Here is a 72,089-nt window from a genome sequence, read left to right as displayed (position 1 = left end):
GGAGATTTGGGACATTGGTGGTGGGAATGTTGCACTGGTGAAGGGGGTGTTCTTTACATGACTGAAACCTAATCACAATCATTTATGTAATCAAGAGGTTTAAATAAAGAAAATAAAAAAGAAAAACTATATTTGACTATATCAATAGATGTAGAGACAGCATTTGATAATGTCCAACACCCATCCTTGATAAAAAAAACTTTAATCAAGATGGGAATGGAAGGAACTTTTCTCAATATAGTTAGGCTATCTACCACAAGACAGTGGCAAATATTATTCTCAGTTGAGATAAATTAAAAGCCTTTTATCTAGAATTTGGTACAAGACAATGTTGCCCTCTTTCATCACTCCTATTCAAAATAGTGCTGGAAGTTCTCGCCATAGCGATTAGGCAAGAAAAAATTATCAAGGGCATCCAGATTTTAAAAGAAGAAGTCAAACTCTCACTGTTTGCAGATGGCATGATTCTTCATTTAGAAAATCTCAAAGACTCTACCAAAAAGCTTCTACAAACATTAGATTCATATAGTAATGTGGCAGGGTACAAAATTAACACGGAAAAATCAATGGCCTTCTAATACACCAATAATGATAGAGAAGAAATGAACATCTATAAAAACAATCCCATTCACATTAGTGCCACACAAACTCAAAAATCTTGGAGTTAACTTAACTAAAGATGTGAAAGACTGGGGCCGGTGAGGTGGCACTAGAGGTAAGGTGTCTGCCTTGCAAGTGGAAGGACTGCGGTTTGATCCTCTGGCGTCCCATATGGTTCCCCAAGTCAGGGGTGATTTCTGAGCACTTAGCCAGGAGTAACCACTGAGCATCAAATGGGTGTGCCCCCCCAAAAGAAAAGATGTGAAAGACTTATACAAAGAAAACTACAAAACCCTGATTCAAGAGATAAAAGAGGACACATGGAAATGGAGACACACACCCTGCTCATGGATTGACAGGATTAACACCATTAAAATGGCAATACTCCCCAAGGCATTGTACAAAGTTAATTCAATACCTCTAAGGATAACCATGACATTCTTCAAAGAAGTGGATTAAACACTCCTGAAATTCATCTGAAACAACACCAGCGAATAGCTAGAGCAATTTTTGGGAAAAGGAATAGGGGATGCATAACTTTCCCCAACTTTAAACTGTACTACAAAACTATAGTCATTAAAACAGGATGGTATTGCAATAAAGACAGACCCTCAGATCTGTGGAATAGAATAGAATATTCAGAGAATTCTCCCCAGATATATAATCAATTAATCATTGATAAAGGGCAATAAATGCAAAATGGAGCAAGGAAAGCCTCTTCAACAAGTTGTGTTGGGACAACTTGTCAGCCACTTGCAAACAAGCAAACTCAGATCTCCATCTAACACCCTGTACAAAGGGCAAAGGCAAATGCATTAAAGACCTTGGTATCAGACCTGAAACCATAAGGTATATAGAACAACATTATAGGTAAAACATGATATGACATTGAAATGAAAGGCATCTTCAAGGATGAAACAGCACTCTCCAAACAAGTGAAAGCAGAGATACACAAATGGGACTATTTTTAGAGAATTTTTGAGAAGCTTCTGCACCCCAAAGGAAATAATGCCTAGGATACAAAAGCCACCCACAGAATGAGAGAAGCTATTCACCCAACACCCATCAAATAAGTGGTTAATTTCAATGATATTCAAGGTAGTGACAGAACCCAACAAGAAAAAAACATCTAACCCCATCAAAAATGGGGAGAAGAAATAAAAGACAATTTCTCAAAGAAGAAATATAAATGACCAAAAGGCACTTGAAAAAAATGCTCCACAGCACCAATTATGATGGAGATGCAAATCAAAACAACTATGAGGTACCATCTCACACTGGAGAGACAGGTACACATCAAAAAGAACAAGAACAATCAGTACTTGTGGGTATGTGGAGAGAAAGGAACTCTCATTCACTGCTGGTGGAAATGCTGTCAAGTCTAGCCTTTATTGAAAACAATATGGATATTCCTCAAAAAACTGGAAATTGGGCTCCCATATGATCGAGCTATACCACACCTAGGGATATACCATAGGAACAAAAAAATACAGTTTAAAAATTCCTTCTTCACACCTATATTCATTGCAGTGCTATTTACAATAGTCAGACTCTGGAAACAACCCAGATGCCCTTGAACAGATGAATGGCTAAAGAAACTGTGGTACATATACACAATGTAGTATTATGCAGTCATCAGGAGAGATGAAGTCATGAAATTTTCCCATACATGGATGTACATGGAATCTATTATACTGAGTGAAATAAGTCAGAGGGAGAGAGACACACAGAATAGCCCCACTCATTTATGGATTTTTAAGAAAAATAAAAGATGAAAATAATTCCCAGAGATGATGGCCAGAAGGACCAGCTCAACTTATGAAGCTCAGCACAAAGAGGGGTCAGTGCAGTTAGAGAAATAACAACGCTGAGAATTATCATAACAATGTCAGTGAGTGAGGGAAATAGAAAGCCTGTCTCGAAAACAGGCGGGGTGTGAGAGAGAGGAGATGGTGGCATGGTGATGGGAAGGTTGCACTGGTTAATGAGGGGGGGGGTGTTCTTTATATGACGGAAACCCAACTACAACCATGTTTGGAATTACCTTGTTTAAAGATATTATTAAAAAGATAAAATAGGGGGCCAGCGAGGTGGCGCTAGAGGTAAGGTGTCTGTCTTGGAAACGCTAGCCAAGGAAGGACCGCGGTTCGATCCCCCGGCGTCCCATATGGTCCCCCCAAGCCAGGGGCAATTTCTGAACGCTTAGCCAGGAGTAACCCCTGAGCATCTAACGGGCGTGGCCTGGAAAATAAAAGATAAAAGAGACCTGAAGAAAAGCACCCAAACACATCCTAGTCAAAATAACAAATCCCACAGATAGGGATAGAATACTGAAAGCAGCAAGATCAAAATGGAAAAATACATTAAAAGGAGCTCTCTTAAGATTTACAGCAGACCTTTCACAAGAAACCCTCAGGGCCAGAAGGCATTGGTGGGATATAGTGACAAAACTCAAAGAAATGAATGCTTCACCTAGAATACTGTACCCAGCCAGACTCACGTTCAGGTTTGAAGAAAGTATGCATAGCTTCATGGATAAACAACAACTCAGAAACTTTGAATATTCGAAACCAGTTTTAAAAGACAATCGAAAATATCTACTTTAAGATAAGACAGACCAACACACCAAATGCCTATATAAAGAGGGCACTAAATCCATGACAATTATCCCTCTCCATGCCAATGGCCTAAATGCACCAGTTCAAAGGCAGAGTGGCTAAATGAATCAAAAAAGTGAATTCAACATTCTGCTGCCTATAAGAAACACATCTGAACAGTCAGAATATAGACTCAAATTTTTACATCCTCAATTTAAATTAATAATATGTGACTCTTGGACATAGAAAGGCAAAACTAAAGGAAAAAGTAGCAGGGATAATTAGTAACTTAATGTCATACAAAAATGTTACCTGTAATATAGTAGGATTTGATTTAAAAAAGTATATAGCAATATAAAACTATTTAAATGAAGCCAACTGTGACTATTGGGAAAATATCACTATTATAGTTTTGATTACAAGACATTTGTAGACACTGCAAAAAGCAAAGGCAGAAATTTATGTTTTTCCCCTAAGAGTTTCTTGTAAGCCATTCACTAAATACCCGCTGGGAAAAGTCCAGTGCTTTTGGCATTCCTTGCCTTCTTTTCTGTCCTTAGACCTCTTTTCTGTCTTAAATGTAAACAATTGCATTTTCTTTGCTGCCAGTTCTCTCTCATAAGCACTTGGAATTTGAGTATACCAAGTATTTGGTGCCCAACCTCAGAACAGTAACCAGAGAAATAGGTACCTTTAAAAGAATTCACGAATGCCATTGTTTTATTGAGGTCATTTCATGCTTTCTGACCTCTTGAATTGTGCTCCCATAATACTTTCAATTGAGAAAACACAGCTGCAAATATAAAGCAAACCTGCTCTTCTCTCTTGCCCCACAAGGACATGTATCTTTTTATGTGCTGCTTTTTTTCTTCCTCAAAACCTGGAATTCTCAGATTTCCCTAATTTTTAAAAAATTTTTATTATGATCAATGTGAACAGTCTTTCACTTTTATATTTAAGGTACATAGTGACGGTGAATTAGGGCCATCCCCTAGTTTTTAACGTCTTTGAAGTTCCATTTAGAATTCATCTCACTAGTTTCTCAAATGTGACTTCATGGTCAAATTAGTTTACACAGTCAATTATATTTCTTTTTCTTTTTGAAGAAAATTTTAATTGATGATCAGAAAAGTAATGATAAAGCAAAGACAAATAAAAAAAATTTATAATTCTCTTGTCATTTGTTTTTCTCTTTGAGAACATCAATCCCACTGCTTTTGGGCAGACTCTCTCCCAGAAAAAAATGTTAGTTTACGATGACATGGAGAGGGCATCTTCATCTCCTTGTTCTTTTTACATTCATCCCTCGGTCACTATTCTGTATCTTTAGATTAAAGAAAAATAAGATCTAGAAACATATGATTTTATGGATCAAGATCAAGATAGTGAAAAATGTGTAAAAGCATAAGTAGCTACAATAGCACCATAATTGTCCAACAGTCATAGTTCGCCTGATGTGATTTGTTTGTGAACATTAGGGTTTAAGAACTAGAAGCAGTATCAGTGAACAATAATACATCTCAGTGAATAATACAGTGAACAATAGTAACATCTCAGAGCTCTGCAGACCCTCCAAGAAATGAACACTTTCTGATCAAGACTCTGGGCTGGCCTTGAGTTTTGGGTTTTCTCCCTGCCTCTTTTCCTTTTCTTTGTTCATTTGAAGAGAACTTAGAGGGACTTAGGAGCTGGAAGAAAAAATTCATGATAACTATTATCTTCTTCAAGGTGCTCTTTCTAACTTTCCTCTCCGGCCAAATGGAATAGCCTCTTTCATCTTCCCGCACTGTCTTTGATGGAATTTTACCAGTCATGCCTGCTGTTAAATGTGGGAGCTTAGTCAACTGACTTCATCGTTATAAAATAAAAGACTCCGATTTATTAATGCTCATTTAAGCTTTTCACCTTTTCATTAAGTATGTCTCCAGCCTTTGCCAAGAAGCAGGAGATGAATGTAAAGAAAACAAGACTCTCCACTCGTGAAGAGTTTATGGCCTTGTGGTGAGTGATTCCATCAAATCTTTCTCTCCCCTCAGCAGAATCTCGGAACTCTGCTGCAATAGGCGAGAGGACATGGAGAGAGGAGTTGGAGAAACAGATAAGAGGTGTCTCTGGGAATCCACATCTGTGAGGCCACCTCTTCTGGTCAGCCCTGTACTTTCTGAACAGGACAAACCGGGATCTGGCCCAAAGGGAGCTCTGTTTGCCTCCAGGGGTCAGTCTCTCCTTGAAAATCCTTCCTCTCCAATCTCTCAAAGTCGCTGCAAAGCAATTCAAGACTCTCAGGTAGGAAGAAGGCTTCAGGAATTTCACTTGCAGGGAAAAATCAGCTTTAAGCTTTGTCTCAGATGTGAAGCGCATCTCAAGCAAGCCTTAGCCTTTGATTGTGATGGAGGGGCTTGGAAGGGGGCGTGTGATTTGTACGTTTAACATACACTTTCATATGTCTTTGAAATCTAGACAAAGATTTTTGCCTGAGGGCCACTGAGGGAGTGAATATCACAAAAGAGATTAGTGAGCTGTACTTCATAGCATCCAACCTTGTATTTGGTGGTGTTAAGTCATACTTTTAATTCAAATGACTCCATGACTGTCCAAGTCAAAACTCAGGAAGGTGCATGACTGCAGGGAGGAAAAGAAGGTTTAGCTTTCATCGAAAGTGAGTCTATTAGAATGGGTTAGTGACCAGCCAACTGTATTCCGCAACACTCAATATTCTCTTCTATTCTAGTCCTCTGAAGAGACCACTCAGCAGACACGAGGGGGTGACCTTCAGAAACAGCCTTTAATAGGGGAACTTCTTCATTTCATTCCTCCCTTTCCTGAAAACTGCATTTAGCAGTGAGAAAAAAAAATCTTTAAGTGGGCTTTAGAAGTTGGAACTTAATTTTCCAAATGCCTGCAAGTCATTAAAATGAACAGACACTATTGGTTCAGAATGGATTTTCTCTGAATAAATTACACTTCTGTTTTTTCCAAAGAAGGTTTATATACTGATGTTGAGAGAGTATCTTGCTCCACGACAACATAAATGTTCTATTTGCTGATGGTCATCCAAATTAATGGAATTTGACACCTGAACTCATTCAAGGAAGGACATTGATGGTGGACGGCTAGTTTCATACATGGTCCTTCACATCCAACTGTACATTAAAGTTTACTTAGTCTTTCATTGCTCTCTTTCTCTCTCTCTCTCTCTCTCTCTCTCTCTCTCTCTCTCTCTTCTCTCTTTCTCTCTATGTCTGTCTGATGACTCTTCTATTGTCTAATATAGAACCAAAGCAGTGCTGTTTTGAGCTTTATAGCAAGTAAATCTGAGATATTTTCAGCTAGCCAAGTCTTAAATTATACTGTTGAATGTTTTAACACTTTTTATGCTGAATTTTAGCACAATGTTCTGAGTATACCTGTGCTGTTGTTATAAGGAAGCAAAACTAAAATATTGCCAACTCTCTAGCAAAATTCTCTATACATGAGTTTTTAAACATGAGTTTTTAAAGGCATCTTCACCTTTTATAAATTAAATATGGAATTTAAATTTTATCTGATATAAATACTGATAAAGCTCTTCCATTGATCAGCTCAACTTAGTCAATCTAATTATAATAAATAGGGCTCTTAACCTATTAATCATTTCTTAGTTGGAGAGTTTAAAACAGAAAGTGTTTCTTTTTATGAGAGTTTCTGCACTTAGAAATCAACTTTTGCTTTTAATAAAGCAATTAACTAATCTGTGAACTAAAGGATCAAAAATAAATTGAAAAAGAAAGAAATTTGCTGCTTTACATGTAAGTCCTATTAACCTACTGCTTATTAGATATAATGAATAGCTATATAAGGTGAATTCCCATAAGTTTGAATGAGTGACAAACTTCCTCTATGTCACTATCAATGGGTCAAGAAATAATTTTTAAATAGATTCTTGCAGTGGCCATGTAAATTTACTGCATATCTACATACTGATCACTTCTACCTTGATTCTGAATTTCTAGAGACTTGAATGCTTGGAATTGAAGAAAAAATGCTACTTAAATTTCAGTAATCTGATTACTGTCAGAGATAGTAACTCAAATGAGAGTAAAATACAAATCTATTTTCTTTTATATATTTGAATATATTTTTGTGATTTTTTGTAGAATTAATTGTAAGTGGGTATAAATCATAGGAGATATGCAGAAATTGTTGGAAGCAGTGCTAATGATATTTTGAAAACATTTACTAGGTGGCATTTCTCTTAATCATGACATAACATGTCTGAATCATTTATGATAAGAATCAATGTGAACCCAATAGTAGTATGTCTGAAGAGAATATGAAGTCAAGAAATAAAGCATATTGATAGAGAATGGATAAGAACAGTATGCATGATAGTTGACCTAACAAATATGGAAATATAAATGCAAACCAGATCAGGAAGATATATAAAGTTCAAATCCATTTGGAGCATACCAAGTGAACCTATATATCAAAACTTAAATTTTGTTTTCTGGCAATGTGTCTCTCCCATAAATTACACTGATAGTTCAACTTAGTTAATGTATGGGTTAACCTAGGTCATTCTCATTAATTTACCAAATGCTTCAAGGCCACTAGCAAGGCTTGCCTTTGATCACTTCCTAACTTTGCCCCAGGATTCTTCTCTGAAAACTGTTAGTTTACTCCCTCATTTTTTAAATGATATAATCCTCAATCTTTCACTCACATCGTGTGTTCTTTAGGTGTTGATCTCTGCCCTCCTAAATCACTTCAATTTTCCTTAATGGTCAGGATTAAGTGTTTCCAACTTGAACACACACTGAGATGTTTTTTCATGTACAATTCCTATTGCCTTCTATGCCAAGGGCAATAGGGAGTAAGAAGAAGCCTAAAAAATTAATATGTTTTATGTCTTTGGAGATCACTATTGGGAGAATTAGGGAAAGAATGACAGTTGCTTAGGGGCATAACTCATGATATCCAGTGAAACATCTGCCCCCCATTCAGAAAAATGCCACAGATTATGTTATCAGAGAAAATATATATGATAGAAAATATATATGACATATATATATAATTTTCTTGGCAGGTATATTTGTATGTATATATACATATATCTCTCTATATATAACAGAAGTTTTTTTTGGGGGGGGTGTTTTTTGGGCCTCACCCAGTGATGCTCAGGGGTTACTCATGACTATGTGCTCAGAAATTGGTCCTGGCTTGGGGGACTCTGAGACGCTGGGGATCAAACCAAGGTCTCTTCTGGGTCAGCCACATGCAAGGCAAATGCCATACTGCTGTGCTATCGCTCCAGCCCCCAGAATAGTATTTTGATTCAGAAGAGACATATATAGTAAGTTTTCTGGTAAAAATCTATAAGCTACGAATGTTGATTAAAATTATACTTACTTCACAAACTTTATGCCTTATAATGTGTAATTTATTTGTGGTATTTCCTATCCCGCAGAATTACAAACTCAACACACTTTTTTGTTTGGTTTTTGGTCCACACCCAGTGGCGCTCAGGGGTTATTCCTGACTCTGGTCTCAGAAATTACTCTTGGCAGGCTCAGGGGACCATATTGGATGCCAAGAATCAAACCTAGGTTGGCCACATGCAAAGCAAATGCCCTGCCTGATTGTGTTATTACTCCAACCCCACAACACAAAATCTTTAGCCTGAAACTGAAACATTTGCTAGACAGTTTTTCAAGTCTTTTAAATCTTGCTCATGGATTCAAACAGGTAGAAGATGTGGAATGACTGGATTTTTGAGTCAAAAATACCACAAAAACCTTATATTTCTGCTCATCTCTAAGAAAGAGCCATTAGACTTCTTTTGCTTAGTGAGCTGAGTTCATTGGAAATAATATATATTGAAAAATTATACATTATAATACACTGCAAAAATTTTAGTACTAGAAATATTTATTCACATCAATATCTACTTAAACTATGATTGGGAATACCAGCATTGTGTCTAAAGAAAAGTAATAAAATAGAAAAAATTTTTCATAATCTCATAATTAGTCGATGGCAACCTGAGAGTTTGCACATGCACTTATCAAGAGGTCATTCACTATCTGGTAATCTTGTGCAGATTTGTGCTTGTCATGGTTAAAACTTCATCAAAGTTAGGTTTAACTGAAAGGAGATGTAATAAGGAAACATACTTTCAGAGTACAGATAGCTCTTCAGAGTATTATGTAAGCTGCATTATTGATTAGAGAGGGCCTTGGCTTTAACTCTCTACAAACAACACAAGATCATCTCCCAAAGTTAGTTCTCTCAAGAGTCCAAGGTTACCTGTGTTTCTCTATTCACAGGATTTGGCAATGTTTTGTTTTGGTATTTTTGTTTTATTGCTGTTGCTATTATTCTTCCTAGCAACTTACTTCCCTCATGGAATACTCTTTAAAAAGACTCACTCTAACCCAGAGCCTTAGGGAACTTTAGGTTTCACGGAAGAGCCTATAAAATGATTGATATGTTGACATGTTCCAAGTCTTTGGGCTCATTCCTGGCAAGAAGAACTGTCCTTTATTAATTCTATACTAATGAGTCTCTTGGATACATCTTCTGTTCTAACTTGAAAAACAGGGATAGTTCAAAACCTGTGACAATGCAGATCTACAAGTTAGAGACAGTTCATCACAAGCCCTTGTCTATAATTGTGTGACCGGAGAAGAACATCTTCTTTTTGTCTGTATTTTCTGTTGCATGATGATGTGGAGTGAGAGTTAGCTATTGTAGCAGGGTTTTTAGATCTTCAGGAGAATCTATCAGGCATGATGCCAAAACTTAGCAAAACTATTCTAATGTGATCAGAACAGAGTTGAGTGGGATTAGTACTACTAACATTTTTTTTATATTTGGTTAATATTCTGCTTCTACCAGTTTATTCTCAAATTGCTCCAGGTTGTTTTAGAATCTTCTTTATATTCTCAAGTCATCCTAAACTTTATTATTATTCCTACATCATTTGTCAAACATATCAAAGTCACATTTCCACTCGTCTTTTGAGTTATTCTTAAGTTAAGAAAATGGGTTTTAGACAATTTTTTAAATGTCATCCTGTTTATTTTGGCTGATCATTCTAGAATGCCACGTTTTAATAAATCTTGACTGAGTCATCCAACCATATAGAAAATATCTACTGACATTGGGAAATCTATAAAAATGACCAGAATGCTTTTCTCACCTTCAATTATATCTGATAAAAGCAAAATGCAAAACAGAATTATACCATGGAAACAGTCTTGCTTTGAAATAACACTTTTTGCAATAGAAAGTTAAATCCATGTGTACCATAATGGCTGAGACATAAGTACTTCTCTTACTCAGAGCAATGTCATAAACTACTATCAAATAGATCCTTAAAATTATGATTCATGCTTTGATATGTTCCATTAATCTCTCTACAAGTCTTTTAAACATAGAGTTAATGTTGGTTTTAAATTCTTTAGCCATTATGTAATTTATACTAACATAACAATCAGACACAACTCAGATTAATCTTGGAAAGTAATATGATGATTGAAGTGTATTGTGTCTGGAAAGCTCTGGTCAAAATAAAACACACCTTTATCTGGACTGTGCAAGTTTTTTAAATGTATAATATAATTTTAATGTATAATATAATCAAGGCCATAAATAGATGGGCAGAGGGAGATGATAGTGTAACTTATCAAACATCATAAGCATGACAAGAGGTTAACATCACCTCTATCAAAGACATTATATACAGCTATTCATGAGAAAAGTGTAGCATGGCTCAATAGTACATTTTTTAGAATAAAATAAATGGAGTGATTTTTAACGATTAATATAAAAGGAAAACAATATAACAGTTAATATAAAAGGAAAAGAATGAGTGCCTAATACAAACCAAGAAATAATCAAGAAATTAGAGGAATGAATGAAATATCATTGTGTCAAAAGAAAGTCATATTAATTATGTTAATTAATTGCTTATTCAATTGTTATTAGTAATTATTAACTGTCCTTTAGTTCACAGATTGATTCTGAATCACTATTTAATTGATTAATTATCATAATTTAAGAAAGAACTAAAAATATTCCGATTTTTATAATTCTTGTCAAAGAAGAGAAACTACAACTATATTGTAAAACACAGTTGGAGAAGGAGGTTCCAGGTTCAGATTGTAATTGCCCATATAATATCCATCTCTGTATTTAGGTTCTTAATCTTTGAGGAATAGGAATAAATACACATATGTCTGATGCCTAGTTCCTCACAAAACTATGGTGCATGGGAAATGCTCAGGACAGCAAGTACATTCTGAAGCTTTTAATTTAACCAATTAATGGGTTGACCAGTTTAGGTTCAACCCAGATTGGGGCAGTGGGGGTAGAGGGAAGCCACACAGTAATTGGAATAAGAAGGCTTGATATGAAGGATAACTATGATGGGGGACTGTAACATCAAGGGATTTTTTAAATTATAAATTAATTTATTTAGGATCATTTTTTTATATAGCTGCTTATAATACATTTGTTTCTGCTACTCCATGTTCCAACAACAATTTCACCACCAGAGTTCCCTCCACTGTTGTCTCCACATTCTCACCTATTCTCAAGCCTTTTCAATTGGCAGGCAAGGATTAAATGGCTAATCTTCCCCTGTGTGCTGTAACCAAACTGGGCTGATGAGTGCCCAGCAATGCCCACTCATACAGTGGCATCACTGGAGAATCAGGAAGGCAGAACCAGAGGAATGTTATTTGTGGTCCAGTGAAAGCTGTGGACAAAGACAACAAATTCAACCCAGGGGTTGTTGTGAGAGTAAGCACACACTTGATTTTGGGGGGGGGGGGGTCACACCAGGCAGCCCTCAGGCATTACTCCTGGTTCTGCGCTCAGAAATTGCCTCAGGCAGGCACGGGGACCATATGGGATGCTGGGATTCGTACCACCATCCTTCCGCATGGAAGACAAACACCTTACCTCCATGCAGTCTCGCCGGCCCCCGACACTTGCTCTTTTTTAAGATTCGTCCAATCTCCCCTACTTCCTCTTCCCTTTGGTATCTGTTTTTGCCTTGTGTCTGCCCATTCACATATAATCAATGACACAAGGGGGTTCAGCAAGGAATAACATGTCCTCTCTCTGTTCTTTCTCAGTTCTTTTTGCTTGTTTTAATTTGTTTTTTTTTTGGGGGGGGGGCTACACCTGTCAGAGCTCAGGGATTACTCCTGGCTCTGTGCTCAGGAATCACTCCTGGCAGGCTCAGGTGACCATAGGGAATGCCGGTGCACAAACCCTGGTCAGCCACGTGCAAGGTATAACCCTACCCACTATGCTATTGCTCTGGCCCCTATCTATCTCAATTTTACCAAACCAGTTTTTGAATTTCTTTGACTTCTTTTCTTTTTCTTTTTTTTTAAATATAATTTTTATTTTGATCATAGTGGCTTACATTTTGTTGACAATAACATTTTAGGTACATATTTATATAAAATCAGGGGGGATTACCATCACCAGATTGTCCTCCCTACACTTCTTTTCTATTTAGTGATTTATTTTGAATAGGCTTCTATTGAAAATTAAATTGGAGGTGAAAAATAGCCTGTAGCTGAAAGAAAATAGGAGGATATTTGCCTCCTCTTTTAGCTCAGTTGCTTAGAATGAAGACATTACTCTTTTTATGCAGGGTAGAATAGAATGCTTCACAATTTCACTTAAGTGTATGTTGTTTTTCTTTTATTTAGACCATTGTAATTTACAAAACTATTCAGTTGAGCCACCAATGTTGCCAGAGACCATCCTGTGCCACCACTACTCTGCCCCAGCCTGCCAACATAACAGGCACCTTTTTAAGTTTAGTTGTTAATGCCTGGGTTTCATGATTTCACTGTTATTGATTCCGAGTCGGGTATTTAATCTGTCCTTTCTTAACACCATCAATATAGCTGAGACCCCTTCGCTGTCTCTTCCTCCACTCAACTTTTTTTCTTCTCACTATACTCTGGGTACTAGAGTGTTCTTGACAACCCCATTTAAACTTGCATTTTTTCAAGTAGTTATTCTAAGTAGTACAAATAAGTGATATTATTCTGTATTCTGTATCTTTATTCTTATGACTTGCTTCATTTAACATAGTACATTCCAGTTTCATTCATCTTGCAACAAATTTCATGATGGCATCATTCCTTACATCTATGTAGTTTTCATCTATTCATTTAAACACTCTCTATGAATGATATATGTGGTCTTTAATAACTTGTAATAACAGTAGGCATAAAATACTGGCAGGATTCTTATTCTTTACTTTCTGGGACAATATCGGTAACTTTCTTGAGGAAACGTTATGGATTTAGAAAGTGAGTACCAAAAAAAAAAAAAACCCAGATTAATCTTCGACGACATTCATTTGGAATGCATTTTTAAAATGCTTTAAATAATCCTTACCTGTCTCCTTGTATCTTAAAATCTGTCAAATTATTTTGATAATTGGAAAAATCATACAGTAAGATGTTGGTACTGATGAAAAACAAGAGACCAATGAAGGCATTGAATGCGGTAGGGAAAAACTCTTTTTTGCACTGCCAATTCATGAACATTTGAGACAGAGTATTTTGTTCTGAACATGGGCTTAATTTGTCAAGTATTTTGTACATTTATGCATAGACCCAGAGCCCATCTTTAGTAGCTTAGTTTTGGTCCTCATCAAAGTATCTATTTGCAGAAAGAAAGCAATGTTCTTATACTTATAATTTATAAACCACATCTATGTTTTTTTTTACTAGTTTTGTGCATCTATAAAAGCATTGGTTTTTTTCAATGAACTTTTCATTTCTTGCTTGTTAATTCTTTATATTACTTTTTCATATTTGGTTAATATTTAGCATCCTATCTATCATCCCTTGAACAGTGAACATGAGATTGTTTAAAAATCTTAAACTATTTAAAAGTATCTATGTCATTCAATTATTTTCATGTATAATTTATATTCTTTGAGTCTCAACCAATGCCCAAATGTCAGCCAGTCTTTGAAGATAATATTTAATTTCACTGAGAGTAGCCTAACATATTTTTTGTCAGGTATATATTTTGCTAATCAAATTTGCACTTCTAATCTAGAGGACTCAGGGGATAAATTTCTTACCCTCTTTTTACTTGTCTTATAACCCCCTAGGCAAGAACAATTTGCATTATCTGAATTTTTTCATGATTAATCTTGAATTAAAAATGCAAAGAGTATAAAAAGAAATACAGTATTGTAATAGTCTGCAACTAGTTAAAGTGGTTCCTTTTAAGAAATCTTCATATCATGCTATTATTCATTGAATTCACACACTATAAAAATTGTTTTACTTAAAGTTTTAGTTGATATATTCTTGAATGTAAGTACATTTTATTTCTGTATTGAACTTTGTAAGATGAAGTGAATCTAGTTTAACTATTTTTATTTTGAATTTCAATGATCAAATTGATATGATCATGATGCTAAAAGATTTCAAAATATTTTTTGATTTCAAAATATTGATTCCAAAATATTGTTGGGAATATTTGGGGGGCAAACTTCATGCTATGAAGTTCAGAAACAAGTTAAATGGAATATTCATATGAATTAGTTCCCCTTGCCAACAATAAAGCTAAATACTTATAAGAATTGACTCAAAGCATCTGGATGATTACTTTTCCCCTTTATTTGCTTATTCAAAGTTTTTAGGGCAATCAAAAAAGTAATGAAGAGAACAAATTTATAATCATGCTCTTCTAAGTTACTACCTCAGCTCTTTTGGTGATTCTTTAATTTTTGCCTTTGTTGCTATGTTTTTATCTAGTTGGTTTTTGTTATTGTTTTTGTTTTCTTTTACAATGGGGTTTGATTCTAAGTTGGTAGTGATTTTACTTAGTAGTAATTTTCTAGTTTGAACATTTCTCCATTCTTGTCTACTCTCTCAGCTTCATGTGACATTCCTCAGTAGGTTCTAGCACTTCTACTTCCTGCGATGTGTTCATGCCAGTGGGTCAATTGCACACACTTGCTCTGGGACAGATCATTTTTCTTCAGTATCTCTCAGGCGCCTTTGTTTATTTTTTCAGCTGTTCTTTCATAATAATTTTCATAAACACTGTGAAATGATTACAGTCCTGGAGGCAGCTGGCCCATGGAGAGAACAACAGAGAACCTCAAAATTCATACATGATCTCTCAGATGGGTGCTGTCTCTTGGGATGGGCCTTTCCTGTGGCTGGAATGATGATGATGAGGAGGAGGAGATATGAAACCTGGGCTCTGACCTCCCTTTGGAGAATGAATGCTGCGTGACACATATGGAAAACATATCCTGACTTACAAAAACTAATAGCAGGACAGACTTTGCAAAAAGGTTGGGTCACTGGGGTAAAAAAGCAACTTTAACATAATCCTTAAGTACAGTCTGTTAAGTCATAAAGATCTGACAAATGAACCCATAGTATTCGTTCACCTCTTCTGAGTTTCAAAGACCTCTAGGCTTGTTTCTTAATCCTCTGTATTATTTTATCTAGTTTTTGGCAATCCTATGTTTCATGGCTTACTAGAGAGTTTTTATACAAATAATTCATTCCATCTGGGAAATAAGTGGGTGCATTTAAAATATAAAATTTAATATTGGGCATTGATTTTTTAAAAATAGACAGTTGAAAATTTTATTTTTATTTTTTTACAAGATAAAATTGAAGTCTTGTTTCAAATTAGGTGGTAGTACAGCAGACAGTAATTGCCTTGCATACAGTTGACCCAGATTTTATCCCCAGCATCCCATATACTTCTCTTAGCCTATCAAGAATGATCTCTGAGTGCAGAGCCAGGAATAACCCCTTGTGCACTGTGGGGGTGACTCCTCCAAATATAAGCCAATACAACCTCAAATTAATATATTAATTGCAAGAAGATAATGACTATTTGAGTTGATAAATACTTTAGAAAATCAGGAAAATTTGGATTCAATCTGCTAGTCAGCAACTAAAGTTCTGGGGACCATATTTTAGAAATTTAAGACTGCTGCCAATTGGTAGTTGTAGAGCTTTCATTAGTTCCTAAGCCATCATTGGTTGGGTGCACAAATTTCTTCCAGCCAAGAAAGATGACATTCAAGAATTCAAACTATATTTACATTTGTATAATAAATTTATCACATTTATAAATTTGATAGGCCTTGTAATTGATGATCAGTCTTCATACTGCATCTAAAATGTATTATGTAGACTTCTCCCCTGAATACTGAGACTTACATTCAAAGTGCCTTCAGAGTGACACACGCAAATTTTGGGGCCATCTTCAACTGGAGACAGTTTCCAGGAATTAATAGTATGACTTAAAGCTCTATGACCTTTTTAAGCATGGGGTTTATTGTATCTATTTCTATCTCACTCGATTATTTTGAACTTCTTTCTTTATATGGTTTGCCTTGCATACAGCTGATCCAAAATGGACGAACCCAGGCATCCTTTATGGTCCCCCGTGCCTGCTAGGAGCAGTTTCTGAGTGCAGAGCCAGGAGTAACTCCTGAGCACCACCAGGTGTAATACTCCCCCCCCAATTTAAAGGAGTGTAAGGATGGAAGAGTTAATAAGAATTAATAATAAAAAATTAATACGAATTAATATTGAGGACACTTTGCAAACAGTAGTTCACAATGTTCAAGTTGATCTTTTGACATTTTTGACTCAAGTTATTTCATAGGATGGAAAAATTTTGCCTCCAAGACAAATGAATTTCCCAGATAGTATAGGTTTTTATGAAAGGTTGCATGGAGAGATTTATTGAAGTCACCACAGTGTATGGGTGAGCTGCCTTAGCAGGAATCCTTTACTTCTAATATGCCTAAAGTTTCCAAACTCTCAAACCATAAGACCAGCTGATGATTCACGAGTCAGTATTTGATGCTACTTTTCTTTGTGGCTGAGGATGTTCAATTTAGGTATTTCAATATCTAAATTCAGTATGCCAGGTAGCAAGTGGAGATCATTCAAAGAGACTCAATGTTTTATCACTTTTATATTCCATCATGCTTAACATCATTTTGTTTAAGAACTTCCTCCTCTTTAAAGTTTCACCACTTCCATCCTTACATCCCTTTAAATTTGGGGGGGGGGGCATCACACCTGGCGGTGCTCAGGAGTTATTTCTGGCTCTGCTGTCAGAAACCGCTCCTGGCACGCATGGGGAACCATAAAGGACACCTGGATTAGTCCATTTTGGATCAGCTGTGTGCAAGGCAAACACCCTACCACTGTGCTATCTCTCCAGCCCCGCCTTTAAAATATTTTGAGTTTGAATCCTGCCTACTTCTCTTCTGAATTGATTCCTTTTTTTTTTTCAAGAGATATCCTTTGACACGTAAGGTCTTTCTTTAAATAGAGAGATGAATGACTAGAATTATTGATAGTGGATACTTGAAGTTACCTTGCAACTTTGGATTTTTTTTCTTCCTACACTTCTAATAGCTTAGCAAAAATGAATAAACTCTAGCAAATCAACTTTCAGCATTTGGATTTTACTGTTTCTGGAAGTATATGATGTGAGAAGAACATGTGCTATGAAGTGATAAAAATCAGAAGTTTGATCTTAGCACTTATTTATGTGACCTTCATTGCACTACATAAACCTTCAAGAAATTTATTTTCTATATGTGAGTAGAATAGTAGCATCTGTTTACATTTCTAATAGGGCCATTGAAGAATAGTACATTTTCACATTCAATAGTAGCATGGTCTTGTAGATATGTGCATAGATGTCTGCATGCATATGCATTTTTATGCTAGTATCTTGCCAAGTCTGTCATGCAGTAAAGTTATTATAAAAGTGTTATTTATAAAAGTGTCATCTAAAACTATAACAAACAAAGGGCTGGGAATGTGGCTAAGAGATAGATTTTAGGCCAGGCTACAATCTTCCCTGTAGAGCACTGTTTAGGGCAATGCATGCAGTCTGTCCCTGCTCAGTCCCAGCATCACAAGGTTACTCACCAAGCAATGGCCTCCCAAAAATATAACCCCTCAAAATGGCCCAAAGTATAAAAACACACTTTTAAATTATTGTGCCTATTGGCATAGTCTGCTGATGGAACCCAAAAGATCACATAGGGTTTAGGTGCTTGTCTTGCATGTGACTGTCTCTGATTGGGTCCCCAGCTCTACAAAAAACTCCCTATGTACCAACCAGGAGTGTTGCCTGAGCACAGAGCCAGGAATAAGCCCTGAGCACTGCCAGGTGTAGCCCAAGCCCTAATTTCACTGCCCACCCTCCAAATATTAGTATGTTGAAACAGCACATACATTTTTAAGTGGGGCCAGAACAATAGTTGTATGGGGAAGGCCTTGGACACAACCAACTGAAGTTCTATCCCCAACATCCCATATAGTTCCCTGAGTCTGCCAGGAGTGATCCTTGAGCATAGAGCCAGGAATAACCCCTGAGTAACACAGGGTGTGGCCCAAAACAACAACAAAAAGTTTGTAAGAATTACCTTAATATTTGTATTTCAAAGTAAAGGTAAATAAAAGTAAAAAATAAAAGTAAATAGAATTATTTTAAAATTTTTAATTTGTCAAATTTTCCGTTTCTAACTAAAAAATGTATTGGCATTTGAGCATCACCTGACAGTGCCTCAGGCTTACTCTTGGATCTGTGTTTTGGCAACACTATTAGCAGTGCCCAGGGATCAAACCAGGAACAACTACACGAAAGACAAGCACTTCATTCACTGTACTACTATCTCTTCAGCTTTGATTTAATTAATTTATTTATTGGCCACACTCGTTGACACTCAGGGGTTACTCCTGGCTATGCGTTCAGAAATCGCCCCTGGCTTTGGGGAGCCATATGGGACAATGGGGATCAAACCAAGGTCTGTCCTGCGTCAGCTGCCTGCAAAGCAAATGACCTATCGCTTTGCTATTGCTCCAGCCCCTCTCATTTAAGGGTTTTTTTTTTTTTTTTTTTTTTTTGGTTTTCGGGTCACATCCGGCAGTGCTCAGGGGTTACTCCTGGCTCTAAGCTCAGAAATCGCTCCTGGCATGGTCGGGGGACCATATGAATGCCGGGATTCGAACCACCGTCCTTCTGCATGCAAGGCAAATGCCTTACCTCCATGCTACCTCTCCGGCTCCTGATTTAATTTTTTAACATTTTTTACACTTAAATTTAATCCTCACAATTTACAATGCTATGAGATTCTTGTATACAATAGCACAAAAACAGAAGTTTACTTTCCCACTAATTGCTTAAATAATGGCATTAAATTGCTGAAGACACCTATAGACTCAATGACGCAGCACTCTACTTACAGTTTCCTCAGATAATTTATGAATTCAGGTCTGATATCAAGGTCTTTATGCCATTCTGAATTTATTTTTTGCGTGGTATATATGAGGGCCTGAGTTTAGTTTTATTTTTTAATGTGTTGACTGAGCATATAGTTTATAATGCAAGTATCCTATGCACTTTACTATCTCTCAGTTCCTAGAAACAAAGTTTTAATGACACATGATTCTGTGAAGCCACATGCTACAGGAATTTATGTTTGGGGCTGGAGAGATAACATGGAGGTAAGGTGTTTGCCTTGCATGTAGAAGGATGGTGGTTTCAATCCCGGCATCCCATATGGTCTCCCGAGCTGTCAGGAGCAGTTTCTGAGCCTAAAGCCAGGAGTAACCCCTGAGCACTGCCAGTGTAATCCAAAAACCAAAAAAACAAACAAACAAAAAAAAACAAAAACAACAAAAAAAAAACTTATGGTTAAAATTGTAAGCCAACACAACGTGCTTATGTGAATCTGTTCTGTACTTCTTTTGTGCAGGCCTTGCAATCAACTACAATGAAACACAAAATAAGTATTTATTTAAAACTTGAGTTTTAAATATTAATTTAAATATTTATTTTAAACTATTTTAGTAGCCCTGAACTAAAAAGATTAAAACACTATGAGATTAAGAGCATGGGATGGTTGAGGTGATAGATAGTACAGCATGTAGATGCTTGCCTTGAATGTAGCTGACCTGGTTTTGATCCTAGGCACTCTCATCTAATTCCCACTTACCATAAATGATCCTTAAGTACAGAATAAGATATAATCTCTGAATTCTACTGAGTATGACCCCAAACTTAAAAAATGGAATCACAGGCCTGAGGGTGGAAGAATAGAGTTCATATTTGTCTTTTCCCATTAAGGATGATATTATTTTGGATGTATTCTGCTATTTTTTCTAGAAAGCTCAGAATAAAATGATATATTCTTTATAATTTGTTAAGATTTCAAAGAGCCTGGGCTTTCTATTCATTAAGTAATTAATTCAATTAATTAAGTTAATGAGTTGAGTCATAACACAGCGGTAGGGCATTTGCCTTGCATACAGCCAACCTGGGATGGACCTGGGTTTGATACCCCGCATTCCATATGGTCCCCTGAGTGTGCTAGGAGAGATTTTTTGAGTGCAGAGCCAGGAAAAATCTCTGTGCACTGCTGGGTGTGCCTCACCCCCAAAAAAGATTTAAGATATTATAAATTGATAACTAAGACCAGAGAGGTAGCACAGGAGATAAGGCGCTTGTCTTATGCAAGGTCAATTCTAGTTTGACCCCCAATACCACCCAAGCCCTGCTAGAAATAATTCCTGAGTACAGATCAGGGAACTTAAGAACCATTCAATATGGTCCAAAGTCCCCTATTTGAGAAAAATGAAAAGAAAAGAAAAGAAAAAGAATAACAGAAGACCTAAGCTATGTAAAATGCTTTCAGAACATCAGTACAAGAATTAAGAACTAAGTTGTGTTCTGTTAATTTTTATTCAAATATCTTTTTCTGTGTCTTTTTTTCACAAAGCTTAAAATATTACAAACATGTGAAGAGATTAATTCTAGCAATTTGTTATATAGCAACATCTAGACAGAGTCAACTTATATAAAGTTTAAAAAATAAATATCCTGCTATCATGTAAAAATGATGGTTAGAAATTTATAGTTAGAAAATCTCTAAGACCACCCATGATCTGCCTCAAGTTCTTTCTAGCAGATTGTTAATCAAATGCTTGCAGAATACACATGTACATGAATGAATCTGACCTTGACAAATGATCAAAAAATGGGCATGCTTAAAAGATTGCACCCAGTCTCTTGTCACACAAAGCATGACCAACAACAGATCTATTCTTCTGCATAGAAATTCTTTTTTTTTTTTAAATAAAAAGATATTTAATGGCTTTAAAATATTTTACAGTTTCATAGAATGATGTCTTAACTCGTGAGAGCACCACTGGTCCTCTCAGTGATGTGTAATGTTTCTCCCTCCTTTTAAAATCTAATTCATACATAGAAATATCTATCTGGTTTCTATTCTGATCATTCACTTATCTCTTTGACAAATAAAATTACATAGATTTTAAAAAGATACACACACATACACACACACAGTTTTATATATACTAAGATAAAACTTCATGCCTTGGGGCTGAAAATATAGTTCAATGATCCCAGAGCATCACCAGAAGGAATTTCTGAACACAGATCCAAGAGTAGTAGTTTATAGACAGTTTTCTTTCATGGGCTCAGGGAGCATCTAGTATGACAAGGGAGCAAATATATCCTCAACTGCAGCGTGTTCTCATGGGAGGAGCTCATGCCACTAGTAGGATGGCCTGGGGAACAGAGCCTTGTGGGCGCTAGACATTTTAGAAGAGTTAAGTGTCTGTCTCCACCTGGTGATCCAGCTAACAATTGGTTATGAAGGGGACAGCAAGTTCAGGAATATGTAAAAGGGGCCGGAGAGATAGCATGGAGGCAGGGCATTTGCCTTGCATGCAGAAGAATGGTGGTTCAAATACTGCCATCCCATATGGTCCCCCGGGCCTGCCAGGAGCGATTTCTGAGGGTAGAGTCAGAAGTATCCTCTGAGCACTGCCGGGTGTGACCCAAAAACTAAAAAAAAACTAAAAAAAAAAAAAAAACCCTAAAAGAAAAAGAAAAAGAATATGTAAGGGGATTCCATGACCTTTAACAAAAGTTAGCCCTCTAAAATATTTTGGTGTACTTATATAATAAATAGATTAATTAAGTCATTCAAGTTGTGCTGTGTACACTATAGAACAATTATTTTATTTTCCTCCGCAGTGGACAAACATCTAAAGTCATCATGAGAGAGCTTAAAGAAGTTTCAATAGTGTGTTGAAAATATCCAGATACTTTCCTGTCAATTAATAAACAAACTAAAATTTCACTATCAAAACTGCCTGATAATGGTTATAAGGTAATTTCCCCATCATATTGGTCAAAACTGATGACATTTTTTATCTTTTTTCAGTTCTCATTATTAACAAAATAAAGTCAAAAGGCTTAATAAGTGCCAATTTATTTAAATAAATTGTCCCAATAAAGAGACTTTAAGCTGATAAGTAGCCAGATTTTAAAAAAATGAGATACTGTTTGGGATAGCCATTCAAATCTTTTTATTCTATTATAATTATATTATTAATTCTACTATAGACACAGAAAAATAACATGGCAGAGATCATACTGCAGTTATTTCACTATCATAGGTGGATGGCAGCATATAAAGTAAACCTTCACAAACAGTTCAAATTATAAACATCAAAGTAAAGTCTAAAGTAAATCTACACATTGATGATCTTGACTTCACTCTCTTTAATAACTTACTTATAACTAAAATTAAATCAGTAAAAATCAAAACTGTCCAGGCCTTCCATATGAAACAAAGCTAAAAAAATACCCTGTGAAAGTCTATTTATTTCTCCAAAGCTCTCGATTAGTTCTCCACCAAACTCTCAGCTGACACTTTGGCTAACTGTAAGACATTTTTCTCTGGACACATAACTATCAGCAGTAGCAAAGGTATTTCCTAGTCTGGCTTCATTTTTTTTTTTTTATGTGGCCAGGAAACCATTATCATGGCCTGCACCTATGGGTTGCTGACATTTACTTACCTAAGAAACTAATTTGCTCTCATGTTTGATGGGGGAAACAACTGTATTGATGGATCCAGGCCAATAGACAAGGAATTTTTTTAAAAATGGAAACACTGTATCTTGTCCTTGGCACTTCTGGAAGATAGAGACAGGATGCTATGACTGAAATAAAGCAAGAGTGTGAGCCCTGGGCGATGTTTTGAGGACTTGGACATAGCTGGTTGGTGTTAGCTTATTGGCTACTGGAATTTACTTTATGATGGCCACGGTTATGGTCTGAGTTATTCTATGACTTCTCCCTTCTACAACATTTCTACCTCAACTCTTTAATATGATTAGCCTAAAACAGAAGTGCCCAAATAAGTAAGAATGAGCTTGCCCAGTGGAATTTCCAAAATGATACTCTTTGGTGAGTCTGTTGAACCAACTGAAGGTTTTGGTGTCTGGGGTTATGGTAATAGGTCATAAGAAGTGAGATCAGGGGGCCAGAGTGGTGACACAGCGGTAGGGCATTTGCTTTGCACGTAGCTGACCTAGGAAGAACCATGGTTCGATCCCCAGGTGTTCCATATGGTACCCCAAGCCAGGAGCAATTTCTAAATGCAGAGCCAGGAGTAATCCCTGAGTGTCTCTGGCCCAAAAAGCAAAAAGAAAAAGGAAAGAAAAAAGAAAACAACCTTATAAAAAGTGGACAAACAAATAGCAATTTTATGTTTCCATGAATTGTATTCACGTTAGACTATAAAAATAATTATTTGACCTGTTGATGAGTAATCTGCCACTTGCTATATCTCTCTTCTCTCCTTTAGTGCAAGAGAGCCTGTCCGCCCTTTGACACTGATTTGTTTGTATGGAGATATTTGATCTTCAGATTATGTGGCATTATTGGATCCCTCTCAAGCCTACTCCTTTTCCCTTTGTCTCTGTATACTTAGAATTAGAAATCCCTCCTGGCTTGAGGGACCATATAGGGTGTCAGGGGATTGAATTGAGGTACACATTAGGTTAACACGTGCAAGGCAAATGCCCTACCGCTTACAGCACCACTCTGCCCATTTTTTATCAGTTTTTTGTGAGTGACAGGAAGTGCTTTGTTCTAAGATCTTTTGGTTTCACAGAGTCACTCCTGGCAATTCTCAGGAGTAGCCTGGACCTAACCTGAGGGTTTGGTCTTGGGGGTCCTCCTAACCTCAGGGACCACCAAAGTCACAATTGCAATGCTTGGGGACTCCAAGCTGCTGAACATAAATCAAACCTTCTGTGACTCTAGAAGTATTGAAATGATGCTATTGCCTTCAAGAAAGTCTCAGTTACTTCTTTGGTTTTTCTGTACGTCTCTATGTCTGTCTGTCTACTTATTCATAAAATCAGTTAATTATTTATGTTTTGACGATTCATGCTTTGACAAGGTGAAAATGCACAGGAATATACCAGAAATATCTCTCCTGCATGTCTTTAATATTTCGTCTCTGCTTTAACACATCTTTAAAGCTACACTAATAATGGATCTGGAACTTAGATCAGAGCCACCTGTTTGTTCGAAATTATCATTTTATTTCCCTGATTCTAATAGAAAGCTGGCCACAAAATCCAATTTCTAAAATAGCCTCCCCCCTTTTATTATCAAAGGTTGGAACCATTTTATATCTTATCTTGCATCCATTGCAGGATGTGTTATTGCACTGGATATGCAATTTATACATGCATTTGTCAGGTGGCATCCAGCCGAGGGAGGCCAAAAGAGCTGGTTAAATGCGCGATTTTTCAGGTCTTTACTTTCCTTAGAAAGCAATATGGGGAGGGATGCCAACCTTTTCAAGAGATTGCATTATGGTCTAGTGACCCTGAAAATAGGGTCAGAAGGAGGTCTCCCTGCTAACTGGAAAACTAATCAATATAATTCAATATCAAGACTTGTGCCCCTTCAGAGGCTTCAGCCTCTACCAGAAACCCTGAGATTCTAACCACCTCTGTACCTCATGGTACCTTCCCTCTCATTCCCGTCCCCCCAAGTCTGCATGTAGAAACATGCTCACATAAAATACCAATATTTTTAGAGGTATGTAAAAATCAAGGTCTTTTAGCTGATGCTACTTCATACTCAGTTTATTGGAATGGAGATTTATATGTGTTGCATGTGCTGCAATTTATTCTTTTGAAAACACTGATTGGGAGACAACTTTCGCTTTCAAGTAAAATAAATGCACAAATTTATAACTTTCCCCAGTAGGTTCATTGCCTCGCTGCTCCTCACCCAAAGCCCATTTGTTGGCATTTGAAACCAGTTAGCTGGGAACTTCTTTGTGGACTGCTCTGCATTTGATTCTGATCAGGTGCAGTTCTCGAGAAGGAGAGCAAGAGAAAGGGTAAAAGGTCACTGGTGACTAATTTTCTGAAAACTACCAGCTTGTGTAAGTAATAGAACATTTATTGCCTTTCGATGTTGTCCCAGCAATGAGCTTGAAAATCCATAAGAATTCCCAGGCCTCGCCTTTATTAAGGCATAGCCCTGGATTAGTTTAATGTGCAATTTAAAGTCACTGCCTGCCAATACTTTGCTTACTCTTTCTAAATAGGGACATTTTCTTCTCCAGCCTCCAATCAAATTGTCAAAAAGAAGCGAGTGGGGGAGAAGGGTGAAAGTGGTGTCTTTTCCTAATAATTTTGAGGGTAAATCTTGGTTTTTATTTAATCTATGCATTTATTTCTTCTGATGTGGTACAGACGTGATAAGTAACCAACTCAAAGAAAGCAAATTCATTACAGTGTGTGTGCTTGTGTGTGTACGTGTTGGGGGTTCAGGGGGAGTTTTGTGTGCACTGAGCACTCACATCCCAGATCTTATTTTCACTGCTGTCCAATCAATCAGGTGTCCACAGACTGAATCAATGAGGATGTTAAAATACCAAACAAGGCACGTCTTCAGATTCAAAAGATTTATTTCAGGGGACAGGGTGGGTGTCTATACATAACAGTGTGCAGGGTTTTCGCTTGGATCTGCTCTCAGGGATCACTCCTCTTGATTCTGGTGATCCTGGAGATCACTCCTGGCATTCAGAGGATAAATCCACCGCTTGGGTTTCATGGTATCATTGATGAATATAAGTTGGCAGCATGTAAGAGCCTTATCCACTGTACTAAAGCTGTGACTACACAGGTGAGAAGGAAAACCAACATTATTTGATATTAGGCACTACTTTTTCTATTTTTGTCTCTCTATCTGCTAAGTAATTTTATTTATCTTCCTAAGGAGTGGACTTTAATTCAGAAAGCTTTTAAATAAACTAGCCCAATGCATATGTAAACTTCACATATGTTGACTTTTAATGGCATACATTTGATTTTCTTTTTATGTAGGTGGCTTTCTATCACACCCAGCAGTTCTCAGGGGTTATTTCTGGCTCTGCTCAGAAGAGGCCCTGGTATTGCTTAGAGGACTCAAGGTAGTACCAGGGATTTGACCCAGGGTCAATCACATGCACTTGAACCCCTGCTCTAAGACTCTAGCTCTACATTGTAGAATGGTATAATGAAATGTCAATTCAATAAAAATACTTTTAAAAGATATTTGGCAATGAATCACCAGAAATAAATAAAAGAAGCTGGTGTAGAGCAAGAGAGACAATACAGTGGAAAAGGCACTTGCCTTGTATGTGGAAGACCTGGGTTAGGTCCCCAGCACTTCATATGGCACACCAACACTACCAGGTGTGACCCATGAGCATGGAGCCAGGAGGAAGTCACGAACACTGCCAGGTTTACCCAATCCCCCCAACACCCCAAAAGGAATTTGTTGTCAAGCACTGTCAGGACTGACCCAGAGCACAAAGCCAGGAGTAAGTCATGAGCACTGCCAGATTTACCTAGCCTTCCCCCTAACCCCCAAAAGAATCTGTTGTCAACCAAATATTCTTAATTTTTTGTTTGTTTTCAATATTCTTAATTTTTATAGAACTTCCAATTGTTTCTCAGAAGCCCCTGTGAGGTTGGGGACTACTTAGGATTGCTGATCCTCTTAGAATATAAATTGTTGGGCCCGGAGAGATAGCACAGCGGCGTTTGCCTTGCAAGCAGCCGACCCAGGACCAAAGGTGGTTGGTTCAAATCCCGGTGTCCCATATGGTCCCCCGTGCCTGCCAGGAGCTATTTCTGAGCAGACAGCCAGGAGTAATTCCTGAGCACAGCTGGGTGTGGCCCAAAAACCAAAAAAAAAAAAAAAAAAAAAAGAATATAAATTGTCTCCTTTCAAACTTCTGAAATAGGTTCTTAATAATTTCTCAGGGATTTAAAACTATGCTGAATCCAAATCATGGAAGGTAAAGAAAATTTTGTCAGTAGAGGCTCAAAAAGGAAGTATATTATTACTATATAACCCCCCAAAAGTCAGAAGGTATGAAAGCTGGCATCATATCAGTAGGAAAACCAAGACCACGTCCACAATTCTCTTATCCCTCCCCCACAAAATAACTTTTGTGCTTCCAATTGTGCTACAGTTGAAATTTTATTGTTCAAGAGTCGGAGGAATGTCCTGATACTTGTTTGGCAGCAGGGATGATGTCGTCCATGGTGAGGAATCTTGGTTCTGATCTTCTCGTGATTACCTTTGCTCCTCCATAATTCCTGGAATAGAGATGCCTTATGGAGCCCATGATTGGCTGTCAAAGTCAGTTAAATGCAAATTCCCACCAAAATCCTCCTAAAAGCCAATCCAGATATGTGAAGGGGGAATAGTGTTTCCTCTGCTCCCTCAGTGTGGAATGCAAATAAAAGAGATGTCAATGAAAGAAAAGTGCTCAGTGCAAATGTTTTGAAAGAATTATTTGATGTGGGCCACACTTTTCAATAGAGGACATAGATACAATTAATACTTCATTTATTGTGTACTACTAACAGAAGTCCTACAATGGATTATATTTAAAAAAAACATACATATCACTCAGGGAAATTTAAAATCTCAGTTAAGAGAGATAGATTACTGTTAATTATTCACTTGAAATATGATAGAATCTAGTGTTAGGTAAATGTTTAGTCTTTATAACTTAGTTTTTAGGAGATAAGTTATTTTTTTTCCCTCAGTGCTGCTAAACACTGTCTCAACTCTGCTGCTTGCAGAGTTGCGATAGCATATTAGTGAGTTTGAGAAAGGAATTAGATGTGAAAAATCTCCGCTTCTCCCTTCCGCTTCTTTTTTTTTTTTTTTTTTTTTTTTTTTTTAGAATAAAACTCACATTTATTTTATGATGACCTCCAAAATTTAAATTTACACTTGTGGCTCATTTTATTTTTTTTTTATTTTATAATAGCTTATTTTTATTGAGGATCAGAAGTTAATATACGGTTAACATTATTTCTGCACACATCTTTCCAACAATACCCCCATGGCCTGAGCACTTCTTACCTTCACAGTAGCCCAAGGGCCCCTTTCATAATAGCTCCCTTCCGCTTCTTAGAAGCTAACAGTTCTTAGAGTCCTCACACAGCCATTTGTGTTGAATACAACCTACAACTTGAAACTCAATGTGGTTCCAGAATCCACTTCCAGGGAAGTCAGAGCTGGAAGATGCTCAATTCGATTCTAATCACTGTCCATCATACACTGAATACCATTCCCCTCTACTTTACTACTGAGCTACTTTATAATGTAGGAAATACCAGGCACCTAATTTGGGGAGGTCTCTTTATTAAATGTTAATTTCCTGAACAGCATAGAAAAGAAAAGACCAAGTGAAAATTACGGCGATGAAAGAAATTTTATTATATGCATCAGAAAACATGAAGTGGGGTTCCCTCCAAAAAATGTTAAAAGGTTTATGTAGATAAAATTTAGCTGCCTGGAGAAAAAGTGAGAGTGGTGGAGTTAGCAACTGTGAACAAATGTCAGGGAGATGAAGAAGTAGATAAAGATTCATCCCAGGAGACACTCCAGCTTGGCTAGAAAAGTTAACATTCACCAACTGTGTTCCAGATAACTTTTTTGTAAAACAATTCCATTCTGCTGTTGATGGGTATTTGGAGAGTTTCCAGCATTGGGCTTGTGTAGAGGGTGTTACAGCAAATCTTTGAGTACAGGCAGTTTGGACAAATTCAGCAAGAGGAACTGGATCTCTTGCTACTGAGAGATTTAGCTTGACCAAATAATAATAACTCATCTGTTCAAAGCATGTCTTTAGAAAGGATTTTGCCCATTCTTTTCTAGTGCTCTTCTTGCTGCTTATTCTTGGTTAGTAGTTCCTCATTAGAGGATTTCTAAAAAATGATCTCAAAAGCTATTTTGTAAAAGCTATGTGACCTTGGAGTTCTGTATAGATCTGGGAAAATGTTACCACAGTCAGCGTGTGTAATAGGAACTGGTGATAAATAATCATTTTTATGCTGAGAATCATACTAAGTCCAACTCCTCACTCAAAACAATAGTTTTTCAAAACTAGTTTCATTGAACACATTTATGTACACACCAAACACATATATATATATATAAATATGGTTTATTTTCCAGACAGGATAATATTTTACATACCAATTTCATTTTTCCTTAATTTATAACACTTTATGACTTTCTTTAAGTAATATACATTGATGTGCTTAGTTGTTGTAAATACATAACTGTGGTTTTATCATAATTTCTACATCCATTCTCTTATTAATATTAATTTGGGGTTTGGTAAGTTTTTATCCTGGTGACAGTGTTCCTTCACATATATGTATATAAGCATATGCTCATGTATCAAAGGCATACAGGTACAAAGTATGTTTAGAAAAACAGTTGGCTGTCATCAGATATCACATAAGTCATTTGATATTCCTGGAGTCAAAGGGCTTCATCAAGATTCTATCAGTGATGAGGTTCATGGGCTCTGAAGACAGAAATCCCTTAATTGATTATTATAAGAAAAAAATGAGGAATTGGAAAGGCATTTGTTTAGCTCATAGTTGAGCTTGGTTCAATCCTTAGCACCCACTTTAACCCCTTGAATTCAGCCAGGAGTTATCCCTGAACTCAGTTAGGTGTGACCCCACAAATAAAACCAAAACAAAAAGAATAAATGAAAGAACTCTCACAATAATTAATGTTTATTTATGACTCTCTTTGACCTCAGTGATTCACCAAATTTATTTTGCCCACCAGATCCTTTTCAGAAAAAAAATCACTCAATACCCACTCCCCTCCTCTCTGGAAATCTACCTTCTATAAAGGTACAAACAGTAAGTGCTTCTCAATGGCAAACCTACTAGAACCTCTGGATTATTCCTTATGTGGGTTACAATGTCACCCACTTGAAAACAGTGGGAGACAATATTTTAATGCTCATTTTCCATTTATTTTGGAGGGGAACGTTTGAAGGTGCTCATTCCTAACTGTGTGGCTTTGCACACAGGGAACACTTCTGGCAATATTTGGAGGACTGTACATGGTGCTGGGAATTGAACCCAGGTCAATCATGTACAAGGCAAGTTACCTAACCACCATATTATCACTTTGGTCCCATTCTTTTCTATCATCTCCATTGGAACATCTTCTGGTTATGCTTGTGAGATTTTTCAGTAGGGCTAAGTGTACACAGACACAACTCTACTACATATTAGGAATGCACTGAGTGGGACCAAAGAGATAGCATGGAGATAAGGCATTTACTTTGCATGCAGAAGGACAGTGGTTCAAATCCTGGCATCCCATATGGTTTACTGAGCCTGCCAGGAGTAAACCCTGAGTGCTGCCAGGTGTGACCCAAAAAAACAAAGGAAAAAAAAGGAATGCATTGAGTGTGGTTCTGTTGCAATTTTCCTCTTTTTACATGATTTTTAGGAGAAACACAGCGCAGCAACAACAGGTGGCATCATTGGTTTCTGGCTTTCAGTTGCTTCAGACAAGTACAAGCTAGAGGACTCACTTATTTGGAAAATTCTGAGTTAATCTTCTGAGTTTTCCAAATGATATGGACACAATACATATCATGCATTTGATAATAGGGTAGGTAGACTAGAAAATTATAGATATTTCTACTCATGCCTTTCTCAACAATATTTTTTCATAGGGGCCTTCCTGGCAACAATTTGGGATGGTGAAAAATTGAGTGCTTGCTAATCAGTGAGAAAGACAGTGGTACTGATCAGGCTCTGTGGTGCCTGAGGTCTTTAGGACCACACCCATGGGTGCTGAAGGGAGAGATGAAGTGCAGGAGGTCTTTGAACATCCTTAACATTTCCCCTTTAAAGTCCTGATAAGAAAGGTTATGTTGGTGGCTGTTGATTCTTGGGTCTCCAGAACTAGCATCTTCAGTTATAAGGTGTGGTGGGGTCCTGTGTAGTTTTCCATTGCGGCCTTTGTTGTGTGGTAGTGTTATTATGTGTTTTTCTTAATATTTTTTATTTTTACTACAGTGGATTAAAAATCTTTCACATTAATATTTTAGGTACATAGTGACATTGAATCAGAGGCATTCCCACCACCAATGTTGTCCTCCCTCCACCCCTGTTCCCAGCATGCATCCCATATCACCCTCTTTGCCTCTGGGCTGCTAGGATAAGTGGCTCCCTCTGTGTCTATCTTGTTGTAGATTGGGTATCAAATCTGTTGTAGTTGGTTTTGGATTTGGTGTTTAAGTCTGCTCATTTTTTATTTCTACTTGATGTTCATATGACTGCTTGGTCTTGGTACCCTTTATTATTTCTTCTCTATTTTGTGAGGTAGAACAAGATGGTTCAAGTTATTTGGTTCTGTTAGAAAGGAAGAAAAAGGGGGCCTTTCATGCAGAAGGATGGTGGTTTGAATCCCGGCATCCCATATGGCCCCCTGTGCCTGCCAGGGGTGATTTCTGAGCATAGAGCCAGGAATAACCTCTGAGTACTGCCAGGTGTGACACCCCCCCACCAAAAAAAAAAAAGGAAGAAAAAAAAGGAGGGAATCAAACAAGCAAAAAACAGGAGGAATCCTTCTAGAGGCTATAAATATCAATTTAAGAGAAGGGGAAAAGGAAGAAAAAAAAACAAGAATACAAAAAATAAACAAAAATCTGAAAAGCACCACAGCAATAAGTACTACAGCAATAAAGACAACAACCAAGCAATGACCATGATCCTGAGATAAAAAACAAAACAAAGCACAAAACAAAACAAAACAAAACAAAAAAACAAAAAATAACAAGCAGCATCAATAACAAAAAATTAATTTGTGCTTTTTTTTGCATATGCACAGTAAATATTGGGGAGATTAGGAAGGGAATTCCCTTGGCCTAAGAGATACAGGGTTTCTCTGCCCTTGAAGTATACTGTCATGGAAGTAACTACAGGTTCCATACATGTTCTTATTCTCTTCCCTAGGTTCTTTTGTGATGTCTGGAAACTTTTTTTTGGGGGGGAGGTGCAAACCCAGCAGTACTCAAGTGTTACTCCTGACTCAACATCAGAAATTACTCCTGGCAGGCTTGGAGGACCATATGAGATGCCTGGGGTCAAACCTGGGTAGGCAGCATGCAAGACAAATGCCCTACCACTGTGCTATCATTCTGGCCCCCCACCTTTATATTTGTGATCTGTAAATCTGAAGGTCACCATTTTCTAGACACTGGACTCTATGGCTTTATCTCTGGGTTTTCTCTTTTAGACTTGGTACAATTAGTGGTGCTCAGGGTCTACTCCAAGCTCTGAGCTCTATAATCCCTCTTGCCAGAGCTCAGGGGACCAAGCTAAGCCAGAATGGGTAATCATGGTTAATTTCAAGCAAAGCAAGTGTTGTACCGATCTCTCCCATATGTTACAACTTCTTTATGTGGCTACTTAGACTTTTAAATTTATTTCCTTTAAATTATTTCCTTTTGGTTGGTGATAAATCTAAGGTTCTTTGTACAGCATGAGAGATGTTTGGTGAGATATCCCCTGACAAAAGGATTTTTTTTATCAAGCCCATTCTTCTATGCTGGCAGTTGTTTAAGATACCATCGATGGAATTAAACCTAGATGTGCTATAAATCATGGCAAGTGCCATACCCCCATATTATCTATTTATTAGGCATGCTATCATTTTTTTTAACTTCAAGCAACTTATCAAGTTATGTTACACACAATATTACACACAGTGGATTACACACAGTATGAGTTTTTATAAAGTTAACTGATTATCTTCCAGGGGTAAGATGCTCAAATATTACAAGGAGTTTTTATTTTTTTAAGAATGATTCTTAGGGTCTGGGAAGATAGCACAGGGTAAAACACTTGTCTTGCATACTGTCAACTTGGGTTCAATCCTGAGCATCCCCTATGGTCCCTCAAGCACTGCCAGGAGTGATTTCTGAATGCAGAGCCAGAAGTAAGCCCTGAGTGTCACTAGGTGTGACCAAAAAACAAAAATTAACAAGCATGCCTCTAAAATGATCTGTTCATAGAATTTAGTCAACCTTGGTTCTCACCATTTTATATCATTTCAATAATGTAAATTATTTATTATTTCAATTCACATTCATAACTGACATGGTTGAAAGTAAGTCTTAAATAGTCTATAATTTTTAAAAGATTGCAATTCAATCATAATAGTCAATAAAATATTTTAAAGGTGTCATAACTATTCCCCATTATCCTTGTATGTAAGAGGTATAAATTCAGTTACTCAAGGAGGGACAAAAAAGTCTTTCCTTGAGGACCAGAAATACATCTGGTACCAACATGAGAGGAAGAATGAAGTATTTTGTGCTCTTCATCTTTGGAATGTAATTGTTGGGCAGAGACATATCGTCACTGTCAACCTGCCTCCATGTGTCCTTAATTTGCCTCTCTCTTTAGGGAAAGAGTATATGTGTATACCTAGCATAAAAACTCTAAGCACACACACACACACACACACACACACACACACACACACACACAAATTGAAACCCTTTATACTAGTTTACCACTCCTCTAATATACATTCTGTTCTTGCTTTTGAACTTGAACCAATTTGTCATTGGTTCCCATTTATCCAGATGTAAACAATCCTGGGATCTACTTGGTAATGCACACATCAATGTGAATCACATTGCTTTTCTCTTGATATCTCACAGTGATGTCTTTCAATGGTGACTAGAATGAGGACCTAAGGCCAACCTCAGAGAACTGAGTAGACAGAACAGAACAAATAAGAAGCCAGAAAACATCAGACAGCAGAGGAGGAGGCGAAAAATACATGGACATAAGAGAAAGTGAAAGTGTCAAGATTCTGTCTAGGTTTGTCTTCCGTTGGGGTAGGAAATTATCACCTAAAGTCCTTAGTATTCTCCATAATTAATCTCTGTCTTGGAAAATCCAGATGTATGTGCTTCCTTTTCATATCTGCTGTGTTTTATCCCTCACATTAATGGGTGAATTCCCTATTTCTCTAAGACACCTACAGTCTCCAGTGTGATTTAAGAGGTGTGTGTGTGTGTGTGTGTTTCCATGGCTATTTTTCTGTGTATCTTTGTATATGTTTTAAGTACTCATCTCTTTTCAAAATGCAGGCCATTTTGGTTTAATGGTCTATTATACACAGTGTGATCCACATTAACTTACCTAGTTACATCTAAAATGATACCATTTCTAAATAAGGTCACATTCTAAAGTAGGGGTGACAATTCCAACACATCTATTTTAGAAATTGTAATTTTACTCATACCGATGAGTACAACATGCTTTGTAGATTTGATTTTTCTTTTGGCATTAAGGGGGAAATTAGCATCCAACTAAATGCACAGATGGTGTTCAGGGCTGGTCCCTTTGAATCTCTGACATTAGAGAGAAAAGTGTGTCCATAAGTTTTTAACCACTGTATACAGTTATGCATCTACTATATTTAGTTTTCTGCTAGGTGTCTTATGGGTTTTGACCTTATATTTATGTCTTCAACAAAGTTAGAGTTAATTTTTATAAAAGATATTACTTAAAGCCTGATTTCATTCTGTTCATGTGAATAACTAGTTTCCCCAAACATTTATTGAAAAGCACTCTTGACCCTCTCATCAAATTGTTGATAAGATGTGCATGAGTTAATATATGAGCTCTTAATTTTATTACATTAATATATGTCTCTTTTTATATCCATACTATACTGTTTCAATTGCTGCAGTTTTATAATCCATTTGAAATCACTAATGTGATGCCTAGTGCTTTTATTTTCTTTCTCAATATTGATTTTAAAATTATTTTTGTTTCAAAAAATTTTTGATGTTATATTTCAATTTCTGTAAAAGAATGAGCATTTTTAAAAAATCTTTATAGATTGGATTCACTATTAAATGGCTTTACGTAGTATGATGTACAAACTTGTCTCTTTCCATTTGCTGTGTCTTTTATTTCTTTCATCACATTTTATTCTTTTCAGAATAACTATCTTTTAAATTCTGGCTCTTTTATTTTCATACATTATGTTGATTCTATAGAAAACTCAACTTATTTTTAAGAAATATTATGAGAATTGATAGCGATTTTAGTGAGTTTTCAGCAGACAAATTGAGAACGTATTTTTCTCTATAATAGCAACTAGTCACGCACATTTTTATATACTAACATGGAGAAAATTAAATTTTAAAGACACTGCATCAACAAGTATACACTGTAAGAAACACAAAAATTTAATACTCTACAATGAAACCACAAAGATGTTGGTGAGAAAGTAGGAACGTGAAAATAAATGGAGAGCTATCACATGCTAAATAGTTAGAATTCTTAGCATTACTAAGATGCTAAATATTTCCTAAATTATTACTAAGTTAAGCACCATTTTATTTAATATACCAACCAGCACGTTCCTACTTTCTCACCAACATTTTTGTGGTTATCCCCACTAAAATTCATCTAACTAGATGAATTACCTCCCTAAAAAAGAGATTTAGTTCACATAGAATCAGATATATTAATTAAAATAGTCAATAGAAATTAAAATATACTTTTAGAATAGAAAAGGTAGCATCTTAATAACCTTGGATACAAATATTTAAGACATAAAAGCACTAAGTTTTTTAAAGATGAATTACACATCATTGAACTAAAAATCTATACTCTTCTAAAACCACAAATAGGGAAATGAAATATCAGGCATAGATTTGGGAACACAAGTCTCAATAATTGTAGTTAACAGATTTCTTTCATGCAAAATACATAATGAGCTTCTTCAATTCAAATTTTAAAGTCTAATTAATATTAATAAACATCACCATGGAGGTTTTCACCAAGAGGACAGAACAATGGCCAATAAGCCACTTGTGAGAAGAGCCTCCACAATTGTAAGAATAAAGGAAATGCAGGAGTTAATCATAAGAGAAGTGAAATGTGAAGAGTGACAGAATCAAATGTTTATCTGCAGGAGGAGCAACTGGAATACTTAAGGAAGTATGGTAGTAAATCTACTTTGCGGAAAAGGCAGGGCAGTTCCTTATGAGGCTCAGTGTGTACCTATTGTATATTCTATTGTGAGATGATCGCTAGAAAGAAATGACAAATGTTGGTGCGTACACAAAAATGCAGTGACTCTCATCAGAGACATTCAATCTAAACGAGGAAGACAAATTGGCAGTGGGAGAACCCATTGCAGTGTGTGAGAATCCTCTGGAAACTTTGGGGGGGGTGCACTATGCAGAGTGGTGAGGACCATCTAGGTCTCTGTAGGAAAAGACATATTATGGGAATCCATCTTTATCTTTATCAAAGATCCGAGCAAGCCGACAGTCACCAATGGGCATTTTACTATGTGTTAATGAGTTCATATTTGATGAAAAAAAAGTAAATGAAAAGGAAAGTTGCACTGGTCCCTGAAGCACACTTCATCTCTTTTCATCACCTCTTTGACTTCTCCTTTTCCAGTTGTTGGCAAGAGGAATTGAAGAAGAGTGTTAATTGTCCTGATTATTCTGAAAGGGACAAAACTTCATCAGCAGCGTATTTTGACCCGAATGAGAATTATCTGGTGTGATGTACTGTGGAGTGATGATTCTTAATCCCCTTTTTCCCCTTAAAAATCGTCTTTTCATGGGAGGGACTGACCTCTCAAGCAGTGCCTAGGAAGACTGAGTGAGGCTCCTTTCAGGGATACTGGCCTATTCAATATTAAGACCTTCAGTGCTGAGGGCCTTGGTGCTCAGAAGGCCAAGCTCTGGTAATGCTAGAGATCAGATATGAGTCCTTGCTAGGGCAAGGTCTGATCATATGACACCCCGAGCTCACTCCCTGATCCAGGTCCACTCTTAGACCCCAAAAACAAGAGGGAGAGAAAGCACATAAATTATTTTCTTGCCAGATCAGAGAGGAGAACCACACCAGGCAAAGATTGCCTGCATTGCCTCTTACAGTCCTAACAGGATACATGTCAAAGCAGTTGAGTAGGTGTATTGGACTATCCTGCTAATAACTGAATAAATTCAGGTTCACTGTTTATACCATTTTAACAGAATAGGCTTTGTCTTACTTCAGACTTCAACTCATTGGAAGTTTTACAATCTTTCAGATGTGAGAGTCACTTAATAGATGACAGAATTAGAAACTATTCTTGGAGGTTAATACTATTTTTAACTATAAAATCTGCATAGACAGTATTTTATCAAAACCCACCTTTCAGAAATCTAGAAGCTGTAAGTGAAAAATCCAGCAGCTCAGCTGTAGATAAATCTTCTCAAGAAATTAGATTCAATAATAAAATGTAGAAAAATTTGCCATCTAGAGCCACATTATTATTTTCTAGGAAGGAGGTAGCCTGGCATTCCTTAGGAGTCATTCCACATTTTTTATATCTGGTCATATAATTTTTTTAAGTTGGGTCAATATATCGTGTTAATGTCATAAAAATAAAAGAATAGCAAGTTCTGAGTTAAATCAAGAAATGCTTCTATTTTATGGATAATTACTGTCAGGTCATTTCTTAGTGGTGCTGAATGTCTATCCAGATATGCATCAATATGGGCTGAACTATATTCTTCCCTCAAAAGTTTGAGGTATTAAACCGGTACCTTAGAACTAAACCTCGTTTGGCCATTAGCCTATTGCACCTAAGAGGACATCAAACTGCTATGTTGAGTGGCCAGATAACTGGTCTTTAGAGGAAGTTGCCATTGGGAGAGGTACAGAGAGAAGGTCATGTGATGAAGCAGACAGAGACCATGATGCCTTCCAGGAAGATATGCGCACCTTCTATTTCTATTATCATTTTCTCTTACTAAGTCACCAGCTTATGATCCTATGAAAACCTAGAAAAGCTCCTGCTTTGTTTCCTAGTACAATAAATGCAAGATAGAATCTGTTTTTCTTTTCTGTTCATTTAATTCTTAGTCGAGCTCACATACAAAGCAAACTCATGCTCTGTTGTCTTTAATTGATTAATTAATTTATTTATTGTTGATTTTGGTTTTGGGCCACACCCACTGATGCATTACTCCTGGCTATGCTCTCAGAAATTGCTCCTGGCTTGGGGGACTATATGGGATGCTTACGGATAGAATTGCAGTCTGTCCTAGGCTAGCACTTACAAGGCAGATGCCATACAGCTTGCACCACTGTTTTGGCCCCTAATTTATTTATTTATTTATTTTTATTTATTTATTTTTTTAGTTTTGGAGCCACACCTAGTGGGACTCGGAATACTCCTGGCTCTGCATTCAGAGGTCATTCCTGGCAATGCTCAGCAGACCATATTGGGATTGAATCTGAGTTCACTGCATACAAGGCAAATGCCTACCTGCTGTACTATTACTCTGGCTCCTATTAAAGCACCAAGATAATTCATAGTTGAGTTTTAGACATACAATATTTAATCACCCACCAGTGTCAAATTCTCTCCACCAGGTTAACAGGATCCACATCCAACCCCCTTAAGAAATAACAAAAAACCTAAAACCTAACATCTTGCCAGGCAGATTTTTAAGTTTGATTGTTGCAGTTTGGATCTCATGTTTTCTCTGTTGTCTTTCTAGAAGACATTTTTGTTTGTTTGTTTTGGAGTTTTGTTTTTATACTAAACTTGGTTGTACTCAAGGTTTATTCCATCCTTCACACTCTGGAATTACTCTTGGAGGTGCTTGGAGGACCATATGGAATTTCAGGGATTGAACCCAGGTCAGCTGCATTCAAGGCAAATGCCTACAGACTATCCCATTGCTCTGATTTTATGACATTTATTTTCTGCAGATGGTCATAGCCAGATCTTTTCAAGATTTTCCCCCAACTCTCCACATTTTATATGTTTAGCAAACTTTCCACTAACATTATCTTAGCCCTGTGGAGGCCTGTGAAGCTGATGGGCTGAACTTCTGACCAGTGAGTAGAGTCAGTTATTGGGCAAATCTACTTAGGATCTGTTTTCACAACGTGGAACTTATTTCATACCACCTTGCTCACTCAGGTTTGCATTGATGCTTCCCTACCCTTAGGCGTGAGGAATAGTGTTATGGCACTGGCTTTAATAAGCAACGTTTTATGGTGTCTAATCATGTGCAAATGTGTTAAAATTGTTAGTTTTTAGTGAACAGTTATGGAACATATTACCGTAAGGCATTTGTTCATGGCGTGACAATGATTGGCCCTTGGCCACTTAAATGTTTTATTTAATAATGTGGGAATTTCAGTGTGTTTTCCTTTCATTATTTTTAACTTGAAAACAGAAACAGAAAGCCCCTTCTTTTAAGTTAAAACTTTACTGCCACAGTCTGTCAAAAGCAATAAAAGCATCTGGATTTTGGAGAGGGACTATGCAAGATGTTAATTTAATATACTGGCATATTTCATGCATGCTTTTTGTATTTTGTATGCTTGAAACCATATCGACAGTGACCACCCAGGAATAATAGACTTATTTTCGAGATTTCATACTGAGGAGTAAAAACTTGTCAAAATAATAGTGCCAACACTTGGTTCAAATTCATAAACTTCCATGTAACATAGAACTTAAAATACCAGATGATCATGGATGGATTCATATAAAAATAAAATATATGACTTTTAATATCAAGTTTTGTATTTCCACAACTATACCAATTATTCTTATTCACTTTCCTTATTCACTCCAGAAGATAATTTTTAATAAAATATAAATTTTAAAAATACTTTCTAAAAACTATTTGCAAAGAATTGCTGAAAAAGGGGCCGGCGAGGTGGCGCTAGAGGTAAGGTGTCTGCCTTGCAAGCGCTAGCCAAGGAAAGGACCACGGTTCGATCCCCCGGCGTCCCATATGGTCCCCCCAAGCCAGGGGCAATTTCTGAGCGCATAGCCAGGAGTAACCCCTGAGCATCTAACGGGTGTGGCCTGAAAAACAAAAAAACAAAAAAAAACAAAAATAAAAAAAGAATTGCTGAAAATAATATGCTTAAAAATTAATTCTTAAATTAAAATACATTGCCTAATATTCTACTCTATGCCTAAAGGGCAGAGTGCTATATAATTTAGTACTTATTGGAATAAGAAAATAGAATAATTCTTAATTTAAGTAGAACTTTTATTTTATAATTATAAATGCATATTGCAGTTTTCCCTCAGTCTTTCATGACACTTGGTTTCTCGGTTTCTAATTAATTTCAGCTCAATTAAAATTAGTGATTAAATATCATAAAAAATTTGTGTTTCAATATGCATATTATTAGACTTGCCAAATACCACATTTTGAAAGCTCTATTTAAAAGTTGCTCACCCAATAAAAATAGTTGTTCCTAATGTACAATTTACACACCTCATGAATCTATTTCAGTAACCAGTAGATTCATTTATTGAAATAAGTTATCAACCCAAAAGAACAAATGGGAAATAAAACCTTGATGTGGGGAGTTTTTGGATTCAAATCTAGAGCACTTAGAGGTTGTGTGTATGTGTGTGTGTGTGTGTGTGTGTGTGTGTGTGTGTGCACGCCTAGGGAGGAAGATGACAATATGTGTTGTAATTTTCAGACTGAAGGATCTGCACACATTCAGAACACCACATGCATATCAGCTGTTGGTAGACACCACTCAACATTCCTTACAGTTGTCCTTCCTCTGAGGTCCAAGCCACGTGACACTTGTAATCCTCTTAGACAACAGCTGCCAGGAAGATTCAAAGAGGATCCTCTTATGCTTCATCTACAGGTAACTCCCCACAGTTTCTGTCTGCAAATGGTCAACAGGGTGACCACAGATGCACCTGTCTACTGTAAAGTAAAATATGTGGCATGGGAGATTGTATAGCAAGTAGAGCACTTGCCTTACACACAGCCAACCTCGGTTTCATTCTTTTGGTTCCATGAACTTCCCAGGAGTGATAATTGAGCAAAGAGCCAAGAATAAGCCCTAAGCAAGTTAGGCATGGCTTCCAAACAAAACAAATGTTAAATATCATAAACAACCTAGCATATACATTCTGAGGAATAGCCTTCACATAGAAATCTTTGGTAGATTTTAGTTTGGAATTTTCATGGAATTGTCCTCTTGAAAAAAGAAAGACTTAAGATTTATAAAATGCTGCTAAATGAGCTAAAACTCTTAAGCTGAAGTTACTGGTGTTTCATCAAGCTTTTCAAAGTATTTCTATTATAAAATATACATACTTAAATTTTAGTGAGTGAGGAAGGAAATAAAAGCATTATGATACTAGGACTTAGATTATATGTTGTAATATCTTGTTAATATCTCATAGTAATATAAAACATGGAATTGTATTAGCATGTCAAGTTATATAATTTGTAATATATAAAGCTGTTATTAATGTATGTACAAATGTACATGTAAGCAAGTAATCATGCTTTGAAGAGAGCTTGAATGTTTTATGTAAGCTTTGTTCTTTGTCTTTGTTCTGAGAGATCACTCAGTCCTGGTTTTATTTGTTTTAAACTACTCTGATAACTAAAACAGAACATGTCTGTAGAAGGAACTTAGTGTTTTATGGTCAAGGTCAAACTCTGTTCTTTCATACCTGGAAGAAGGGCATTCCCCTTCTAAGGTAAATAGAAGCAGTAAAAGTAATATAGGTAAGCCTACATTAGCTCTCCCTCCCCCATAAAAGTGAAGATATGAGGGGAATTAGATTCAGCCATTTGGCATTTCCATATCATGAAAGTAGATAACTAGAACCTGGGGTTCTTTTGCCTGGGCAAATGTGATGGAAAATTTAAGTGCTGGAAGGTCCCAACTGACATTTTCAACTGTAGTTCTGAAGTACAACCTATGGTGCTTGAGTAGTAGCACTATGCAGAGAGTGAACATTCAGATTGGTGCAGGACTTCTGGATTTCTATGGCTATTGGATGACCACCTGGGGGCCATAAATACCAGTGGTCTTCTTGGGAAGGAAATATCAACATAAGGTTGGTTTGGGAATTGGTAGAACAAAGTGCAGACAAAAATGTTGTGGTGATTTAAAAAAAAATTTTATTAATTGAGAGTTTGTGATGTACAATATGAATAATGATGGCTTCTCATACCCATAATTCCAACACCACTTTCTTCTTAGTCTAACTTTATCCCCCAAGTCCTTTAATTCACCTTCCTTTCAACTCCCACCCATCAACGCATTTATTTGGATCAATTCTCCCATTGTGTTGCCTTTGGCTCTTTATTACTACCTTGTAGTGTAATGTTAAGTTTCACATATAAGAGAACATTCTGTGTCTATTCTTTTCCTTCTTACTGATATCTTCTAGTTCCATCCAGGCCACAGCAAAATGCATGGTTTTGTTCTTCCTATGGCAAGATATATTCCATTGTGTATGCATACTACACTTGTTGATTCATTAAACTTTAGGTTGAGCATTTGGATTGATTACATATTTTTTGTCCTACTAAATGCAGTGATGAGCATAGATATGCACATATCATTTCAAATCAATGTTTTTGTGTTCTGAAGAACAATGCCAAGAAGTGGCATCACTGGGTCATATGGGAATTCTAGTCCTGTTTATGGGGAGAGAGCTCTGTATTTCTTTCCAAAGATGCTAAATTGATAACATTTCCAGCAACAGGGGATGAGGGTTTCTTTCTCACTATAGACTGTTGAGATTAAAATATGAAGCAAGATGGGAACTGCCAGGGCCATCCACATTAAGGATTGGGATCAGCATGAACCCCTCAAAGAGTGTGTGGGATTAGTTCCTCCTGTATGGTCACCAGAATAAGGGCTGGAAGAAATAAGCAAGAGAAAATGACCCTACTGCAAGCCACTGTGGGAAAAGGTATCTTTCCTCCTCCATGGCTAGTCAGTCATATGACTTTTCTATCCACCTAGAATTGTAGAATCTGTGCTTAGCTGTGGACTTGAGGGAGCATAGAAAATTTTCACAACACACTCATCATTGGCCCAAAAGATACTTGATTACTTTATTAGAATAAAACTAGATAGCAATTATCAAATTCATTTATTCTTGTTATCTGAGTCTAACAGCAAAGGAAATTATGAGGAAATTAGATCATTAGTAGAGAATAAGGCAACTTTATCTTTCACCTACATATCAAAATTTAAATTGGCAATTCTACTGTAGCTATGTTACTCACTCAGTCAGATGTCTGTATGTAAAATAGAAAGTGATGGGGCTGAAGAAATGGTACCATGGATAGGGTGCTTGCATTGCATGTGGCTAATCTGGATTTGATTTCCAGCATCCCATATGGTCCCCTGAGTCCTACAGGAGTGATCTATGAGTACAGAGCCAAGAGTAAGCCTTGAGTACTGCCAGATGTGGCCCAAAATCAACAAAATCTAAAAGGTAATAGAGAATCTTCTAGTTTCACCTTCTAAAATACCAGTCCTCCCATATCACTACTTTTATAACTGTATGATTGTGTATTAGATGTTAGTTAATTTTTAACTGATCCTCTTGTATTTTACATATCTATGATTTATTTGTGTAATAAATGTATTTATGTCTTAGAATAGGTGAATTCTAAAAATTTAGCCTTTTTGTCAAGCACTAAATTAGGTGGCGATAATTCAAAAGAGATCAGAATTAGTAGATACCAAAAAACTTCTTACTTGTAAGTAAAAATACTTCCCTTACTTAGTACACTGTTTCTCAATTATTTTCTGTCATGCCCCCTTAGGAAGAAGAAAATATTTTTGCGCCCCCCCCACCGCACAACTGTAAATAGTATCTTTCTTAAAAAAAACTTTAACCTGCAAAACAAAAATATATAAAATAATTAGAACTGATTTTTTAATCAGAGGTGATGTCTGGAGTAATGCCTACAATGAGCACGTTTTGCAATGCATAGCTTTTCGAAGCGGGGTTGGAAGTAGGACACAGCAACTCTCAGCTCCAGAGACATACAGAGACATAAACACGGGGCTTAGCTTTGCCCGACAGTGTTTGCCGAGGTCAAACGCGCCCCCTTTATGGAGCCTCGCGCCCCCCCTGGGGGGGCGCGCCCCACTACTTGAGAACCACTGCCTTAGCCCTATGGCCTCGCTTCAGCTTTCTAGAGTGTCCCTCTTACCTGTGCCTTTTCCGAGGCTTGTCCAGGAAAAGCTTAAATGAAACAGCATCTCAGAACCTGGATGTGTTGGCAGTGAACAGAGACCAGAATAGACACAGAATTGAACCTACTTTCCAGTAGTAGCAGTAATAATGTTCCACTAACGTTGCATTTTAGTAACAAGAAGGACAGGAAATTGAAGAAAGATGTGGTAATTATTAGAAAAATGAAAAACTGGCAGGTGGTCTAGAAGCCAGAGTGGGTGCTTGGCTCTCAGTCCATGTGAGAACAACAGTAAAAAGCCAGCTTCTCGATCCTGCTTCTGAGCACTCAACTGATGAAGAAATAGATCACATAGGGAAAAAGACGTGTTTACGCGATCATAATTTCTATGCTTCAGTTGCAGAGAAGAGTGTCTTCTGTCTGCTTTTCCTCCCCTTTTCTTTCCCTACTCTGTGTCTCAATGGGCCTTACTTAATTCACCCCAGAGATAGTCAGGGGCTGCCTGGGAAGCGCTGCTTTGATTCACACACTTTAATTCTCATTAAAGCAAGTGTAAGTTTGGTTATGGCACGTTGCTTTGAAAGCAGTTGGGATGGTGGCAGACAATGAGAGAGTGTGTGAAAGAAACAACTGGTTCATATTCTGGGAACGCTGCCAGCATTTGATTCAAAACCAGAACAAGTGCTGGCTGTCAGCTGAATCTGTGCTTAAAATAAAAGAAGGCCCGTAAGAGCCCAGATTAACAGGAAGGAGGAAAAATCGCTCGCTGCAATCTTGGTATGAGGAGCTAAAAATGGTGGGTGTTCGCTCTACATTTTCTTTTCTTTTTTATTTTTATGGGACTCTCAATATGATCACAAATAATTCATCTGATAAAATAAGACATGATTTTCCCAGGTCCCAAGTGTTCTATGAGCTATTTCATTGTTAGCGATTATGAAACTGAATTGATGAAGACTAAAAAGGACCAGAGATAGAGTTATAATAAAATGTGGGAAACAAGTTCACAAATGGATGCCAAGCCATGTTTCATATTACCTATTTCCTCGCGTCATCTGAAAATGATGAACTGAAGGTGGCCAGTAACTCCATTTAAATTCTTTTCTTTAACCTCATTAATTTTGAAGCTTGTGGAGGAAGGTTTGAGTTGGGCTCAGATTCCCCGTTAGACTCCAGTAAGAAATCCGTTTGCTACACTAATTAATTGTACTGTAATCAAGTCTGTGAAGGAAATGATTAATCCACATAGGATGGTAATATATGTTCCTTGACCATTTTATCCAGCAGATATGTAAAACTGAGATGTAATTACAAGTCATTTTATGGCTGCATGAAATATTCCATTAAAGAACCATAGCTTGCTAGATTATTGGGGGTTGTTAAATTCACATACTTGGAATGAAGAAGATGCATGTTTTTCAAAACACTTTTTGTTAACACAGAAGTGAGATAAAATGAAATGACTTCCAAGCATAAAAATAATGAATTGAAGTCAGAGCTGTGGTGCAAGCAGTAAGGCGCCTGCCTTGTCTGCGCTAGCCTAGGATGGACCGCGCTTTGAACCCCTGGCATCCCATATGGTCCTCCAAGTCAGGACCGATTTCTGAGCACATAGCCAGGAGTAACCCCTGAGCGTCTCACTGGGTGTGGCCCAAAAAAAAAACAAAAACAAAAAAAAAGAAAAATGAATCAATGTAGGTCTATGTTGCAAAATGATCACAAGGCTAGGTCATCTGCCTAAGTCAACATACATCACTGCTATGTCAAGAGAAATTTATAAACTTCACCCTCCTAGCCTCAAATTTTAGATCAATTATACAAGATTATTGCCCATAGACCCCATGAAGTACAAGATTCATTTTATATCTGAAAGTTTTGTACAACTTGACACATTTTTTACACTGTCTCATAAACTAAATTCTGTACTTTGGTTATATCGCACACTTACTTCCAGCTAATGATGTTAAAATTAAGATTTCTTTGTTGTTGTTGTTGTTGTTTTTGGGCCACACCCAGCTGTGCTCAAGAGTTACTCCTGGGTCTGCACTCAGCAATCATTCTTGGAAGGCTCAGGGGACCAACTGGTATACTGGGTATTAAACTTTGGTCATCCCAGGTCAGTCGCGTGCAAGGGCATGCAAATGCCCTTACCTCTTTGCTATCACTCTGGCCCCTAAAAGGAAAAAAAAAAAAAAAAAAAGGATTCCTGTATGATTTGATTTCACTAACCTTCATAGTACAAGAAGAAGAAACCATATTGAGAACTTTTTTTTTTTTAACCAAAGAAAGCAATAAGAGTCCTCCCTTCTTATCCTGCCAGAACCCAGTCAATAGTTCAGGAATTCAGTGACTTAAACTAGCTTTTGGTAGGGTGGGAAAGCCCACACAATTTGGCCATCTCAGACTTGACCAAGCTGCAGAACTGCTTTGTACTCTTTGGTTTTAAATAAATACAGAGAAATAAACCTTTGCCACAGTCGAATAAACCATAAATCCAAAATTTGACCAGTTGAAGGCTGCCCTGGCCAGCAACCAGCAGCCAAAGGGCCTAGGCTAATTTGCATAAAATTGAATAGATTGGTGCAGCTGCTGTCCTTATTAATACCAAGGCATAATCATGGTCAGGAGACATTCCACCCGCAGCAGAACTACCTCCAAGAAGGTGTCACCCCTGACTTATTGGGACCCTTGGTGGCTGATTTATCATCTCGTAAAGCAAACCTTTTTCTTTTTTTTTCTTTTCTTTCCTTCCTTCCATTCTTTCTTCTTTCTTTCTTTCTTTCTTTCTTTCTTTCTTTCTTTCTTTCTTCTTTCTTTCTTTCTTTCTTTCTTTCTTTCTTTCTTTCTTTCTTTCTTTCTTTCTTTCTTTCTTTCTTTCTTTCTTTCTTTCTTTCTTTCTTTCTTTCTTTCTTTCTTTCTTTCTTATCTGCTAAAGACTATTTCAGTTCTTTCAACAGCATAGACTTAACAAATGTTTCACTGTCTTGACTTATCAACAAGAAAGCATTACAGATACTACTGTAGGCTGTCAGAACTTGGGTAATCTCAATGTGTGGCTAGTAGCCAAACCACTGATTGTACATTTTTTCCAAAGAATTGTGGTGACCTTTTCACAACTTTCTGTGTTGTTTTGTTGTGTTTTTTTTAACACATCTGCAAAGTATTATGTATGATACAGTGACTGCCACCAGTTGCTAATGATGTCACACTTGGCTTTTTTTGTATTCTGTCACCCTGATTTCAATTGCTGGGGAAACTCGACACGGCAGTGAAATGCAGCGAGATGTCAAAAAAGCATGTGCTATGACTTATCACGCCCCCAACATGCTGAGAACACAGACACTATGTAATGCCTGATAGAGCACTTCAGCATCAGGAGATCAACAGCCCCCTCTTTGTCAGTACTACGAAATGAATTGGAAGATCACTGTTGTACAGTCTCTCAGTGAGAAGCGCTGTCAGCAGCTTTCATGAAGGCCATCTGGGGAAAACAAACTCTTGGCCCACAGCAAGATGACGTAATAGACAGGGAGCACTGGCAAGGACCAAGTGGATTATATTAAAAACCTATCATATTTGTTAGTTAACTGTGGATGACAGCATTTGCAGCTCCCAATAAAATGCTTTTATGGTGCTCTGAAAGCCCAGGAGTTTATGGCTCAGAAATACATCTTGAGCTCATCTATTGGTTTGGAATACAGTAGTAGAAGTTTAGTTGTTACTGTTGTTGCTTTGTTTTGCTTATTTTTTACTCTTTTTTCATCCCTTATTGTGCATAGATCTGTAAAGAGAAACTCTAAATGCCCACTAAGCATCACATTTTGTAGGTAAAGTTGAAGATATGATACCCATCCTTTCTTCATCCCTATTATCCAAACATGATTGATTTCAGGATTATGTATTTACCACCACAGCATTCCTCACGCAGAGTTAGATTTGGATGTCTGTCTGCTAATCCTTCAACCCGGGGCTTTTGTTTTAAAATCATACTCAGACACATGATTGAAACATAAAAAACACTTTGTGACTTCTTAGGGGAGAAGAAAATTCATGGTTTCCTCTTCCTATTCACCATTCATTATTATGCATCTCTATGTGAATAATTTTTAAATTTACATCTGCAGTTTTAAATTTGACTTTAAATCTCTATTTAGTAGTGGTTTCTTTCCTATAGAAAAGTTTCAACTATTGTATCATCTTTCTAAACTCTACCTTGAGTTTCATGACATTTCTGTTTTCTAAATTTGGGCTTTATTTCTTTATATCTAAGCCCGTCTTGGTCTCATTAGTAAATCAAAATGAACTGCAAATGCTTTATGTCTTCTTAATAGTTTCCTAGACAATCACTTGATCTCACTAATGTGCTTCTGATTTGAACACTTTAGATGGCCTGTTCACTTTTTATAGTCCTGTTACCTTTGTACTAAAACCAAAGTTTCTAAAGAGAGCATGATATTGAGGCCAGAGAGAGGCAGTTAGAGAGCTTTCCTGGTAAAACATCAACCTGAGTTTGCTCCCTGGCATCTATACCAGAAGTATCTCTTTTCAGGCCTCCTGAGCCTGCCAGGAGTGATTCCTGGGTGTAGGGAAAGGTTTAACTCCTGAACATCAGAAAATATAGCCACCAAACAAAAACAAAAGATTCCATAACACACTTGCATCTTCCCAATCTCAAGAATAAAGCAGCCTAAGTTCACTCCTGAGACTTCTAACTTAATCACTGGCCTCCTGGTCAATGCTGTCCTCATAAGAATAAAGATCAAACAATATGGCATAGTGACAAGATTAGGAATGTGTTATGATGAGGGGAATAAAGGGAAGTAAAGAAATGATAATGAGCCTCTTACAGACATTTGTCTGTGGATCTTTACTTTTTCTTTTTTTTTTTTCATTCTTCTCTGTCTTCTGTTGTTTGCTTTTATTTTGATTCTTCCTTAGACTTTTATGTAGTTAATATGATTAGGCCAGGCTTAGTACAGATACTCCTCGCTTAACGACCAGGTTCCATTTGGTCGTTAAGCGAATTGGTCGTTAAGTGAGGAACTGCATGTACTGTATTCAGTAGTACAGTATATAGTACTTGACAATACAGTCTTCTGAATAAGTAAAATAACGAGAAAGATCAAACTGAAAACTTCCACTTGTTTTAATTTGAGTAGGTCTTGTGATTTACACACAGTACTGCTATGTATTACAGAATATAAAGTTAGTAAAGTAGGTACATTAAAGCACCAAAAACCACAGTACTGTACTGTAGAGTATACAAGATGGAAAAAGGATATTTAAAATAAAATAACGGTGAAGAGATGGTCGTAAGTGCGAGTGGTTGCTAAACAGGTAGGTCGTTAAGTGAGGAGTATCTGTAATGAATCCGACCCACAACAAATCCCCACTCTAAGACATCGAAAGTGTTACTCCAAATACAACAGGCATTTAAGCCACTTGGACCTATGGATTATTAGGCAAGAAAAAAAATCCCAGCAATTCATATAAGTTCTTCAATTATGGGTTAAGTCTGTTCTGGTACAGTAGTAACAACTTTTTATTCTTTCTTTCTTTTTTGGGGGGGGGGGGTATTTGTTTCTGTGTCTCACCTGGTGGTGCTCCAAGGTATCCTGCTCTCTGTGCTATCACTCTCATCTCTATGTACTAACTTTTTTTTGATTGTTTGTTTTTTTTGGGCCACAACTAGCAGCATTCAGAGCTCTGTGCTCTGCTTAGAAATAGCTACTCAGTATACCACTTTCTGCTCTGATGTGGGTGTAAAAATTCTTTTTTTTTTTTTTTGGTCTTTATTTTTTTAAAACAAAAAACAAAAAACCTTCATCAGTGCAACATTCCCATCATCAATGTCCCAAGTGTCCCTCCTCCCCACTCTACACCGGCTTGTGCTCTAGAAAAATCTTTCTATCTCCCTCATTCAGTCACATTTTGTTATGATGGTTCTCAGTGTAATTATTTCTATAACTGCATGCATCACTCTCTGTGGTGAGCTTCACGGCGTGAGCTGGACCTTCAAGTCCTCCTCTCTTTTTTCTCTGAAAATCATTGCACAAAATGTCTTTTATTTTTCTCAAAACGTATAGATGAGTGAAACCATTCTGTGTCTATCTCTCTCCCTCTGACTTATATCACTCAGCATAATAGATTCCATATACATCCATGTATAGGAAAATTTCATGACTTCATCTCTTCTGATGGCTGCATAATATTCCATTGTGTAACTGTACCACAGTTTCTTTAGCCATTCATCTTTTGAGGGGCATCTAGGCTGTTGTAAACAGCACTGCAATGAATATAGGTGTGAGGAAAAGAATTTTTGTATTGTATTTTTGTGTTTCTAGGGTATCCCTAGGAGTGGTATAGCTGGATCATATGGGAGCTCAATTTCCAGCTTTTGGAGGGATCTCCATATCGATTTCCATAAAGGTTGGACTAGATGGCATTCCCACCAGCAGTGAATAAGTGTTTAATTCTCTCCCACATCCCACCAGCACTGCTTGTTCTCATTCTTTGTGATATGCACCAATCTCTGCGGTGTGTGATGGTACCTCATAGTTGTTTTGATTTGCATCTCCCTGATGATTAGTGATGTGGAGCGTTTTTTCATGTGCCTTTTAGTTATTTGTATTTCTTTTTTGTTATAGTGTCTGTTCATTTATTCTCCCCATTTTTTTATTCTGTTATGTGCTAAATCTAGAATCAGGTAGCAGAATGTTCTGTGCTCTAAATTTTCTTTTCTAGTCTAGTGATAGTCTTTCCTTCCTCTCCTACCAAGTGGCATAGTAGGGCTGCAAGAATAGACCTGGTGAATGTTGAAAACAAGAAGGCTCAAACTTAGAGCTTCCAGCTGGTGGGCAAAGTCTTTTAATCCACTGAGTCATCTTTGAGATTCTAACCCAGATACTTTTGAATCACCAGTCTGGGCCACAAAATTTCTTACTGTTGCTTGAAACATTGCATGTAGTATTACTATTATATGATACTGATATGTAGTTTCTTATTATAAATGGTGTTTTTTATGATTCTGTGACCAAAAAAATATTTCTCCTACTTTCATCAATTCATAAGTATAGAAATGTTGAAACATCTCCATTCTGAAAGGTTGTTGAGATGAGACAATACACTGTTCCCCTAGTGTATGTTGCTTCATCATAAAGTAACTATGAGGCTGCCATCATCTTAATAAACATTCTTATATTACAAACATTCATTTTTATTCTGTTACAGGATTTCAAGTTGCCAGAACTTGCTTCCTCCTGTCACTATCTTTCCAGCAGGCTGAATACTCTGCTATTCAGTGGCACCAGTGGGCTTCCTTTGCAATTCACCCACCATGGTGGTTTGTTTATAGATTTGTTGAAACTAGACTCTGAACAAGTATTTCCTGTAAATATTACCCCACGTTGTGAAATCACCCCATACACAGTATTTCAAACCCCAGGTGAACATGTTTTACACAGGTAACCACAAAAAATTAATAAACCAAGTCAGTCAGGAAAGTTCATGGAGTTATTTTGCTTCTTGCCTCTGTGATCTCTCTGTGCTCAGGTCAAACTGAAACCTGTTTATTTTACCAGTACAAATTCAACTGGCTGGGGTGGGTCCAGATGGAGTTTTACATATCAAAGTGATAGGAGAAAAGAGAAGAGGAAGTTGGGGAATACCCTTGTTTGGGGTAATAGCTGGGTGTCATCTAACAATGTCCCATAGACCCCACATTATGTTTTCTTTGTACTCTGGGCCCAGTAAATGGACAAAATCATAGTGTTCCAAGGTAAAAACAAAAGAGAAATACTTATGAGGAATGGACTCTCCCTATCTTTGCATCATAGTTTTTTTTCATCTATATCTTAAAACACATCTTGTTTTCCTATGCTTCAAAAGTCTCCCCAGAAAACATTCCCATGATCTTCTTTCTGCGTCTTTACAAGGGCTCAAAATCAGTTTTTGCTGTCAACAAAGTAATGAATAAATTAGTGATTTTATGGTAATAATTTACTGCCCCATGTTTATCTACCAATGGTTGTTCACTATCTCTCTAACAAAAGTGTTCTGTTCACATGAACTCAAATAGTAAGACATCTAAAATGGTACAGGACTTCTATTTCTCCTGGAGAGTAAATATTTTATATTTGGCCCTTTCTGCAAGACAGAGCATGCAATATCTATCTCTGTATTCTTCAGGGCACATTGAGAGTAGCTGAAACTAGACAAACAGAAATGGTTTGAGGATGAAATAATATTAAAGATCCTAAGAGTAGATGATCCAACAAAAAACACAGTATTACTTCAATGTTTTGAATAAACACGTTTACAAATAAGCATACATAAAACCAATATGGCCTCTTGATGGCCCTATTGCTAAATATTTTATTCAAATACTATTTCTAGTCTGGTTCATTTCTTGATTTAAACATCATCTAATAAAACCCAGTCTTTTCTATGCATGCAAAATAATTCATAACATTAAAAGCAATGTTGTTAATTTGAGGACAAAGTAACAAAGAATATCCCCAAACCTGTTCCTTTCACTCATTATCCTGCAATAATATGGTCCCTTTTGCCCTTTCTTTCAATGTTACTTTTATCTTGCCATGTGTGGTTCTTTCTACACATAAACTAAAGCATTGGGAATAAATATGATATGTATTTTCCATTCCATGGCTTACATGTCTTATTCAAGTGTTTTTTTTTTAAGTGCCAATGATCTACAGTTTTGCACCTGCTTGCCTCAGACTGTCTTGATATAAATAAATAAATCTTCAGAAAATACTTTCCTTAGTATCTTCATTCCTTGTGAGAACAAACTAAATGGCAAGCATTCTGGGGCTCACCAAACCTCCCTTACTGCCAAGAGGGGGTGCTGGCTCAAGTCTACATGTCCTCCTATTAAAAAGGTGAACTGCAAAGTAGATTCTGAAAAGTTAATCCTTATAATTTAAGCGCTTATTTGTTCCACATGAACTAACTTCCAGATTGTTACTGAAACAAATTTTCTTTTATTTGTGTATTCAAATAAGTATGATTCACTTAAAAAGCAGTCCCACGGAACCACATTTGCATATCCTAATTAGTTTAGCATGTTCATTTTCCATTCACATGTTTTTCAAATAAATGCTTTTGAAGAATAGCAAAAACCTAATGAACATCTGAGGCTGTAAGTTCACAAAAAAAAAAAAAAAGGAAGAAAAAAGAAAGAGCTGACATACATACTAGCTAAAAAAAGACAAGAATTTCAATGTGTGCCACAGAGGATGTGGATTTGATTCCTGTTTCCTAAAGGAGACTTGATTTGTGTTCATTGTGGACCAGGATGTGGGTGGTTTCAAGACCAGCTCACCCATACATTTGGATAACCAAAGCAGGGGCTAAAAGGAAGTAAGGGCTCTGTAACACATGAAGGACTTATCAATTGGGGAAGAATAGTTGATGGGCTAGAATGAGCTAAAGAGCAAAAAATAAAACATGTCAGCAGGAAATTATGAGGTGAGAAAAATACCTATTCACAGGAAATAAAAGTGCAAGATTTTATCTCACAAACATACTTAAAACATGAGAGAATTGTGGGAGTACAAGCCATTTACTGAATCTTATTGTGGGATATGACCTATGATTTCTTTTTCTTTTTAGAAAATAGAAATAAGGGATGAAGGGAGCTTGTGGTTCTTAAGCATGGTTTTCCATACTTAACTATCAACTGGGGATGTAGCTCAATACTAGTCAGATCAATAATGCTATAAGTTTGACCCTTGCATTCCAAACTAATAATGACAATTGTGGCTTTATAATTATCTGCCTAAATTTATTTCTAAATGTCACTTAAACTAAAAAATTATACCAAAAAAATTAAATAACACAATATGGAATGCCTGTTAGTTACTAAGTGTTTTGATCCCATTATCGCACGGCTTTGCTAAATTTGACTTAAGGTCCATATATCCATTTTTGTAAGTAATGTGGGGAAAATAATGTTATTTAAATGCTTCTCTCCTTTCCCATCTGAGTTATTTTTCATCTTCTTCTCTTACTTATAAGAAATACAGGAAACAGACTCTCATTAACATTTTGTCTTAAACTTTTTATTGAGTCCATTATGAATCACAAGTCTTTCACAGTTCTATTTCAGGCATATAGTGACATTGAATTAGGGCCATTCCCACACCAGTGTTGATGTGTTGATCTTCCTCGACCGTAGTTCCCAGCATGCATCCTACACCTCCACCCTTAGCCCCCTTGACTACTAGTATAATGGATCCATTTTGTGTTTAACTTGTTATAGTTTTGGTCTCTTGATTCTATTGTTGTTGACTTTGGCTTGGGTATTTAGTTTTGACCTTTTTTTTCTCAATGCACCTGAGACCTCTTGGCCCCTGTGTCCCATCCACTTTTTTTTCTCCTTAAATTTTCAATCAGTCAAAGTCATGAACAAAAAATGGCTTTAGTTTCTCCCTCCCCATATTAATTTACACTCATAGCATCACCCATATCTTTGGATTTGAGTCCTCATCTAATGCTTCCACCTGATCTTAATCAGTAATTCTTTTCCAATCCTGGATTTCAGAAAGAAGTTATCATTGAAGATCAAGTTACATTATCTCTCATTTAAAAGTAAAGCAAGTAAATTAAGTTAAGCAGGAAATTCATTGTAATAATCAGTCAAAGCTCTTGTCTTGGGATATTTTTCTTTTGGCTATTTAAAATGTAAAGGCCAGTCAAATATGTAGAAACAATGACTGAATTTGTGAATAAATGGTTCAGTCTGCATAACATACAAGTGAATTTTTCTTAAATTTTTACTGTACCCAGTGGTATTTAGGGACACTCCTGGCAGTTCTTGGGGGGCCATTAGATGTTGCTAGGATAAAACCAGAGTTACCATGTACAAGGCAAGGGCTTTAACCCCTGAACTATATCTTCATCCTTCAAATAGTATCTTTCATAATGATGAAAATTTCAAAGTAACCTAGAGTAAGTTGCTCCTGGTTCTCTGGACACATTTCTGTTATACTTCAGGACTGCACAGGCTACCAGCTACATTTGTGAGAGCAATTGTACTAACAAGAATAATCTTGAATTATCTTGACTATGAGAGATAGATGTTCTAAGATGGTATTCACTTTTTCTATAGAATTAGGATTAAATAGATAAGCTCTGCTCTCATGGAAATATGAGAATAAATTATTCCTAAATAAAAGCATCCTGTTTAGTGAAACCCTTCTTCTTCTTCTTCTTCTTCTTCTTCTTCTTCTTCTTCTTCTTCTTCTTCTTCTTCTTCTTCTTCTTCTTCTTCTTCTTCTTCATCTTCTTCTTTTCTTCTTCATCATCTTCTTCTCTTCTTCATCTTCTTTTCTTCATCATCTTCTTCTATTCTTCTTCTTCTTCTTCTTCTTCTTCTTCTTCTTCTTCTTCTTCTTCTTCTTCTTCTTCTTCTTCTTCTTCTTCTTCTTCTTCAGTTTGGGCCACACCCAATGACTCCCAGGGCTTAGTTACTCCTGATTATGTGCTCAGAAATCGCTCCTGGCTTGGGGGGACTCCAGGGGATCAAACCGCGCTCCATCCTAGGTTAGCATGTACAAGGCAATTGCCCTACCATTTGTGCCACTGCTCTGGCCCCCAAAACCCATCTTATTATGATCAAAATCCAACCTACCTGGAAAAGATATACAAAGCACTTTCTTTTTTATTATGCAAGTGCATAATCATATTTAATTTTATATTAAGGAATGAAAAGAGATATCCCCCAGACTTTTAGTTTGACTGTGCTCAGGAGTTACTCCTGGCTCTGCCCTCAGAGATCACTCTCCTGGTGGTGCCTGGGGTATAATATAGGATGCCAGGGATCAAACCAGAATCAGCCAAGTTCAAAGCAAGTGCCCTGCCTACTGTACCTATGGACATAAGGGCATTTTCACAGGTAATGTTGGGGAATTTATGTATAACCCTTTGATTTTGGGCCACCCTACCTGTGCTCAGAGATTGTTCCTGGATCTGCACTCAGGGATGACTCCTGGCAGGGCTCAGGGGACTGACTTGGTGCCCTGTACAGGCAACTGACCCTGTATAAGGTGTCAATGATCAGACTTGAATCAGCAATATGCAAGGCAAGAACTTTAACCCTTGTACTTTCTCTGAAGGTCCCCTAGATTCCAAAACATCAACCAAATATGAGCTTTAGTATGGGATAGAAGACATATGTTTACACTGGTGGAAAAAATTTTTTATTTTATTTTCATTTCCTCGAACAAATGGAATGTTGACAAAAGCCTGGGAGTTAGCAAGAGGGTAGGTACACATGGGAGAGGATCTGTCTTCCAGATGAGCCCAGGCTAAGTGGTGTCATGTTGGAGAACTCACCCAACTCTGTGCTGCTGCTTGTGTGAGAAATGAAGCTGCGGTGCTTGGCAGTTCTCATCAACAATGTGTCATGGCTGTGATGGGACAATGCTGTGCAGCAAAGCTTTCAAACAGAAACACCCAAACCTGTGAAGTATGTGTCTGTGATTTGTACCTGATGCTCTTCCCAGTAGATGCTCAAGCCCATGGCTTGAAGGGTGCATCTGCTTTATAAACATAATGTTCTTTCTTGCTCTGTTGAAGCCCATTGATGTTGAAGAGAGCAATCAATTTCTGAGAATAGAAAGGTTTGTTTCTCTCCCTTCCTTCCAGATGCAACCATGAGAACATGTGGCATGTTCTTTATGTACAACACTAGACATTCACAACATTCAACATTCATAACCAACATAAATTTTATCTACAAAGGGAAAAGGCATTGCCAACATCCTTACCACTCCTATCTTTAAATAGAAAAATGTGGTTTCACTCCCACAACCAGAATCATTCTAGAGACATTATAAATTTCACAAAGACAAACTCTTATCTCTAATAATAGTTTAATTTATTTTTCAAATGAATACCAGATGCATCCTTCCCAGTTTGTACCAAAGATATAGACTCCCTACAACACAGTTGTAGTTAAGAGAACAAGACCAATTTGGTGTTGAGTACACTTAGTTACATCATGTCCACAATATGCTTGCCTCATTGGCCATCTTTATTATGTTTTATAATAAATCATATGGGTCAAAAGGAAGAACAGTGTTACCTGGTATATTCATTGAGAGAAAGCAGAGCTGATGTAGAAAGTAAGATATAAAACTCAATGGAGAAAATACTTATCATATTTTTGAGGTGGAATGTATATGTATGTATTTGGAATAGGTTGTGTATTAGATTGCATTATTTTATAGGTTGTAGCAAGTATATATTAGTTTATAGTATTTATTACAAAAATGAAATAAATAAAGAACTCTATTGATTTCTATATATAAAAATTAATATATTAAAAATTAGGAGAAAGTACTTTTATCCATATCAATGAAGCACACAGCTGAACTCTTGTTAATATAAAACTTAAATAATCAAGGCATAACTCCCCACAAATAACTAGCAATTCATCAGATGCAGAAAATCTAAGTCAAATGTATTTTGACTTTTTCACAAAAAGTAAAATAGTGAAATCTAAAACACTGATTTTATTTTTTGTTGAAGTGACCAGCAAATTTTATCTTATTAACAGAAAGACATAGAAATTGGAGAAGAAATCATGGAGGTAATAGTAGAGAAAATAACAGGGAAAAAAATAAAATTAGTTTATTTTAATATGTATAATATGTGTGCTATAAGGAACTAGACATAAATATGTCCAAAAAATTAAAAATTCAGAGTAGTAGGTTAGGAATATAGTTGAGGACAGGTATAGAGGTTTTTGGCCAACAAGCCAGCATAAAAAAATGAAATGGGAGAAAACCATTCTGAAAATAGTAGCATTTAATGACCAGGCAGACAAAAAAGTAGATAATGGTAAACTGTGAGGAAAAATTATATGGCAAATGAGAAATGATAGATGCAGCTATAGGAGAGAAAAATCACTTCCTCGGTAACAACTGTGCAATTTTCTTTGCATGGCTGACGTTTTGGCTTAAGCCTGGGGAAAAAGTGGAAGTCAAGACATTTGGACAAAAAAATTAGGGAAAAGGGTAAAACTTAAATTAGAGTTCAAGTTAAGAACCATGAAGGCAATAGATGTATAGCAATGTGGCAGGCTACAAAATCATCACACAGAAATCAATGGTCTTTTTATACACCAATAATGATAGGGAAGAAATGGACATTAAGAAAATAACTTGAGATCCTGGCTTCCGGCTCTCTCTCGATCCTCTCTTGAGCTGGAGGCTAGCTCTAGCCGGCATGGGGTTGGGGGAGACCCCATGTGGAAGGCCTTCTCCCTAACTTGGGTGCGCTGGGAGCCTTGATAGGCTCCCAGCCTTCCCCTCTTCTGCCCCTGGCTTCCAGGCCTTCTGGGGTGGCAGCCCAGGCGGCCAGACAAGGTTGGTCCTAACTTGGGGTGTGCTGAGATTTGCTTGGTTGCGCTGTTTGTCACTGGCAATTTCTGACCACTCTGCATATGGAAAATTGCGCGGGGTCTAGTGCCCCTGCGCGCACTGCATATATTAAGAGTATTCCTTATCTTTATGTTATGTTTTGCGTATCCAGAATGTCCATGTTGTATTCTGCCCTTTTCCACACCCCTTCAAAGCTCATTTTTACTCCTTAACTCTCTCACCCCCCCCAAACATCACTAACCCACATTACTCTTTTTAACTTCAGTATTGCACAATTCTAATCACAGACCAAAGCCATGCATTGTGTGTAACAATCCCAAACTGTTTCAAAAGACATAAAATGGACACTTTTTTTTTTCTGCATAAAAGACACAAGATCAGTCATAATGGTATTTATTCGGTACTTCTGATGAGATAATAGTATAATGTCAACCATGAGAAATAAAAATAGGCCCATTTGGGGACAGAGGATCACACACACGCATGGACAAGCATTTTTCATAGGGAGGGGGGAAAGATGGTTCAGAACATGTACAATATGGAGCTGGAAGTCCAATCCAAAGCTACCAACCCCCAATCCCACGGTTTCAACTAGTGACAGAGAATTACCTATGTTCCTCAAATACACAATCTTTTAAACCCTAGACTCTTTAACAAGAAATACTAAATGACCAACCAGGTGCTGGTAACATTCTGATTTGTAATTTGCCCAGGCAATCTGACAGAACTGTCTGAAGGAGACTGGCAGTATCACTTTGGAGTCATACTGCTAATTAGCCTTCAACTATTATATAGCACATGAGAAATAACACAAAATGGACACTTTTGTATTTAGAATATTTTGTGTTTTTTCCCTGACAACTATAAGTCTTACTAAATACTCTTTTATACAGTGACGATTCTAACCACTTTTTATCTTCCCTTTATGAGCTGTTCAACAAGGAATTTTAGTGAAAGAGTCCCCCAGTTTATTGCTTATGATTGAACCATGTCATGGGGATTATTGGACTTGTTCTTATGGCCCCCATATGCACCAATAACGCCATGTGGCATTGCTCCTTTTTTGTATAGGCACATTAAAATGAGAAAATACTATACATACAAATAAGATCCTATCTAATAGAGATTGGAATACACAAATCTTGTAGTGCAAAGGGACCTTACACCCTGAACATTGACATAATGACCTGGCACGGGCCTCAGAAGAATGGGCATTCTTCATTCACCCCTGATCTAGAGAAGACATCCACGAAACATCCAGGTTTGTCTATAAGATCACCTGGAAGCAATCCTCTACCACGGAAGACCCTACCATTGCTCAGACATCGACCTGCTCAAAAGAGACTTCCCTTAACACTGAGAAGACTTAACAACAATGACCTGCTTACAGGACAGGGCTTTCTTCATTGCCCTTTAATGGTGAGGTGTAACGAGAGGACGCTCCACATCCTGACTTCTATGTAGGATATGCATATTCCAGGATCTTTAATACAGAAACATGATACCAACAACAGAGACTGTATGAAAAGTGTGTTGGCACTACAGACAATGTCTTGGATTGGACGATCTAACTTGCCTGGAGCCTAGAGTTGGTCTTGTGCCAGGAAACTTCAGGGTTGGGGTCTCTTTGTATTTAGGCCAAGGTTATTTCTTTCCATGCCTCTCATATTTTGGTGGGCCTATGCAAACAACAATTGCCACTCTAACATCGTTTTTTACTGTGCTCCTTTGACTCTAATCCTTAAAAAAAAACCCACTTAAAATTTGAGGTTAACTTAAGCTAATATGCATGTACAGGGAAATGTAAAAAATACTATGCCTCTAATGTTTAATGGAATTACATAAGTTTTATGGCTTTAGATTGCCTTGTGTGCTGTTAAGAAATATTATAATGTGTTACAATCTGGGGACTTGAGGGACAAAGTAATTGTACATGGATTCTATTTTGTTTGTCTTAATGTTCTTTGGCTGAAAGTTTCAAAGTTAAGATATCAGCAATGGGGACTTCTTCTGAGAATTATGTTATGGGTGATTGTCCTTCCACTGTAACTTTACCTTGTCCTCTTTCTTTGCATCTTTGTGTTCTCATAATTAAAAATAAAAAATTATAAAAAAAAGAAAATAACTTCATTCACATTAGTGTCACACAAACTCAAATAGTCTTGGAGTCAACCTGACTAAAGACATGAAGGACATATACAAAGGAAACTATAAAACCCTGCTCCAAGAAATAAGAGAAGACATTCTGAAATGGAAACAAATATCCTGCTCATGGATTAGCAGGATTAACATTATTAATGGAAGTATTCCCCAAAGCATTGTACATATTTAATGCAATCCCTCTAAAGATACCCATGACATTCTTCAAAGAAGTGAATCAAACACTTCTGAAATTCATTTGGAACAATAAATACCCATGAATAGATAAAGCACTCCTTAGGAAAAGAATATGAGAGGCATTACTTTCCTTAACTTTAAACTGTATTACAAAGCAATAGTTATCAAAAAAGCATGGTGTTGTAATAAAGACAGACACTCAGATCAGTGGATTAGGCTTGAGTACTCAGAGAATATTCCTCAGATATACAGTCACCTAATTTTCGGTAAAGGAGTAAGAAATCCTAAATGGAGCAAGGAAAGCCTCTTCAAAAAGTTATGTTGGGCACAACTGGTTTAGCCACTTGCAAAAAAAGTGAACTCAGACCCCCCAGCTAACACCATGTATGAAGGTAAAATCTGAATAGATTAAAGACCTTTATATCAGACCTGAAACCATAAGGTACACAGAACAACACATAGGTAAAACACTCCATGACATTGCAACTAAAGGCATCTTTAAGGAGAAAACAGCAATTCCAAACAAGTGAAAGCAGAGTTAAACAGATGGAGATACATTAAGCTGAGAAGCTTCTGCACCTCAAAGGAACTAGTGCCCAGGATACAAGAGCCACCCACTAAGTGGAAGAAACTATTCACCCAATACCCATCAGATAAGGGGCTAATATCCAAAACATAGAAGGCATTGACAGAACTTTACTAGAAAAAAAATCTAATCCAATCAGAAAATTGGGAGAATAAATGAACAGACACTTTGTCAAAGAAGAAATACAAATGGCCAAAAGGCACATTAAAAAAATGCTCCACATCACTAATCATCAGGGAGATGCAAATCAAAACAACTATGAGGTACCATCTCATGCTACAGAGATTGGCACACATCACAAAGAATGAGAACAAGCAGTGTTGGTGGGGATGTGGAGAGAAAGGAACTCTTATTCACTGCTGGTGGGAATGCCATCTAGTCCAACCTCTATAGAAAGCGATATGGAGATTCCTCCAAAAACTAGAAATTGAGCTCCCATACTATCCTAGCTATACCACTCCGAGGGATATACCCTAGGAACACAAAAATAGAACACAAAAATCTCTTCCTCACACCTACATTCATTGCAGCACTGTTTACAATAGCTGGACTCTGTAAACAATCTAGATGCCCCTCAACAGAAGAATGGCTAAAGAAACAGTGGTACATATACACAATGGAATATATGCAGCTGTCAGAAGAGATGAAGTCATGAAATTTTCCTATACATAGATGTACATGGAATCTATTATGCTGAGTGATATAAGCCAGAGTGAGAGAGAGATAGATGTAGAATGGTCTCACTCATCTATGGGTTTTAAGAAAATTAAAAGACATTTTGCAGTTATTCTCAGAGAAAAGAGAGGAGGGCTGGAAGGTTCAGCTCAGGACAAGAAGCTCACCACAAAAAGTGGTAAGTACAGTTAGAGAAATAATTACACTGAGAACTATCATATCAATGTGAATGAATGAGGGAAGTAGAAAGCCTATCTAGAACACAGGTGGGGTTAGGGTGGGGAGGAAGGAGACTTGGGACATTGGTGATGGGAATGTTGTGAAGGGGGAGTGTTCTTTACATACATGACTAAAACCTAACTACTATTATATTTGTAATCAAGGTGTTTAAATAAAGATATATAAAAAAAGAAGAATCATGAAGGAAACAAGTACTTGACATTTCTGATGTTTCCAAAACTCCTTGTAGAGGCTCGGATGTGGAGATGGGGGAAGGAGATAAGGCAGGAAGACATAGTGATAGGGAAAGGTGAGGAGAACTTTGGTAGAGTGACAAAGGGAGAAATGCGAGCTGGGTAATTAGATGGTTTTACAGAGCTCTTGGGCATGATTATTTTAATGTGCAAGCGGGGAGAATGCTGGAGGAGAAGCCAGCTTCCAAAATTCAATAGATCTGGAGAATTGGGGTAGGGATTTAACTTCCTTAAGTCTCTGTTCACAGTGGAGGAAGCACTGGACAGGGAATCTGCAGATTCCACTCAGAGCCAGGCCCATAAGTAACTGACTCAAGGGGGTCAGAGATATTGTACAAGCACTCGCCTTGCTACTGACCCTGGCTCAATCCCCAGCATCTCATGTGGTCCCCCAAACCCTTTAGGAGTAATCCCTTAGTATCTAGGAACAAACCCTGGGCACTATCAAGTGTGGCCAAAAGTCAAAAAGAAAAAAAAAGAGTAAAGAGAACAAAAAGAAAGAAAAGAAAAGATTAGGACTAGAACCCATCTGTAAATGGAACAATTTAAATTAGAAGAAAAAATCTGGCCTGGGAACCTAGATGTACTCTCAGCCCTCTATTGCCTCTGTTTCCAGCACTGCAGATGAGGGGAGGAGAAAGAAAGTATTACACAGAAACAATGGATGAGCCAGAGGCATTAATAACTTTTATCTGAGCCACACAGATGACGTATGCTGAGAAGCACCAGGAAGGAGTACCTTTGCCTCCAGAGGACCACGTTTTTTTAATATCTGTGGGAATCATCTATCTCTATCCCTCCTCAAGATATGAATATAGTGGTTTTGAACCAGCACTGGAGAAATGCTACAGTCAGCTGCAAAAACCAAAATGTCATTAGCAGCCTGACCATCTTAATCCTGCTCATTATTTCTTGGATGAGGAAAAAAAACTCCCAGGAAGTGCTCAGGAGCCCAGAGGCTCTAAAGATGTTTGAGAAATCAATTTGCTCAGTGGTTCCAAGTTAAGGCTTAAGGAAGGATCTCATAATTCTCAGGTTCTGTAGTGATTACCATTCCATAATGCTTAGGGGGCTATCAGAGGCACCTGGTTGGTGCTCAGGGAACCATATCATGCCAAGGATGGAGCTAACCACACTCCTAATCACCCCCATTATCTTTCTGGCTCTCAATTTTGCAGCGATTGCTCACTTAGAATAGCCATCTTCAGAAACAAGTAGGTGATGCAAAGTTACGTGATAGTAACTGTCCAAAGCCTTTGCTATATACTTATATTTATACTTATATTCCAAGAGAAAAGCAAAGAATCTAGATGAAGGAAGCCTTCAAATCTGTCTCAACTGGACTGGACATCTCCCGGAATCCACCTAACTCTCCACTCAGACCCATACTGGATCTCCAAACTTTTTTACCTACCCCAGATTCCATCCTCACCCCCATCCCCACAAGCAGAAATTTCACTCCTGTGGCTGGGTGGCTTATTTGCATATCAGTCACCTTTCTTAGCTTGGGCATCCATACCATGATTGGCACAATCTTTCTATTCTGCCCAGGGAGACAGATTTGAGTAAGACCAAAAATTAAAACACGTTGTAGCAGAAGACCTGCTGATGAATACAACATGTTAAAGTTCTGCTTGGCTCAAAAAATAAAAGTCGTTTCAGTTCATAAAAAGCAGACACTTGCTATCTTTTTACCTTATCTCCCAATGTGAGATAATCACAACCAGCTTCTTGAAATCTCCCACTTGAGAGGATTCGGGGTCGACAACTGTGTGATGTGGCCCAAGACATGATGAATACTGGCTAAAAGCCAAGGAGCTTGCACCTTGGAATTCCAAAGGAATTGGGAGGGATACTATTTTTCCAAAGTCATTGGAGCTCTGCCATGAGAAGAGCCCACTAGGGATGGGTGGGAAGTGGGTGCAACCCACATGTCTGTCACATAAGACAATGTCTTTTTAAAAAAATGAAAACTTTTTTTTAAGACATTGATCATAACGGCACACTGTATGCAGGATTTGCCTTTGAGATTCTTGTCTTCTCTTCAATGTGAGTGAGCATGCCTAGGAACTACCTCACAGGCAGAATATGTCCCTGATAATTTTCTTCCCCTAGAAACTTCTTCTTTGATCATAGTGATCAAACTGTAGTGCTTAGAATGGAAGAAATGGTACCTGGTGATGTTAGAAATTTTGAGTCTTGCAGCGGTTCATTGCTTTCAGAGCACACCCTCATAGTCAAGATTTTCTTCAGAATTGGGGGATTGCGATTTTTCCCGGTGCGTGGCATTTTATTTTATTTATTTATTTATTATTTTTGCATGGCATTTTTAATAGCACAAGGTATTGCTTATCTATCCGTGTAAGTGAGGTAGTTTTGTTCCTCACATTTGATCTTCACAGCTTTGAAAATAATAAGTTGCCCTACTATAGATACATGGAAAGTGGAGAAAACTCCATCAACTTTGATGTATATGTAATTTCCCTTTAAACGTGTAGGAGGTTTTGCCCTGATCCCTAGCATACTATTAGCCAATTTTCACAATGGTCCTTTGGTCATCCCGTGAACCTACCTTCTTACCTCCTCCAGCCTGTCCATACGCAGAGAAATTTTTTAGGAGGAGAAACTGGTCACAAGCTACAGCAAATTTGCTCTCTGCTCCTCAGAAAGCCTCAGCCTGTTAACTTTTAGACTGGAAAGCTCCTTGATCTCAATTGACATAAATTCCAATTTACTTAATCCAAGTGATTACATTTTTTTTTCTGTGTAAGCAATAGGCATCTTACGTTCATTGTTTTTTCCCAAGTACTGATGTGGTGCCAAAACATGTACTAAAGAGAGAAATGGGGAAAGAAATGTAAAAGGCTCACCTAGTAAGTGCTGTCATACTGGATCTAAATCAGATATGAAATGTCTGATCTGTGGGGAAAAAAATTTCAGGCTTGGCATGACCAGCAATTGGAGACCCCCAGAGAATAGCACAGCATGGACACCTGCCTGAACTGATGCTCTGTTCCCTGTCTCTGAAGAGGACAAATTAAGGAGGTGGATCCCAGCAGATAAAAGTGTCTATGGGTTGTTCATTCTCCTTAAAAAAAAGCGCTAAGAGGGGCAGTCAACTGAGACCTGTTTGCTATTGTGAGCAAGGCCACTACAGTATGACTGTACAAATTCCATCTCTGAGACCTCACTTCAGAGTTTATGGTATGTAAGAGGAATTGCTGGCATCAATAACAGCTAGCATTGGCCCCAAAGTATACTGAAAAGAAGGCAAGAAATTGAGGAGGAGGAAAAAGACAGATATATGATAATGAGTCAAGAGGACTCAGTTGCATTGGATGGTATTAAGAATAGACAGAACTAAATATCCAAGCTAGAATCAACAACGATAAAATCACTAGACTCTAACTTTAACAAGTAAATGTAGAAAAGGTATCTGTTATGATAGCAGGCTTGGGCGGAGTAGTGGTGGCATGGATGGACTCTGGAAACACTGGTGGAGGAGAATGACACTGGTAGTGGAACAATGTATGGAACAATGTATGTCTAAGAACGAACTGTGAAGAACTTTGTCAAGCACAATGCTTTCAATAAAACCTTAAAACAATTGAAAAATTAAAAAATGTCTGTACTGGTTTCCAAACCATCTATATAATTTTTCATAATCTCAACATCATACAAGAATACAAACTTGTTCATATCCTCACCAGCACCTGCTATTTGGGTGGGCACCTCCTATGAGACCAATCATCCCAATAGTTTGGTAGATTGAATTAAGTCTATCTAATATCACCGAATACTTTTTATTTGTATTTTCTAATTTTTTGTGCAATTGAGCCTCTTTCCCTGTGCTATGTGTTATTAATTATCTTTATCCATTTATTATTCGTTAGTTTTTTCCTTGAATTAGTCCTCTTTCTATTTGGAATAGAATTTCTTACTAGATACATGATTTTTAAATATGTTCTCATCTTACAGATCACCTTTTTATTCCATTCACAGTATATTTAGATGTAAACTTTAAAAAAAATTTCATGTACTCTAACTTATCTCTTTTCATCTATTATGGCCTGCACCAATGGTGTTACATAGAAACTGTTGGCTAACTCCAAATCATCCAGTTTCTACCTGAAGTGCCTATAACTTTAGTCTTCTCATATTTTGGTGGCAGGACCTGGAGTTACCAGATGTGTGAGACTCCCAAACAGTGCTCAGGAAATTTAGGAGTCACTTCTGAAGTTACATGTCTTGGACATACAGGCCTGAAAGTTTATCTTTGGCTCCGTCATGTGGCACTTTTGGGCTATGCTCAAAAGCATTTTGGCCATTTGAACTAGCTTCGTGGCAGGACCTAGATCTTTAAGGTCTCTAATCCATGCTGAGTTCATTCTTGTCTCTTTTAAGACATAACTGCATCAAGTGCACAGTTTTCAAATACTATTGATAACAAAGTCTATTCTTTGCCCTTGAATGTTTTGAGCTCCTTCGTTGGAAATTATTTAACCAGATTTGGATTTCAGGCTTCTCTTAGTTCATTCCATTGGTCTTTCTCAGACTTTAGGCCAAAACAATGCTGTTTTTTTAAAGTGGTTTTAGCAAACTTTTGAAATGAAGGAATATGATTGTTATAGCTTCATTTTCTTTTTAAATATTTCAATCTGGGGCCGGAGAGATAGCATGGAGGTAAGGCATTTGCCTTTCATGCAGGAGGTCATCAGTTCGAATCCCGGCGCCCCATATGGTCCCCTGTGCCTGCCAGGAGCAATTTCTGAGCCTGGAGCCAGAAATAACCCCTGAGCGCTGCCGGGTGTGACCCAAAAACCACAAAAAAAATATTTCTCTCTGACTTTTTTTCTGATTATCCTGAGCTACACTGAGTGGTTCTTATGGCTTATTCCTCGCTCTCTGCTCAGGGAATACTCCTGGCAAACGTGGGGGTCCATGATGAAGGTCAATAACAGGTCATCTGTATACAAGGCGAATACACCTAACTCCTTAAAATTACTTTTACAATTTCAGAATTCATATTAATTTAGGATCAACATTTGTACAAGTCATCACAACTTTGAATAAGAATTACATTTACCTGTGAACACTGTGAAGAGCACTAGTATTCTGGAATATTGCCTTCTAATCTGGAAGGTGAAATGTGTTTTTCATGTCTTCTTTAATTTCTTTAAGCAATGCTTTATATTTTTAATTATTATTATACCTTAATTATTACATGTTGTATTATTTTTATTATAGTAAATGTGTTTTTCAGGTAATTTATTTTTTATCATTCATATTGTTCATTATTGAGGTCTAGAAATATAACTAATCATGGTATATCCACTTCCTTTACTGAGTTTATTGGTTTGAATAATTCTTGGGAAGTGTTTAGGATTCTCTACATATAAGATCATTTACAAATATATCGGTTTACTTTCTTTACAGTTTCAATGTCATTTTAAAATTATTGTGAATTACAAAGGTTTAAAGTTATTCATGATTGAGTTGCAGGTGTACAATGTCCTAATACTGATTCCCTCACCAGTGTTCACTTCCCTTTACCAATGTCCTCAGTTTCTCTCCCACTTCAGTCTGTTTCTACAGTAGACACCTTTGTCTTTATCTCTTTTCCTTTTAGTCACTGTGGTTTACAATACTGTTACTGATATTACTGTATCATGTATATCATTATACCTTTCTTATCTCCTATTCCTTCTCTTTTACTTATTTTTCTTGCTCAATTGCTAAAACTAGACTACAGATTCTAGTATTTTGCTTTCTTTGAGGGGAGGTTGGGGCCACACCTAGACATGTTCAGGACTTACTCCTTCCTCTGTGCTCAAAAATCACTCTTGATGTGGCTCTGGAGAACATATGGGGTCCCAGGAATTAAACCCAGATTGGCCACATGTAAGGCAAGTGTCTTACCTGCTGTACTATCACTCTAGCCACTATAGTTTCTAGTATCATGGTGAATGTATATAACAAAAATATGTTGTTTCTGATTGAACAAATATTGTCTATATTTTACCATCAAATATGCTCTTCATTGTGGGAGTTATATGGATGGCTTTTATTAATATATGATTTTTGTTTTTCTCAGTGTTTGCGTTAATTGAGATGGTGTTTTTATTTTTCTTCATTTGGTACTGTAGTGTAATTTTTTGGCTCATTTTCACATGTTGGATCATCCTTATATTGCAGAAATAAATCCTATTTGGTCATGGTGTATAATTCATTTAATATACTGCTAAATTTTTTTAGCTAGAATTTACCGATGATTTTTACATTAATACTCACCAGAAATTTTGGGTTTGAATTTGTTTCTTTTTGCAATTTTTGTTTGGTTTGGTATTAGGGTAATGCTGGTTTCATAACATGTTATTAATATATGAAAATTGAGCAAATATAACAATTGTCATGCTCTTTCCACTCTGATTTTCTAAAATATTTAATTTTATTATTTTATAAAGCATTTGCACTTATTTTTCTTGGAAATTTTGAGAAGTATTCTTATTATTTTCTTTTTATGTGTTAGGTAGAAGTCATTAGCGGTAGTTTTTTAATTCCTCATTCAATCATATTGCTAGAATTATACATCAATTTATACTTGGAGGTCCATTTTGAGAGTATCCTGTAAATTGATTAGCCTTTTCATTTTTCTTCAAAATTTTCATTTCAGTCTCTCAGATTCAATATTTGTTATTGTTGTTATTGTTTAACCTCAAGTCATAGGTTCTTTACTCTTCATTTTTTTCAAATCTGACTTATTTTCTCTAATAAAATCAAAATTTCAAATTTCAAAACTCAAATTTACTTTTGAGTTTCAAGATTATTTTAGGTTTCCTAACTCTTTATTGGCATTTCAGTTCTGTTCATTTCCATATTATTTTTTCCCCATAGACTGGTCCTCCTGGTCATCATATCTACTGTCTCTTTATATTAATACCATACTATTATCTTTTATATTTCACAAATAAGTTTGATCAACCTACATCAACCACTTTTCTCCTAAATCATTTCAGTCAGCATAATAATCTCCATATCCATCCATAAATAAGAAAAAAAATATCATTTCATTTTTTCCTGATAGCTATGTTCTATTACTTGTATGTGCTGTGATTTTTTTCCTTCTATTTCCTTCTATGTCTTTCACTAGCTCTTTGAGCATCTTCAAGTCTGCCATTTTCCAGATAGAGGATTTGGAACACTCAACATTTCTGAAGTATTTTATTTATTTGTGCAACGGAGATGAGACCAATGTTCACAAGGCTATTTTTAAAAAATGATAATTCACAAGGGAATTTTATGATTGATGTTGATGTTTGTGTTTGCACATACACAAAGTCTTGATTTTTTTGCAATGCTGTCACTAACAGTAGTCATGATCCAACTATGTAGATACATTGGGCAAATCATACTTCCTTCGAGCAATCATTTTGTGACTACCTCCACATAATTCTAAATATACTCTCACATAGTAGGTAAAGAAGTCAAGATGTACAAATTCTGTTTCTAAAGAAAACACGATTTCCCAAGAATTCCTTCTCAAACTTTTCTTTTTACTATTTGCTAAAGCCAATTTAAACATGAGTTTTTTGGCAAATTTTGATACATGTTAGCAACTATAATAACAATATCAGGCCAGAGTGATAGTACAGTGGGTAGGATGCTTGCCTTGCATGCAGAACACCTGAATATTATCTCTGGTATCCATGTGATTTCCAAGAGCACTGTCAGGAATGATCCCTGAGCATAGAGTCAGGAGTAAGCTCTGAGCACAGACAGGTATATCCATCTCTTCTCCTTCCTTCAAAAAAAAAAAAAAAAACAGAATTTAATTATGCTCCTCTTTTCTTCTATTAGGCAGTGCTCTGAGACATCTTTGTTAACTCCTCCACTGGAGGGTCTTTAAGTCTGCTTATCTTCACAAACCATTTGTCAAATCAAAATGTAGAATCATTTGTCCTTGGATACACTATTATGAGTTCCTCAAAATTTTTTAGAATTATTGAGAGTTCAACATGTGGTTTAGAAAACCCTGGGACTCCCTGGAGAGACTCACACTGAGGACTCCATTGAGATGCATTTGAAATGACACATGCTCAAAATGAATCCATGATCAAACCATGATCAAAATGAGTCCAATATTAGTCAGACTGATAGTTGTTTTTATTTCTTTTGGGGATTTTTTTTGGGGGGAGTCACACCTGGCAGCACTCAGGGGTCATTCATGACTCTGCACTCAGAAATTGCTCCTGGCAGGTTTGGGAGACCATATGGGATACCGGAATCCGAATCACCATCCGTCCTGGGTCGGCTACATGCAAAGCGAATGCCCTATCACTATACTAACTCTGTGGCCTCTGATAGTTGTTTAGTTATTTTTCTAATGATAGGAAGAATAGGAGCAATTTCACTGAAAAAAAAAAACCAAAGGCAAAAGAAATGTGGACATGAAATATATATGTTCTTCTTGCACACATTTTTCTCCCTTGGTCCCCTGCAGCTGGCAGAGGTTATAATGCGTGGGCTTTCCTGGCATGAGACAACTGTTGGATACATTTCAGTGTGGAGTGCTATTTCATAGTCTACAGCAGAAAGATTAAAACCAATCGTTTTGCTATAAATGTCTTTTGGTGACTTTAAATATTTAAGACAGTGTCTACATTCTGTAAGATGGATTATAATTTCTTGATAAAAATATGATTAAACATCAAATTATGTATAACAAATATCAAAATAAATGGGTTAGGCTGTGCCTAATATGGGACACACGATTTAAGTAAATTTAAGAATGTTTAAAGAATATAACTCACACATAAATTAATATGAAAACTGAGTAAATAACAATAGTAACCAGCTCTTTCTTCCTTTTCTTCTCTGCAATATTTATTTTTTAATTTTTAATTTATTTTTAAAAATGCTTCTTTTTATAAAAATAAGTAGGAATAATTTTCTACAATTTATAGTATGTGGTTTTACAGTACAAGGCACTTTATTCTATAAACAAATCTGTGGTATCTTAAGAAAAAATGTACATGGGCCAGAGAGATAGCATGGAGGTAAGGCATTTGCCTTCCATGCAGAAGAACGGTGGTTCAAATCCCGGCATCTCATATGGTCCCCTGAGCCTGTCAGGAGCGATTT

The 72,089-nt window shown here is 37.0% G+C and overlaps 1 non-coding gene across 1 annotated transcript; it reads right to left on the bottom strand.

The window, feature by feature from the left end:
• Positions 1 to 59,602: 59,602 nt before the first annotated feature.
• Positions 59,603 to 59,726, bottom strand: LOC126029339 (small nucleolar RNA SNORA19). Its single transcript, XR_007502953.1, has one exon. It is a non-coding gene; the product is annotated as a small nucleolar RNA SNORA19 (small nucleolar RNA).
• Positions 59,727 to 72,089: the final 12,363 nt, after the last annotated feature.

The sequence above is a fragment of the Suncus etruscus genome, chromosome 14 (assembly GCF_024139225.1).
Source record: "Suncus etruscus isolate mSunEtr1 chromosome 14, mSunEtr1.pri.cur, whole genome shotgun sequence".
Lineage (NCBI taxonomy): Eukaryota > Metazoa > Chordata > Mammalia > Eulipotyphla > Soricidae > Suncus > Suncus etruscus.
This window is presented reverse-complemented; position numbering and strand designations above follow the sequence as displayed.